At 36.7% G+C, this 72,089-nt stretch overlaps 1 protein-coding gene across 1 annotated transcript; it reads left to right on the top strand.

The window, feature by feature from the left end:
* Nucleotides 1–6,489: 6,489 nt before the first annotated feature.
* On the top strand, nt 6,490–30,045 carry LOC148019166 (uncharacterized). The gene is made up of 3 exons (XM_087701173.1): nt 6,490–6,630; nt 6,699–7,172; nt 29,746–30,045. Exons 1-3 carry the CDS (start codon nt 6,570–6,572, stop codon nt 29,928–29,930), a joined length of 720 nt encoding a protein of 239 aa, XP_087557299.1. The 5' UTR covers nt 6,490–6,569; the 3' UTR covers nt 29,931–30,045.
* Nucleotides 30,046–72,089: the final 42,044 nt, after the last annotated feature.

Raw genomic sequence — 72,089 nt, forward strand, 5'->3', positions numbered from 1 at the left:
GACTAGGGAAGCCATGAAAGCTAAAGAGAAGGTGAACACACTTGATTATTTGATTAACTAATGCCCTAAATGAGTGTCTTTTCATTGCATATATCCTTAGTGTGATTGGGTATTCTTCTTGTGCTAACTTCTTTTCTACCCTATCTATCCACACTCTTTACAAAGGAGGCTTGTATATCTTGTTAGACTAGAGAGCAATGAATAATTATTTCAATATTTGAGTCTATCCACATGCACCTTGGTGTACAATTGAGAAACTTATTTGTCATAATTTTGGTGTTTTGTAAACTTTTTCTCCTAACCCTTATCGAAGAGATTTGAAGTTGCTCTTATAGAGGATATCTCACACTTGTTGAGAATGGCTAGTTTGTGGAGTGAGTGACCCCATACAGAAGTAAGAAATGAGGCCCTAAAACATTTGCAATTTATTCTTCAAAAACATGGACAAATTTTATTTGATTTTCATGGGATTCCTTAAATTTGGTCACTATGTGGAGTATCATGGGATAACCCTATACTTTAAGAATATATTCAATATGACTGGTACTAAGAGGTGCATTTTTGCATGTGTTTTCTTTTGGATGGTTTTAGAGGATTAGAACACATATTTATATACAATATATTTTGGCAAGACTACATGCGTACCACCATTTGGCTTTGGCTATTGCATCATTTGGTATTTTTGCCTAATAGTGGACAACTCACATAAGGTTAAAAAATCAATTGCAGTTGGAGGGGGTCACTCACATAAGATTTAGAAATTCATTGCAGTTGGAGGGTCACTCTGCATGTAACATAACTTGCGTAGATTGACCTTATGGAATTGTTGAGGATTGTTTTCCTCATGTTGTAGGATCAAACTTCAATGATATAGTATAATGCATTTCTAACTTGGAGTTTTAGAGATATCATGTCTCGCAATGCCTTTTGGTTGCAAGATTATGTTAATTAGAGGTGATTTTTGGAACATATTGATCGTTCTGATTAAAGAAGGGCATGAGGACATTGTGTATTTGTCTCTTTGTTATTCTAATTTATACCTAGTGATGGTTGTAAGGGTGGAAACTTTGTTAGCTGGATTTATGACATTGGAGATAATACTTATTTGACAAATACTAACACTAGAGCTCCATTGTTGGGGATGATTAGTTGGGCTCATTGCATATGTATATGGTGATATTTCCACCATGCATGATCATGTGACCTTTTGCAATGAGAGTGTGATTATTGCACAAAGGAACATTGGGGTGGACTAGTTGAACATAACCAGTGTATGCCATGAAACACATGATGGCAATATTAGAATGCTAGTAATACTATTGATAGAATGGCCTTTTACTATGTTGTATACCTAAACTCTCTTGATCTAGGAGATGGCTTTCCTTCACATTTGTCTTTATTCGAAGTAAACGTGCCTCTTATTCTACTTTATAACTTGAATTCTTCAATAGGCTCGTGTAATGGGAAAATGTTAATGTGCAATCTTTTACCAATAAGGTTTTGGAGGCATATATAATTTCATATAGAAACATTGGTGCTAGAGTGTTCATTCCATGAGTCACTTTCATTTCCATGAGTGTGTAGTTTCCATTTTCAATGAGATGATGACAATTTTCTCTTAGGCTAGCCTTTCCATTGACAATGAATAATACTTATGGAGATGAGCTTAAGGGCTTTCTACAAGACAATGAACACCATGCCAATTTGACAATGAATATTGTATACAATGAGGTATTGCAAATAGTGTAATCATATCCTTTTTCCTACAATGTGTGCAGCAATCATTTCTTTCAAACATATTGCTTTATAGTAGTCTTATCTTTGTTAGTTGTTTTTCATGCCTAGAGTTTTATGGGTTGCTACATTTGCTCACTATCATGTATCAGAGACCCAAATAAGATTGCAAGAGAAGTTTGTATCTCCAACTAAAGATCCCAAAATACGTAGGTCTCTTGCATGCATGGTTGAGCGTTGCAAGAAATTACAATGTTTCTTTTTGTGGCTCCCATTGTCTATGAGCATGCAATATCATGCTTGCTTAAAAAGGATTCTTCTCTATGGCATTGGTGGGAATGTCTTGCCCTATGTTTTTGGTTGGGCTACATCAACTAAATATGGATATCCATCCAATAGATCTTGCATCTATGGAATCATTTGTCGGACCAAGGTAAATATGGACATCCATCCAATAGATCTTCCATCTATGGAATCATCCATCGAACCAAGGTAATTGTTAATGTAGATTTTTTCTATCCTTTCATTTGGTTTTGAAGAAAATTTCATGTTGTGATACGTTGTATTATTGCAACAAATACGTTGTGTGATTGCTCTTCTTTTGGAAGACCTTGCATGTTGTTTCCTACTCCCATGTAGGTTTTTGTTGTTTAGGTTTTGCTTAATGATTGTGTGTCAATATGTCCATTCTATGATGCATTGAACATGCAATGCAATATGTTGTCTTTAGAGTTTGAATGTTTTTGTTTATTTTATTATTGTGATATGTAATGGAAGTACAAAGTGTAATAAGATTTTGATATTTATTGAGGGTGTAAATCCAATGGCGATGCTTCATTGTTTGTACATGTGCTGGTGAGGACACATGATGTCATTGATGGCAAAGCTTGCAACAAAAAGCTCTTTAAAGGATGATTGTTAATTCACTTATTTGTTTCTTTTGCTTCTATCAAACGATCTTATATGATATTCTAATGTTTCGCTTATTATCTCACAAATATGCATTTCATTGTTTACAAGATCATGGTATGTGTGCTTCTTATGGTCATGTGACAAGGAGAGAGAGATCGAGGTACACTATATAGATACCTAAGCACTTGTGCTTGTGTAGGGCTAGTGTGGGTGTGCTATTTACATGTTATGAGGAGCAAGTTACACATTTGTAAGGTAATGTTTATGGGAAATGTGTTGATTGATTGAGAGAGAGAGAGAGAGAGAGAGAGAGAGAGAGAGAGAGAGAGAGAGAGAGAGAGAGAGAGAGAGAGAGAGAGAGAGAGAGAGAGAGAGAGAGAGAGAGAGAGAGAGAGAGAGAGAGAGAGAGAGAGAGAGAGAGAGAGAGAGAGTGTGTGTGTGTGTGTGTGTGTGTGAGGATAGTGTGGGTGTGATATTTATATATTACAAGCAAGTTACACATTTGTAAGGTAATGTTTATGGGAAATGTGTTGATTGAGAGAGAGAGAGAGAGAGAGAGAGAGAAGAATGTATGTGATTCTTATTGGTGCGTTGAGATTTGTATCTACGTAGATTCTAAATGCATGTTATGAGCATTGCATTAATGCATTCTAAATTTTGTGCTTTTCTTGACAGAGATTGTTGCTGCACTAAAGGCAAGGATTCACAAATGAACTCCTTTGGAGGAAGTAAATGCTTTTGATCTAGGGGAGCTCACTTGTTGGAGTGTCAGAGCTTGTGGGCAGCAAGGTGGATTTGGTGGCTAATAGGCCATGATACTATAACTATTCGATAGTTGATAGGAAGACACCCTATTTTGTACTTAAGAAAGAGAGATAAAATTAGATCACAAGGAAGGATATGCCATGAAGTAGTGCTAAAAGCTCCATCTTTCACTACTATTGTAGGTCATTGATGGTGCTTAGTAGGAATGTCTATTCAAAACAAGTTGGACGACTCACAATCTGCTACATTTTGGATCTCTTATGATAATGTATAGGTTGTACAAGGTGGATGCAGTTGTAGGTAATGTCTTTGCTGAAATATGAAGTGTTTACTACAAAATTTTAGATTTGAATTTACATAACTAGGATTCTTTTACACAACCAATATTCTTTCTTGTTCCCATCATCTTTACCAATGTAACAGGATCATTTTCTTCTATTATTTCTACTATGAATAGATTGTTACATGCCAATCTTGCCTCAATCATCCAGTCACAATGGCACTAACTATTCTTGTCACGTGACCTTGGGTTGAATATGAAACAAAGATATACATATATACAAACAAAAATTTATTTATTTATGGCTTCATATTTCGGTTCACATATAAAGCCAAAAATGCTAAGATTTTATGATAATGCTTTACTGTGTTAGCTTTTATACATTGGTCCTCAAAGTCCACTTTTCATTACAAGTGTCCCACTGGTAATAGGCAATGCATGAGAAAAAAGTATCATTTTTATTTTACTAATTAACTTGTATTATAGTTTTCTTGAAACTGTTAGCGCTATATAAGAATATTTTGCTACATTAATGGTTTTGACTAGTTTTCCTGTATAGGAAAATTTTACTATATCTATGGTTTCAACTAGTTTTCTCATCTAGGAATATTTTACTAGATCATCAACTAGAATTTTGAAATTTTCCGATGTAGAAATATTTTACTACATCACTAACTTGTAAAGTGTTCCACTTTTACCAGTTGAGACTTTTTCTAGATACTTTGATAAGTATCTAGAAAATCTCTTCTTTTTTGCTATATGGAAAAGTGTTTAAAGTTCCTTGTGTAGCTCCTCGCACTGCTTGACATATATAGGGATTATCTCCCTCACCTCAATACTGCTATACAAAAAGTACAAGCTCGCACATGGCGAGTGTTGCACAAATTTTTGCATCTTTCCTTTTTTATTGGATCGATGTTGGCCTTTACCTCTTTATGCACTCATCATGAATGGCACCCTTCACCAGCCCATGGAGCAAGTGATTATTCAATGCCAGTTGACTAGAGTGCCCCTCCTTTTGCACAAATCGACATGGGCTATGAAATGCATGTATTCAGAAGTTACAGAATGTTTGTCAACTTCTTCTTTCACTTCTCATTCGAGATTTGTGGTTGCTATCACTGATACATATAGATTCGATCTGCATGACTGATCATCCTCTTGTTGTGCTCAAGCTACATGCAATAATAGCCTTCTAATAACATCCAAGTCTGTTGGCTTTCTTTAGCCTTTGCTTTTACTTAGTTTAGCTTCTTTGCCTTTACTTTCCGCTTCTATGGGGTGCCGCTCGTTTGTTTGGAAAAATACATTCAAGGCCTTTGGGTCTAATTAACCTTCGTCCTAAGAATTTTTAATCATCTGCTTCCATATAGGAAGATGCCCTTAGCCATAGTAGTGGGAACACACCTTGTTCCCTCATAAGGATAGCCTTCAAGTCGATGGGTTGTGTTTTTCATCGCTCTTACACATACATCCTATAAAAAACGGTTTCTGATACATTGTTGTTGTGCATATTGAGATATGTCATCTTGTTGGGGAGGAGTTATGCATTATTTGAAGTAGATATGCCATTGCCAACAAAATGCATAACATATTTAGCCCTTTCCCCAATCTGCAAGTATGCGCAGCGGTTAGACTAAATCAAAGGAAAAATTTATTCCATCATGACTTGCTTTGAAGACTTCATGACTTCCTAGGTTAAACACAAAGATTATATTCTCTCCATGCCATGCAATGCATAAAAGTAGACTTGAAGGAGGTGGTGTATGAGCATTGAAGCCATCAACATATGTCTTTGGCATTGGGCTTTTCGAATAGTATAGGTCCATAAATAGCTTCATCAAAACATGGCTCTAAACTCGTTTCCATCCCTTTCAAGATCTATAAGAGCTTTTGAACATTCTTGAATCAAAGAATCCTCAAAGTATAATTGCATTCCAACTTGCATATGTGGATCAAAAAGTGTCAAGACTTACTTTGAACTTTTTTCCATAGAACAATGAGGTTGATCATACACATCTTGTAGCTTCTCTTTCTCATCACACAACAAACTCCTTTGATCTACTATGCATATCACCTTGATGCCTTGTCTATCACACATCCAAGCCTTAGGAAATAACCTTGAATGAGAGAGAGAGAGAGAGAGAGAGAGAGAGAGAGAGAGAGTTAGAGAGAGAGAGGAGGATGAGGAGGAGGAGGAGGAGGAGGAGGAGAAGAAGATATATAAGAAGAAGATGAAGAAGAAGAAGAGAATACCGATCGTTATGTGGTAGAAACAATCCCAAGATGCCTTTAAGACACATCTCACGATTCCACATTTTGAACCCTAGTTGATTCAATCTTGAAAATTGGAAATGCTTGGACTAACCATTACACCAACATAAAGATAACCGAAATGGTAGTGTAAGGTTTCCTTTTTAATTTAGACTATCTCCTATTTTTGTTTTATTTTAATTTTGTGGAAGTGGTTACACACACTCATTGTAGAAGAGTGATTTTTACATGACAAGAACAATCCCCAAGATGCCTATAATAAAGCATATCCCACAATTCCAAGTTTTGAACCCTTGTTGATTCAAACTTAAAATCGACGCCTACACGTCTACGCGTCCACGACGGTCTCGTAATATTCATGAAGCATCATCCATCCGGCACAAAGATTGTAACAAGTAGAGGAATACTCGGCCTTGCCTGGTGGGCGGCACGTACCAAGAGTGTAGATATTGGAAATGGGCCAAAGGTTACTTTAATCGGGTGCGCTACGTGTTGTGCTTTGGCGTGTCGTTGATTCCGCTGAATCTCTCTCTGTCTCTCTCTCTCCCCCCCCCTTCTCTTCTCTTCTACGCTGATTAACCACAACAGTTAAAAGTAAGACAGCATGCGAACCAGAAAAACCACACAGGGAGCTCAACAGCACCCAGAAGAGTCCAGGCCACCCAGTAAGAATGCTTTCCATTAAATCTGTTGTTCCTGGTCTCGTCTACCATAACTAGGGTTTCTTGTGCAGAAGCGACTCGAAAGAGAAAGCCGAAGAAAGTGTCCGAAGCCAAGGAAGAAGAAGAAGAAGGAGAAGAAAAACCAGCAGCAGCAGCAGAAGAAGAAGAAGAAGGCAGGCATGATATAATTCGAATAAACAGGGCCCCCGTGTTGACACTGTGGGTGGCCGTGGTGGCCGAGAGGGAGGGATACAAATTCGTGGAAGGGCTGAGTTCTGGGAAGGCCATAGCCGGTCTATTTGCACTGTCCAAAGGGAGGAGGCTACAACTGTATGAGGAGGATGACAAGGAGAAGGCGGAAGCCAGGAAGAGGAAGAGGAAGGAAATGGGGTTGGAGAAGCTCCCCGTGTTCGGCATGAGCGTTTTTGGCAAGACGACCGAGGGCGGGCTGCGCTTTGCAGTGTCGCAGGGCAAGATCATCAATCCTTCATCAGTAGAGGCTTACCTGCGGAGAAGCTTCGGCTCCAATTATGACAGAGTTAAAGGTAACCTCTCTCCATTGTTGCAGTTTTCTTCAAGGTAGCATATCCGCAAAGAAGTTAACTGGTAAGCGCCCCCACCCCCTTCAAAACACACACACACACACACACACAAGACGCTAGCTTATGTTTCCCTAAACATCAGTTATTAAAGTCCAATAGTTCAATAATTAACATCCAAATGTCATTGAGACTACTTCCAAGGTGCCATGTTGCTAGCTTATGTTTCCCTGAACATCAGTTATTAATGTCCAATAGTTTAATAATTAACATCCAAATGTCATTGTGACTACTTCAAAGCAACGCATAACATAGGATGAGTACTATTGGAGTATATGATTATGTGCATTTAGCATACAACATATCCTTACTAGGCTTAGGCTCCATTGTTAAGATCACATTGTGTGAAGTAAAACGTTCTCGACATCGAAAGTTAAAAGTGTCCATCAAGTTTAATAAAAGAAAATGGGTTGAGTAGGTGATACATTTATAAGGTTATTGCTTCGCTTTGATGTATGAGTTCTTAAGGATCCAAAAGCATTTTTTTGGGCTTTTGTAACTTCGCTTCTTTTAAACATCCATGTTCTTCCATAAAGCCACCACGTTAAGCTATACGATTGTGTTTCTATGCCACACACAACCATGACCAACCAACCATCGAAGGAGCATGATAAAGACAAACTACTAAAATTACATAATGCTCCTAAGCTTTTACATTTTATCTTGAATGTGATTATATTTTTCAAAGATTTGCTTGAAGTCTAGTTGAACCCTTTACAAAATAACAATGTGCTCTTCAATGGTAAAGTTTGAGAAAGAACAATTTTAAGGAAAAGTGACTAGTAGAAGATCTTAGCTCAGAATATTTTCTAGAGGTCAAAATGAGTTGCTTAGGTCAAAATGAGTTGGAAGATAGTTTCTTTTTGTGAAAATGAGTTGGAAAGTCAAAAGTCTTATGACCACCATTAACATTATATTTGCAAAAAACAAGAAAGTTGTAGTTCTAATAAAAAAGCATGTCAATTGGAAGAGAGTTTGATATCTTACATTTTTAAATGCTAGAAATAGATTTTTTAAAATTTTCACTCTAATTAATTTCAATATGTTTTTAAAACTTAATTTATTAACATAGTGACTTTGTAATTAAACATTATTTTAGATGTTTGATTCAAGCATTCAACCTTGTGGCACATCACTTCTTGTTTGGCTAATTACAAAATAAATTAGACAATTACAAGAGTAGTGTTTCTTTAATACATTAAAGTTATTAAAAGAATAGTTACATGCTTGTAAACGTTGGATACTTTAGATGATGGATAATATATTATATTAAAACTATGAGGAAAAAATGTCTTTCATACAAAATTGGAGATCTTAGCTAACAGCATTCACGATTCTGGCCATATTTATGTAGTTTATTTTTCCTATGAACAAGAAATATTAAGAAAAACCATTTTAGCTTTGGGAAAAGCATACTTTGCTTCAACTTTCACAAGAAATATTAAGAAACCATTTTAGCTTTGGAAAAAGCATATTTTGCTTCAACTTTTATACTACCTCCTTGTATAGCTCTCTTGACTTTGGCTTTCCAAATGAGCTAGGAAGTGAATATTTGCCCAACTTGGTGGCACAAAAATATTGGATTGGCCATCAAGTTGCCAAGTCCAAATACAACATGTTATGCTATCTTGGTTGTTGCATTGAATTCTAAGTCTTTGCAAGATTTCTTAATAGGTTTTTCTGAAAATTTAGTCATTTTATAAGATGTCTCTAAGAGAGAACTTCTCTCTACAAATACAAGAGACATTAGTGATGTCTTTACTCTTTGAGCTTCATTCCAAGAATAAGCGCTCCAAGAATCACTTTGCAAAGCTAGTAGTTCATCTTTCAATGGAAATCTCAAAGATCAAATGTCCTTCATAATATCATTAAATTTTTCCTTTGTAATATTGACCTTCCATTTTGTTGACTCTACCTACCTCGAGAGAGGAGGTGATTTATAAGGACTTGATGTGTTTCTTATCGAATAATATTTGTGGTTGAAATACACCTTTCTTATGCTTTGCCTCCAAGATAGATTTGACAAATTACTTGGCAAGTCAAGAGTTTGAGCAACTTGTAATCCTTTCAAACTCATAAAAAATAAGAATATATCCACTAGAATTAAGTGAGAGTAAGTGCATTTCTATGTAGGTCCTTTTGGAAAGGATAGCCTCTCCTTCCTAGCATAGATGACAAGAAGACATTATTGGAGCTTAGCATAGATGACAAGAAGACATTATTGGAGCTTATCATTTTTACTTGATCTATGTCACTATGTAAAGGATGCCCAAAGCTTTAGCCTAATCTTCCATGATACTCTCACAAATACCACCTAGTTTTATGGATTTTAGAAATGTGTAATGTTTTGATTGGATAAATTCTCAGAGCTTTTTATTTTGAGTGAGTTCATTTAATAAGCATTTTTACCTAGGAAGAATCTTGGCACCAAAATCACTTAAAAAGCTTTCCTTTAAAGATGAATGATTCTTTTTGGACATCGACAAGATTTAATTGGTGCAAGTAAATGGGATGAATCGATAAAAAATATGATAAATAATGAAATAATAGAAATGAATTGATATAAATAGAATAGATCACTAGTTTACAAATGTTGAAATCAATTCTAAATTTTGGACCATTCCTTATATGAAGTAAGGAGATTTGAAGCTAACTTTAGGTTATATTTAGTTGTTATACAAAAGTTTACAACTATAATGGATCCTTAAGTAAGGACAACCCTTGGTTTGCATGCAAGCTAGAGTAGCCCATGGTTCCATGAGGTTTCTAGAAAAATCTAGAAGATACCTATATTATCGCTCATGTCATTAGTGATGTTAGTGTGCCATGTGTCAATGTGAATATTAGGCCATGTATCAACCTGTAACAAATCTTTTGTATATCAATTATTACCAATATACCTTGGCTCAATGATTCTAAATTAATTTAAAGCTTATATATACTTTTAAAGGTGATTTGTGTTATTTAAGTGTCTTAAAATATGATTAAATATTTCTATTTCTATTTAAGAGTAGCCAATGGCTAGAATGTCTTATAATTATACTTGGGTTGTCATTGACGAGATGCCTAAGAGAAATTAAAAGTTTAGTTGGGTAGCTAGATTGACCAGAAAGCTCAGATGACTAAGACTTCTATACTTAAATAGTCACATTGACTAGAAGCCATATAGTAAGTGTTTTCAAGAAGTTAAAAGTAGACGCTCATAATTAAAAAAACAAACCATGCTATGGTGAATCTATATAATCAAGCTCTTCAAAAGCTAATTTTGGTGACTCTTCAAATTTAAGAGGTTACTATTTTTTGAAATTTGCTCGAATGCAAATTCTGTGTACATCAAAGACTCTAGAATTTTGCAAAGGGACAATTTTATCTTCAGCTACTACTATCTCAAAGTATTAAACATTCGAGAGATTTTTGGAATAGAAGGTTTGAAAGCCTTTTTTTTTAGCAAAGTGACGTGGCATTTAGAAGAGGATGTGTCATTTTGAATTTTAAGTATCTCTACACTTATCATTTTGAGCAAATACTAGTTATTTGCAGCCTTTACTTTTCACTTTTTGAGCATCCAAGTCGCGCACCTATATATTAGAGATCTCTCTCTTCATTTGGAATAAACTCTCATGTTGAAATTTCAGCCACATCCTTAATATCCTTCTATTTTCTCTTATCCAAGAAGTACTTTTTACTTAGTTTGATCTAATCCAAGCACTAAAGAAGAAAATTAGCTTGTCCGAATTTGTAAAAATTAGGGTTTCCAAATCCTAATTTTTAGAATCACAACTAATTAGTCCTTTTGTATGTGGTTCGAGCACTTGGTATCCATGGTTTTGTTTCAATAAATTCTTATAAAGGGAGAGGGGTCGGTTCCCTTCTCAACATGGTATCGACTCTTTTTTTTCTATTTGTCTCTTAATTTTCATGGTGATATATGGTCGAGTTAATTAAGTTTAAATTTTTGTTATTCTCACGTTATTCCTCGCTTTTACATTGATATTAGAGCAAACACTTATTCTTTGTAAGAACTTTTTTTGGTGACAAAGTCTTTCGGTAAACTTTCTCATTATGTCGAGATGAAGATGAGAATTTTGATAAACAATTGGAAGGCTCTCAGCACTTCGTATTTGTATGCTTCTCTGATTATGAGAAGATATAAAGAAACAAGGAGTTGGAAGCCAATTGCTTTAATGGAGAGAAGGGCTTAAGCATGGGCTTAAGAGAAGGTCTTTGAGGAATTCCTTACTGAGAAGGCTCTTGAGACAGATAGTATTACGACTGTGAAGGCCTATCTCAACATGAAATATATCAATGTTATTGATGCAACTTAAGCCTATGATAGGTAACATATTACCTACCATTGAAGGATCCATCCAAGCGGTGACTTCAAAGTCTCATCATACACAAGTTGTCTCACCATGTCCCAAGAATCCCTCCATGGGGAGAAGGACAAAGAAAAAGTCAAAGAATCGACTATTCCATGGTAGTTGAATCTCCAAAGATACTTTTAACAAAGGAAAACGATGCTAAAATAGACTTTAAGCTTAGAGAGAGAAGTGTCAAGTTTGACGATCTCTATGGTAAGAGATTATCTGAAAGCTATGTCTTTTACCAGACAATTCGATGTTGCTCTTGGTGGTGAATATTAATACTAAAATAAAAAATTAGGATGGTTAAAATGCATCTAAAGGATGCTGCTTTAAATTGGTGGCTCAAAGAAGTTGAAGAGGGAAAGAAACCCAAGTCTTGGAAAGAGTTTTAAAGAGACATTCAACAAGAAGTTTGTCTTCATCCTTTGTAGCTAATGTGCAATAAGAATGGGATGAGCTGAAGCAAAGCCATAGAGACAATGTTGAAATATATATTAATATGTTTGCAGCTGTTTCTCTTAAATTTACATCTCTTAATGAAGTTCCTTCCAATATGGAGATAAAAAAAAGTTTATCCATGGATTACATTTTACGGGTACAATGAATTGTTAAGATGATAAAGCATGATACTTTGGAAGTAGCCCAAGATGCGGGCTTAGAAATTGATGGATTGCTTATGCCATGGATGCTTGGTAAAGCCTAAAAGGAAGAACCACAAAGGAAAGAAACAAATATGTTTGACAAAAGAAGTAAAATAAACAAGAATGAAAACATAAATATGGATGTAGACCAACAATAATGAAAACATAAATATGGATGTAGACCACATTTGCCATCCAAAAAGAAGCTTACATATTAGTATTAGATAGTAGAATATATAAGAGATGGACAATGTTTCTCTTATGGAGAAAAAGGACACATGGTTAATGTCCTAATAAGGCAAAGAAGGAAAACCAGTCCCAAAAGACATCTCAAACAAATGCCACACCTAAGGAATTCTTGCAATATGATGAAACTTCTCAAAGAAAATGAATCTTTTTATGGCTTGGGGTAAGATTGCTAGTCAAACTGTTATCATTTATTTTGATACATGGGATACATATCACTATATCCATCCTTGGATTGTTGAAGCTCTACATCTACCAAAGCAGAGGTTTGAAATAGGACACATGGTTAATGTCTTAATAAGGCAAAGAAGAAAAACTAGTCCCAAAAGACACCTCAAACAAATGTCATACTTAAGGAAATCTTGCAATATGATGAAACTCCTCCAAGAAAATGAATCTTTTTATGGCTTGGGGTAAGATTGCTAGTCAACTTGTTATCATTTATTTTGATACATGGGATATATATCATTATAGCCATTCTTGGATTTTTGAAGCTTTACATCTACCAAAGCAGAGGGTTGAAACACCACAAATTTCAGGTGCTACTTTTGAAGGAATGGAGTTTGAAGTTACTCCCATTCTTGGGAAACTATGAATCGAGGTAGGAGATTATGTAGATCATGAGAGTTTGGTCATGTGAGATATTGTTCATTATGATGTATTAGGAATTACAAGGTATAGAAGAATAGATCCATTGGAATCAAAATAAGTTTAGATTCTCTTTCAAGGATAAAAATGTATCTTTTGATTTGGGAGTGGAAGGGAACTCTATTTCTATCTTTATCCCATGTACAAATTTGCAAAATAATTTTTGTTAAAGATTCTAACAAAGAGTCTACAATTGAAGGGTCCATCTCAAATATGAATGAGAACTAAATGAGTTTCTTCAAGGAGTATGAAGATTGTTTTGCAGTAACTTTACCTAACGAGTTACTACTAGAGAGTCGGAAGATCATCACATTGATCTCATTTTTGGGAGCTCACCTCCAAATATCCCTTTCTATCGGGTGAGTTCAATACAACAAGAGGAGATTATAAAGCAAGTGAATGAGCTCTTAGAGAAGAATCTAACAAGATCCAATTCCTCACATTTTTACTCTCCAGTCCTCTTAATGCAAAAGAATGATGGATCTTAGCACATGTGTGTGGACTATAGAACCCTCAACAAAATCACAATTCGGACTAGGTTTTCCATTCCAAGAATTGATGATATCTTGAATACACTGACTGGATCCAAAGTATTCAGTCAAATTGACTTGAAGAACGGCTACCATCAGATAAGGACTGCTCTGTTAGATATTCATAAAACAACATTTAAGACAATTTTTGATTTGAATGAGTTTCTTGTGCTACCATTTGGTGTCATCAATGCTCCTACAACCTTTAATAGAATGATGGAAATAATATTTTAACTTTCAAATATTGCACATTCATGAGAAGAAAAACAAGGTAGTTGATACCTTATCAAGAAGACCTCAGATTTATGTAGAGACCATGATTCATCATACAGACTTCATTGGTACAAGGGACATACATGCTTCTAATGAAGATTTTAAAATCATCTGGGAGAGTTTGCTTGTGGTAAACTCTTATGTTATAAAAGATGAATTTATTTTGACGGAGAATAAGTTAATCGACAAATAGTAACGATTACATGTGTACTATTATTGATAGATTTAGTAAACATACTCATTTTATTCTAGTCAAGAAGACTATAAAGGCTCAACATATTGCTAGAATATTTATTCAACAAATCTTTAAGCATATGGGTTATGACAATCTATCATAGGTGATAGAGATCCATCAATCACTAGTTTTTTTTGGTGAGCTCTTTTTAAAAATTTAGATACAAATCTTATATTTTCTTCTTCTTATCATCTTAAAATATATAGTTAAAGTGAGATAGCCAATCTCACAATATTGGATATGCCGAAGTGCTACTGTTATGAAGGAAACAAACAATGAAAAAAGTATTTGTATTTGATGGAATATGCCTATAACACAGTTCATATTTCTATATATAAATCATAATTTGAGATTATATATGGAAAACCACTCTTATTACATATCCAAAATTGAGTAGGAGATATTTCATGTAGATGAGTTTGTGCGTGATATGTATATATATTTCACCCAATTTAGACAAGCTATCAAAGATCTCAAGAAAAACAAAAGAAAATAGTATATGAGTATTGAAGGCAATTGATTTTACAAAAAGGAGATTGGGGTGGCTGAAATTTAACAAATCTTGTCTAAAAATCTCGCTCACAATAAGAAATTATGGGTTATTTTAAGTCACTAAAAAGATAAATGATATTTGTTATAGGTTATAACTTCTAGAGAATTGGAGATTTCACAGTGTGTTTCACATCAATAATTTGAAGCCTTTTAAAGTGTCTCCACCATTGAAACCTGTAGGAGTAAATGAGAAGAGCAAATACTTCAACTAGAGCAAAGTATCTTTCATATGATGAAAAAATAATGTAGAAATTTTTTAGAAAATTTCTTTTGAAATTTAAAAAGTATTCTCATTTAGATTCGAAATGGATGTTACAGAGTATTTTAAAGACTAATTAAAAAATATTTGTAACTTATGAGATGTAACAAACCTTTTATATATCAATTGTTACCAAGATATATTGACTCGATGATTCCATATTAATTTTATGCTCATGTACTTTGAAGGTAATTTATATTATTTAAGTGTTTGGAAATATAAAATGTTCATCTTTTTATTTAAGGGTGGCCAATGGCCAAAATATCCTATGATCATACTTGGGCATCATTTACGAGATGCCTAAGAGAAATTAAAAGTTTAGTCGAGCGGTTAGAATGTCAAAAAAGTTGAGATGACTAAGACTTTTACATTGAAATAATCACATTGATTAGAAATCCATATAATGAGTGGTTTAAAAAAGGAAAACCAAATGGTCATGATCAAATAAACAAACTATGAAGTGGTAAACTTCTATAATGAAGCTCCTCAAAAGCTAAATTTGGTGACACTTAAAATTTTGCGAGGAACAATTTTGTCTTCAACAACTATGTCAAATTATTAGTCATTTGATAGATTTTTAGACTAAAAGGTTTTGAAGCTTTTTTCTCTAGTAAAGTGACATGTGATATCTAGAAGAGGACATATGTCATTTTGAAGAGAGAACTATACTTATCCTTTTTAGCAAACACTTGTCATTTGTAACTTTTACTTTTCATTTTTGAGCATCAAAAACCTACATCTATATATTGGAGATCTCTCTTCATTTGGAATACTCTAATGCTTAAATTTTAGCCACATGCTTTGTATCCTCCTATCTATTTCTCATCCAAAAAGCACTTTCTACTAAGTTGTACTAAAGAAGAAAATCAGCTTATTGTCCGAGTTTGTAGAAATTAGGGTTTCAAAGGCCTAATTCTTAAGAATTACAGTAAATCAGCCCTTTGTATATGGTTCAAGCCATTGGTGCATGTGGTTGTGTTTCAATAAATTCTTGTATAGGGGGAGGGTTTATGTTCCCTTCTCAATGAGGTGTTAACTTCTCTCTCTCTCTCTCTCTCTCTCTCTCTCTCTCTCTCTCTATTTGTTTATCTACTATTTTTCATGGTGATAATTGAACAAGTTGGTTAAGTTGAAAGTATTGTCATTCTTATGTTCTTCCATGCGCTTACATGACGCTCATGTCATGGCATGTGTTATGCTCTTGTAGCAACATATGTTTCTCTTAGCCTCCCTATACTATAGTATAAATAGGGGTCATGGGCTACAAGGCCTTTAGACTTGCTAAACTGTTATGAGTGTGGCAAAAGTGCTCTTCGAGAGCAAGACGAATGTTATTAACACTTGCAATAGAAGAAATTGAACTAAAACTTGATTGTAAGAACTCAATTACAAGAGAACTTGATTACTTGAGAATGCTCACAAAAGTGGGACTTGATTACAAGACAAGACTCGATATAAGATAAGACTAGAAGAGGATTTACCTCATAAGAGCCCTTGGTTCGTGAAGTTTCTAGAAGATACCTACATCATCATTGATGTTAGCATGCCATGTGTCAATATGAATGTCAATAACATGTATCGACAAGCATGTCATGCCATGTGGCATTTTCTTGTAATGGCATGTATTCCTTTTGACCTCCCTATGCTATAGTATAAATAGGGGGTTGTGGGCTACAAGGCTTTTAGTCTTGCCAAATTGTTATGATGAGCATGGTAAGTACTCTTCTAGAGAGAGAAGATTGCTCTCACAACTTATAAGAGAAGAAGTTGAATTAGAACTTGATTGTGAGATAACTTGATTAAAAGAGACTTGATTATAAGAGAATGCTCACAAGAGCATGGCTTGATTCTAGGACAAGACTCGATACAAGACAAAACTAGAACAACACAAAAATTGGAAGAAGATTTGCCTTGTAAGAGTCCTCGGTTCCATGAAGTTTCTAAAAGATATTGGAAGATGCTTACATCGTTGTTTATGTTAGTGTGCCATGTGTTAGTGTGTATGTTATGCAATGTGGCATTCTCTTGTAATGACGCGTTCTCATCCCAAGGACCACCTATAAGAAACCATATGTATAACATGTAATTAAAGAAATACCCTTTCGTTACATTCTATAAGACCTTGAAATGACTCCTTTTACTTTACTAAACTTATTGATTGTTTTCAAATTGTAATTAAAAAACCTCTTTTGTAAATATAATTATGTAAATTTGATTAAATGTAATACACTTTCTTTTGAACTCATGTGGCATCTTACATATTCTATAAGGTGGACTTCCTAGGATTCTCCTTAGCCTCCCTAGGCTATAGTATAAATAGGGGATCATGGGCTATAAGTTCTTCAATCTTACCAACACCAAGTGTGAGGCTCATGCGATGTAAGTTCTCTTCCAGTTTTTGTCTTAATCTGGTCTTGTCTTGTATTGACGACTCTCGTATAATCAAGTTCTCTTGTAATCAAGTTATCTCACAATCTTGTTCTAGTTTGATTTCTCTTTCAAGTTCTTTTTTTTATAAGTTGAGAGCAATCTCCTTGCCCTCGAAGAGCACTTGTCATGCTCATAATAACAGCTAAGAAAACTAATGTAAAATATACAAGGTTGAACAAAAGACGTGTGCAATGAGGTTGAAAGGCACGTGATGCACATGGCAATTATTTCATGGTAATGGCCCAAGGACCTCGAGGATGTTAAGTGAAAGTTGTGACAAGTTATCCCCAGTTGGGCTTTGATTGTTAGTTGGGTCAACTTTGACCCTAGGACAGTTAATTGAACATTAAGTATCAGTGGTGATACTAAGAACTAACATTAATTAATTAATTAATACCAAAATAAGAGTTAATTGAGGTTGAGGACTACTCCATGTTATAAATGGCCTATCCAATCTAATTATAGATGGATACATTTAATTTTGGGCAGGGTTAGAATAGCTTAAACTAAATTTTAAAATTAATTAATTCTAAAAATTAACTTAATGACTAAAATGATTGAAAAATGGAATCAAAAGGCTACCACTTGGCCAAAAGACTCATGAAAGTGAAAAAAACGTTGATTGGTCGAGAGAGAGAGAGAGAGAGAGAGAGTACTGGTTCATTTTCTTGTGAAAAAATCAAATGTTGGCAGCGACAGCCATGAGAGGGTTTTAGGAGGCAAGCAATAGCAAAGAGAGACTCCAAGGGCTACAGACAACGTGGCTGATTAGGCGACTTCATTTATTAGGCTTTAGGATAGTAAGTAACTACATTAGTTGTAGAATTGATAAGACTATTAATCAGTTTTGGGATTTTCTTATGAAGAATATTTTATTTCTATCTCATCTTAGCATTCTCACACCTTCAACTTACACTTAGTCATTCTCACTAATTCTCAACCATTTGGAGTAGGTCCTAGTCAGATTTGGTGGACAGCAAGGCGAATTCTATTGTAGACCTTGAATTTTTACAAAAAGTAGGCTTCAATAAAACTACCTTGGGACCTGTGCCATCAATCAAGGGCATTGTGTACTAAAATTAACACTTATAATTCAAGGAATTGTTGAGGATTTTAGATGCCAGCTCATCCATTGTGAATTGAGGCAACATTCGACCAGTTGTGGGCCGAATTTGTGCAAGTCCTTAGTGAAAATCAGGGGGCAATTTGCCCAAGTTTCTTGGTGTTTGTTTGTATAGCAAGGGGCTTTTGGATCAACAAAAGAGATTGTGGAATCTCAACTTGCAGTCAATCCATTAGCAATTCACGTTAAACAAATCCTGTAAGGGACGCTAGAAGGTATCCAATGTCCAAGATTCTTAAGATAAAGTGTGCATTTCAATTTATGCTCTTTAATTAATTAATTAATGTAATCAAGTGCTTCATTAGGTTTTACCATCCTATTCAAGAAGGAAGGCTAGTTTTAGAAGATGATGTCCAAGAACTTAATTTGGACTTTGAAACTAGTTTTAAGCCCATCACGGTGAGTATCTTTGTGGGGAACTTTACAAGCAATGGTTGATATAATTATGTAAAGAGTTTCAAGATATCTTTGCATGGGAGTTTATGAACATGAAAGACTTTGATCCTTAGGATCAATCTAAAAGTTAATGCCAAACTGATCATATAGTAAAGATACCACATAAACCCTAATTATGCAAAGAAAGTTAAGGAGGAAACCAATAAATTGCTTCAAGTTGATACACTTCAAGGCATTAACCCTTTCTATGTGCGAATATATTCCCAATATATTTGGAGTTTTTATCATAGGTGCCCAATCGGATCATATAATGTGGAAGTATGTACCATGTTTTTAAAAACCTAATGTATGGGTCCACCATAACATGTGAACATTCATTAGTGGCTAGCTTTAATGCACTTTTCTTTATATCTAGTGTGAGTTAATTTTTAAACAAATAAATATTCTAAATAATGAAGAGATTACAAATTCTTTTTGTGTTATGTTACGACATACAAATCCATTTTTTTAAATTGCATTGAACCAAGTTGTGACCTCCATTTCTTTGGAAGATGATATTGTAAAGAAAAACAAAGTAGCTGTGGTGCTAAACCTTAAAAAATTATTGCTGTCTTTCTTGACATCAAGTATTTTTTTTTTCCACTACGTGCTTTTTTCTCCATATTTTTTGAGAGAGCTAATGTAAGTATGTCAATAAGGATCTCTGGGTTTATTTCTATTGACAATTTGAACTCCTTATCAAAATTGATCCAATCAATTTTTGGTGCTTGGTGCTTTATCCTAGGAACAATTATTTCTTCACTTTTTCCATCTACATTATCAAAGCTCATTTCGCATTTGTGTACTCTAGTATTGACATTCATTTAGCATAGTGACACCAGTGTCTTCAATAACCTCCTCTATGCAAACATCTTTTTCCTTCTTCGCTTGGAGGTTGCTAAGTGAGCTTGGATAAGCTCCCATGTAGTAAAATGCATGGGGGTGCCATGTGCTATGTGAATTTATTGCTCTTAATGTGGATTTAGTGTTAATAAAGTGACATGTTGTCGGAGGGTTTTTTGTTGAAAGGTCGAATCCACCGGGGATCAGAAGTAGAAGGAAGTAGAGATAGGAGATGGAAGAGAAGATAGAGAATACCCAAGTGGTAAACACTACAAAGACAAATCACAATGAATTGAATCAATATGTATTGAAAGAACTTGGAATCTTCGCACTACTCAGAAGCAATCTCTAGGCATTAGATCTTCTGAAGCTTCTTCGTAAGAATAAAATGTGCATAAAAATTACAGCTCCTTCTCTGCTGCTTGGAACCCAAATCTAATGGCTCCGTTGGCTCCGAAAGGGGGGTAAAACCCTAAGACACTTGACAACGGATCTTCCAAATCACTCCTTCTTTCAGTTCAATCTGTAGTTTTCATCATGTTTTCAGCGATCGTGATGCACGTGATTTCGTCAATCTGTCCCTCTTGTGAAAATCCCCTAATTGGTTGAAAAAGCCACTAGCTTTTTGAATGCCATCCTAATCTAGAAGCTTTTTTTCTAACTTTTTCAAATTTTTACAATAAATAATATAAAAAAGACTAAAATTATCCAAAAATCTAGTATTTTTGGATAATCCATGCAACTCACACTAGTACTAATGGCTTAGATCACATTGACTCTCTAGATTAATAAAGAAGTCAGATGATGATGCATTTTATACTTTTTCACACTGTGTCCTCATAATATCACGACATCCATCCCCTCTGAACCTGCACATCCTCCAGTATGTGCCAAAATCCTAGTAGTCACTGGATTGTGAGTCCTCATCCTCTGCAACCATATCCTTTACTTCTTCATCTTCCATATCTTCCTGGCTAGCCCTTGTATCAGGACCACTATTTTCTTTCAATTTTGGCAACTCATAGGTAGTAGATTCCCGCCTTTTGAATAATTTGATTCTTTTCCCTGCTATCGTAAGTTTGATGGTTGTCCCATCCAGCTCGTTTAATGTATAAGTAGCATTATCAAACACGTGTCTTACCACATAGGGTCCAAACCATCTTTTGGAAACTTTATGCATGGCATTATGCTGATTATCTAAACTACTATCATAAACCAATACCCAATCCCCATCTTGTATGGTTCTTGGCCTCAATCTATGTCTTTTGTCAAACGGTTTCTTGTTCTGTATCCTCGTTGCCCTTAACTTTGCAATTGCTCTCTCTCTGTCTTTTGACTTTCTTTCCAACGGTCTAATGTGCAAGGCTAACTCCTCCTCTCGATTCAACTCCTCTTTCCAAGGTAGCACACTCCATGTGGCTGTCATCTCTTCTATCGGCATGATACATTTTTGACCATACATCAATTCAACAGGCATATATCCTGTAACAGCACACTGAGTTGTTTTGTCGGCCCACAAAGCATAAGGGAGCAATCGTGGCCACTCTTTTACCTTCTCTCCACATGCTTTTGCCAATGCCTTCACAATAGGTTGGTGACCTCTTTCACTTTTTCCATTTCCTTCAGGGTTATAGGCTGAAGTTAAAGCAAGCTTTATCCCCAACCATGCAAAGAAATCATGGGCTTCATCTGCATCCAACTTACCCCTATCTACTGTAATTTTTTCCACACAGCCATACCGACAAAAGATCTCTTCTAAGAGAAAAGTACACACATCATTTGTTGTCTTAGTACGTAAAGCTTTCCCTTCCACTTGATTAGTCAAGTTTTCATGAGCAAGCACAAGATACCTCATTTGCCAAAGACCTGTAGGCATTGTGACCAAATCCACCACCCACTTAAAATGAAGAGACAATGGATATGTGGGTTGCAATCCATCCCAATGTCTCACAGATGAATACATTTGACATGTCATACATGTTTCCACAAAGTGAGCAACATCCTTATACATATCTTGTCACCAATATCTTTCTTTGATCTTTGTAAAAGTACCCCAAACACCTCTATGACCAGCCCACAAGCTTTCATGAAATTCTTGCATTACTTTTACTTGTTAAGCTCTGTCACCCAAAACTCGCAATGGCATACCCTGTTTCTTTTTAGCATGTTTCCATAAGTATCCATCTTTAAAAAAAAGCCCATATGCTTTCCTCTTGATTTTCTTAAACTTCTCATCTGACCATTCATCTCTCTTTGTTAATGTACTGAGGCATTGACCAATTCTCAGTCACTCTCCTGCATATTTGTCTTTCAGAAACACTTCTACACAAGATACAAAACATCTAAAGTGTCCTCTCTTTGTTGTCCAAGCTTCTTTTAATGCTGTAGCAACACCTTGCATTGCTAAATTCACTCTTGCAACATCATTTTTAGCCATAAGAAAGTCATCTTTTTCCTCCTCATCGATCATCCCATCTTCATTCTCATAACATGCTCAAGATAACATGTCTGCCACTAGGTTCTCTCTTCCTGCAATATGCTGAAATTTAGGGTTCAAAGATTTGATGTATGCAATCCATCGGAGCATAGCAATGTTCGGAGTAGCACAACTAGTAATCATACCCAATATCGGCAAACAATTGGTCTTAATGACTACATGAGCACCCATAAAATGCTCCTTATTACATTTAAGGGCTGTCACAATTTTCCATAATTCTCTTTTAACCTGTGGATATCTTCTCTGTCGTATAGTCAATACTTTAGCACCAAAGTGAATTGCATATCTTTGTCCTTCCTCATCATCTTGCCCAACTGCCCATCCAATCTCGATTGGGCTTGTATCAACAGTAATAATGATAGGCTTTCCATGTGAATAGTTAGCCTTTCTCAATGTAGGAGCAGATTTTAAGAGTTGCTTCAATTTCTTCATTGCTTTTTGGTGCCTCCTTTCCCAATGAAATTTCTGACCTTTCCTTAGAAGTTGATAAAGAGCATCGGCTACATGTGCAAAGTGAGGAATCTATATCAAATAGAACACACATGCACCCAAGAATCTATACACCTCTGATACATTCGTGCATACATCTTGCATTCTATAAATCCCATCTATTTTTGCTGGTGATGGCCTTCGCCCATAAGGCCCACATATATGCCCAACAATCAAAACCTCTTCAACTCCAAAGATAGAATTTTGTCCAGAAAGAGTTAAATGCACCTCTTCTAGACGTGTCAAAATCCTCTCACAATCCACAATATGGTCTGCAACAAACTGTCTGCATCCATGAGCATCCATCTCTTCATTATTTTCATCCACTGCACACCCTTTGATTGGAATATCATCGAAGAAGGGCATAGTCAATTGTGGTATAAAATCCTTACGAGTACCCTATTCATAACATTTGTCATGTGTACCACTGAGTTGGTTGCACCCTGTGGGAGAGTACACATCCATACTAACCCCAAAGGAGTCTTCATGGTTGTGATATCCTTGCTTTCAATTGCAAGCTCAAACTGATCATAACTCGAGTAAAGATCACCCAAAGAATAGATCGCTCTGCCTACAAAAGCCTCTCCAAATTCATCAACCACAGGACCTGCACCCACATTTCTTATGGTCACTTTATTGATCGGTTGTATGTCTTGAATAAATCTCAAAGCCCCATTCTTTTTGGGCACAGTAAACCAACGATTTGAGTACGGGGCTGAAGAAGGCTCCAAGATCTTTATGCAAATCTTTTCATTTAGTAAATCCATCAGCGTTGGCAAGTAAGCTTTAGGCACTGGAATAGGCCTCAAGTTCCATGGTACATGTGGCACAGTAAATATGACCATAGGAGAGAGAACATTTGGATCCACACAACCTATTTCACTTGGTTGAAATGCAAATGCCTTCCCATGTCTAGCCAACATCCGCATAAAACAGTCTCTCTCAGTAGACAAAAGAAACCCTTTTGCACCAACTTTCAATTCTTGTAATGTTTCAGATGTAAATTGATGACCTATATCTTTAGGATCCCGTAAGCTTGGCTGCCTTCACACTTTTTCATACATACCCTCACTCTCTGGTGGAAGTGGCAAAGAAATTGGTTTCACCTTTTTGTCAACTGTCTTATACTTTTGTCTCCACAAGTGCTTCAATCCATTGTAATCCTTCCTACTGAAGAAACAATGCTATAACATCATACATATCCAAAGAATATACTGACAACACTCTGTTTTCAACCTCATTTTCTTCATGTATAGTTGCTGAAATTTCAGCCATAGTGTTAGTAATATTTAGCCCATAAAAGATGCCTAAAATGCCATCATTTTCAGCTAACAATCCCAATACTCTCAGTTTCTTAGTAGCCGATTTCATAGATATGCATTCAGCCATACACATAGCTTTGATAGGTTTAAACCAACATGAACTGTTTGCTGTAAACTGAGAATTACCAACATTAAATACATGCTTCATTTCATCAAGAGGCGAGTACACCCACTGAACATCACTAGTGTAGCCCCACATTACAGCAATGCTTAATGAAAATCTAGGTCTTTGAATTCCCTTGCATTTGGAGCCAAAGGATACTCTCTAAGTGTATCTTCATTTCTAGGATGATTAACACAAACAATAAGAAATTGGATTGCTTTTCTTCCATCCTTGCTTTTGACTCTTGCATAAGCAGAACCATCATCAAGCACCTTTGTTTCCATATGCACACCTGTAATATAGGGCTGTCCCAAAATCACTACATATGAGGAATTATCTTGCACAAAGAAGTGTTGCTCTTCCTGTACATCACGAATCGTCACTTTTACATTAGGACATGCAGCATAGAGCTCCCTTGAAGAATTATTTGCAGCCCTCATTCGCCAACCATGATCAATGTCTACAGACCATGTACCATTTTCATACAATCTCCGCTCAATGACATTTATCTCAAATCCATGGTCAAGTAAAGCAACACAAGGAGTTTCACGTTTCCCTATTTTCACTACCGTTTCAGTGGTAGCTCTAGCCCAATGATTTCTTGTGTAGTGACTTCGAGGAATAAATCCTAGTCTCTTCTCCATATTTTTGCATTTGCCTTACTCCACCATGCATATTGATACAAGACAATGCATTTTCAGCCACTTTCTTCTCTTTTCACATGCTGTCCATTGATTACTAGCATCCTGCATAGACAATCATGTACTTATTTCATGCTCATATTCAACCCGAATACCCAACAAACTAGTTTCCTCTTCAAATTACAACAATGCACTAGTGGTATCACCAAGAAACTGACCCTTCTTTTTAATTATGTCAATGATCTCATCATGAAATTCTTGCTTGGCAATGAGGTAAATTCCACCTGACTGTGGCAATGAGGTAAATTCCACCTGACTGTTTAAGATTCATTCTTCAAGAACCTTCTTAAGATTTATGGCTGTCTCAATGTCAGAGTGCAACTTATATCCTGGTTGCTTGCCCTTCTTTTTGCCCTCTTGCTTGTTATCCTGTTTTTGCTCCTGACTGACCTCTTCCATAACATGCTCGGGAGGTGGTTGATTTGCAGCTTTAGGCTGATCCACACTTCTTCTTGTCATTCTTTTAGATGTCCCTACAATATCTTCATCTCTTTTTCGTTTTTCTTCCACAAGTACATCCGTGTTTTGTACCTTTGCTAAATATGCATACACTGAATATGCATCTACTGGTGATTCCCAACCAGTTATGCCACGAATGTCTTGCCCTACATGAGACATTTCACTATTAGTGACCTTTCTCTTTTCAGCTGCATGTAAAGCATGTGTCTATATTTCAGCCTTTGGACCAACCATCACTTGTCTATGCATTCTATCTAGCTGTAGACCAAAAGTAGAAGCATGTACTACCGCATAAGCATTTCGGACAGCCAAGCCTTCCAATAACTTCTGTATACCTCCTTTTTCAAAATTCAAAGCAAGAGGCAATCCTGTTTCTTGTGCATGGATCTTGCCATCTTTCCAAAAGATAAGCTGTCGTGCCAAGGCCTCCTGGTAGATAGCACAATCCTTTCTCTCGTGCTGCAAACTGCCACACCACATACATCTTTTTCCAAGCTTAGGGGCTAATGCCCGTCCCCTTTCCTCTTATCCTTTTTCGTCCAATTTTGCAACCTTCAATTGAAGATCCCGCATGCCTTTGACCAATTCATCCAAGACATCTTTCCTAACAGAGAGAACAATAGCAGGTATAGCCATAGGATTAGCCATAGAAGCGGGTGGCTTACTGGATACTTCAACTATTTTGCCCATAACAGTGGGCAAGCTAGAGACATGCAATCTTTCTCTTCTTTTATGCTTCTTCACAAGCGTAGTAACAGCTTCCTTGATATATCTCCACTTTGTTTTCAAACCTGTCTCTGTAGTCTGATCCTCCAGCAAATCATCAAGCTTCTCTTGAAGCTCAGGATCAACAGCCTGTAGAAACAATTCAATTTTCTGACTTGCAAGAGCTTGCTATTCTGCGAGATCCAATTGCTTAAATCGACTTTCAAATTCTCTTTACAATTATGTAGTCAGAAGACCCTTATTGGGTTGTATAACCCACTCCTGAAAAGTTTTACACGTAATCAAACTAGTATCCTCAATATAAAATTCTTCCCTGAGTGTCTTCTTGAAGGCTACCCAGTCAGCATCTTGCAAGTATAATTCAGTAATCCGTGCTTTCAGTTCATGAACAGTAACACGTACGAAATACCGGCTCCATGCAGATTGAGCCACTCCAAAGAATTCTATCTTCTAAGCATAGGTATGTAAATATGCAGATACATTTCTGCCATTGAATAACCTCACCTCATGCTCAATTGCTTGCAAAGCATTTATCACAACACTTTTTGTTTGAGCAGAAGCTTGCATCACTTGTTGTTGTTGTTGTACCTGCATAAGCATATTCATATTTTGCACCAATTGTTGCAAAACATCACTGGAGATTGTATTCGAAGGTTCTCCCATCTTATATTTCCTTCTTTTGATGACCTTTCACGTCGGGTTCACCAATGTCGGAGGGTTTTTTTCGAAAGGTCGAATCCACTGGGGATCAGAAGTAGAAGGAAGTAGAGATAGGAGATGGAAGAGAAGATAGAGAATACCCAAGTGGTAAACACTACAAAGACAAATCATAATGAATTGAATCAATATGTATTGAAAGAACCTGGAATCTTGGCACTACTCAGAAGCAATCTCCAGGCATTAGATCTCCTGGAGTTTCTTCGTAAGAACAAAATGTGCATAAAAATTACACCTCCTTCTCTACTGCTCGGAACCCAAATCTGCTGGTTGGCTCCGAAAGGGGGGTAAAACTCCAGGAAACCTTCTCATGGATCTCCCAGATCACTCCGCATTCTTCTTTTAGTACAATCTGCAGTTTTCAGCCTATTTTTAGCGATCGCGACGCGTGCGATTTCGTCAATCTGTCCCTCTTGTGAAAATCCCCTAATTGGCTGAAAAAAGCCACTAGCTTCTTGCATGCCATCCTAATCTAGAAGCTTTTTTTTCTAACTTTTTCATATTTTTACAATAAATAATATAAAAAATAGGCTAAAATGATAAAAAATCTAGTATTTTCGGATAATCCATGCAACTCACACTAGTACTAATGGCTCAGATCACATTGACTCTCTAGATCAATAAAGAAGTCGGGTGATGATGCATTCCATACTTTTTCACACTGTGTCGTCATAACATCACAACGTGTTTAATAAATGCCTATTTCATCCCTAGTTGCAATATGACATTCCCAATATTTCATCATTCGCATTGAGAATCAACTTTAAAAAAATTGGGTAACTTGCATGTTGGATATATTTGCTTGCATAGATAATTATCGTTGCAAAGGTCGAGAGTAGTTGGTGATGGATTAGGTTAAACAAGTCTACTATATTATTCTTGGTTTATAAAAGTTCCATATGTGTTGTTTGTAAAATACATACATTTAGGTTTTATAAAAAGGTCAAATTACTCAACTCTCATACAAATCAAAGAAGACATTTGAAATAAACTTTAGGCACATGAAACTCGAGAAGTATGAATAAGACAATTTCTAAAAAAAATATTTTATAATGAATCAAGGGATATAGCTATTGTCATTGCATATTGATGCCATCAATCTCTCTAATATGTTATGCTACTCACTGCAAAGTCTCTACATGTTGTTTTATTTTGCCTCACTAATAATTGATGGTGGTGATTGGGCTAGCCTACTATTTCATGACAGCACTTATAGTAGCATGAAAAGTGTGAAATTGATGTGTTTAGTTTCTAAGATTACCATATTCTTGTGCTTTTATATTTAATAGTGGGATAGCTACTATTGTCCAAATGTAAAGGTACAACAACAAGACATATCAATCTTTTTTTATCTAGAAATCACATCTTGCATTCTAGAAGTTATGCTATTGTGATTGCTACCATCATACATAGATTTTGCAAGTTTTCATCTTATCAATCTCCTCTAGAGTATTGCATTCTATGGACTTCCATATTGAGGCTACTAGTTGAAGCCCTAATTGTAGATTTCAAGGCATCTTGATACTTGAATATTGGTCCATCGTATCAATCTCCTCTAGAGTATTACATCCTATGGACTTCCATATTGAGGCTATGGTTAGAAGTTGAGTCATTTCAACACTTGAATGTTGGTTTATGGATTGAGTCACATAATATTGGGATTGGAATTTACAATAGTTGAGAGGAACTAGCAAAATGAGTGCTCATTTTACTTGGGAGAACCTTGGAAGTATACGCTTCTTCAATTAGGTGATGATGATAGAGCAAGGATACTATCCGTCCCTTCTATTTGTTTTACTCTTATATTGGTGAACATAATTATAGTTCACCATAGTGACTTCATAATAAGAAAGTCATGTATGCACATGTTTATAAAAATGTATAAGATTACATTATTAAAGTATTATCATTCACTCTTAGAAAAAAGTTTATGTGCATGTATGTGGTGGGATACTTTTTTTTGGAAGTGTTTCATGTGAAAAGCCTACCTATGTTACCATGAAACATCGAGAGAATAAACTCGTGTGAAGCACATCAAATTATTAAAAATAAAACTGGCTTGTAGATGTCATCTCTTCTATTCTCTCTCAATAAACCAAACTAAGGGGAAAAAAAATCTTGCTTCCAATGTCATAATAAACTCGTGTGAAGCACAATAACAAATTAAAAATAAAACTGGCTTGTAGATGCTATCTTCCTTATTCTCTCTCAATAAACCAAACTAAGGGGGGGAAAAAACTATCTTCTAATGTCATCTCCCCAATTCTATCTCAATAAACCAAATTAAGAACCAAGTATGGCCCGCATGTCAATGCTTTGTTGCACCTTATGTGCTCTTGTTTTCTTTGTACTCTTACATATTAGCTTTGAGAATGTATTAGTCTTCTTTATGTGCATGGTGCCTATGAGAGGCGAGTGCACACTTGTAGCTCTTATTAGCATGTTTCTCCCAATTTCTTAGTATGGGGGGAATAATTTCATTAGAAGTTTACCCTTACAAAGAATCATTCATAGAGGGAATTATCTCAATTAGAATCTTCCATGTAAGAAAATGTATTCAAACAAGTATCTAAACAAATGAGGTGTAATCCTTTTGAGACTTTTGACTAGATACCAACATGTAATCAAAAGCATAGTAGGATACACACTTCATGGAAATCAAGTCTATCGTAATATCAACTATAAGCACTTAAATAATGCACATTTTTTGTGTGACAATACGAAGGAACTACTTTTAGGATCGAACCTACAAAAATTTGATGATTTTTTATTACCTTCATTGCAACTTTCTAATTGGTTTGAGGATAAATTTGATTTATTTCAAATATGTTTTGTTGGTGTCTTAATTTAAATGGCCAAAAGGAAATATTTAATGCTTTGCTACTTAAGGAAAGGTCTGATTATGTTTCTTTTATGGTATTTGTAGATGTAATGAGTGAATTGGCCAAGTCCTACTCCCCAAGCGAAATTGGAGAAGTTGCATATTCTCTTTATGAAAAAATCAGACCAAATGTGCCTACTGGAGTGAAGGGATGGGGTGCAAAGGGTGTGCTCGAACTTGATAAAATAAAATCCCTTGCAGGGAGGATTGATGATAAAGTTTCAAAATAGTCCACTATAAGATTGGTGAAAGTATGGAAATGTAGTTTAAGATGTCTTTTGATACTATGTCCAAAGCACACTGTGTATTGTTTATTTCATTATTTGCAATCTTTAAGTATGCTATCCCAACTATGTAACGTATTAAGTATCCCCCCTCCCCCCAAAACACACACACACACACATTGTGTGTGTGTGTGTGTGTGTGTGTGTGTGTGCACTTCATCTCATCTTAGATTTCATTTGTCTCTTAATATGTGTGTGTGTGTGTGTGTGTGCACTTCATCTTATCTTAGATTTCATTTGTCTCTCAGCTTGTTGTGTCTTGTTTCAACTTGCATTTAATGTTGCAATACTAGAATCCATTGATCAAACTTGTAAGGAAAGACACTATAAATCCACCGCAAGTCGATTAAGTTTTAAAAAAATATTGATGATTAATTTACAATTTCATATGTGCATTTTATCCATTTCCTCATTTTAAGAACTTTTTTAAAAAATATTGATGGTTAATTTACAGGTTCATGTGTGTTTTTTCTATTTTCTCATTTCTTCAAGTGATTTCTTGGCAAACATTTACACCATGTAATTATGTTGTTTTTACATAGTTAATTTTCCATGGAGTTGTCATTTAGAAGGATGTATATGTCTTTTTCATTTCATTATAGATGTGAGATTGCATTTTTTTGAAACTATTGAATATCCATAATGACATCAACATATTTATCTGTGTGTATTGCTCCTATCCTCCAAATCATTGTTAACAAATGATTGTGTATCTTTTCTTTTCCATTTTATTGGAAATTTATAATGATGAAATTCCATGGTAAAACTATTAGTCCTGGCGAAAAATATAATCTCCTTAGGATTTGAACTCAAGGCAAGAATAAGCGACATCCCTAAATACAAATGAAAGAGAAAATTGGTGAGCACTATGTCAAAATTGACATTTTATTCACCAATGCAACAAAATGGTGGAAAAATGTTTGTAGGAAGCAACCTAAGGAATGGATAATGGTGCCAAAGGGAGATGCTTTTATAGCTCTAATGTCTCATTTTTGTGATGTACTTTTGAAGTTTGCAACTCTCAACCATACATGCTAGGTTGGACACTATGCAAAACTATGCCTACATAGTACAACTCTATAGCAGCCAACTTCCTTTTTTTTTTTTTTGCACATAGGGCATTTACAATAAATGTGCTAGTATATTACCTTATGAACCTAATATCTTGCAATATTTTCTCAAGCATTTCATATATGTCATTAATAAATCACATCATCCAAATTATTGACTTAATATAACAGAGATACTATGAATAGTTAGTCTTCTACTCAAGGCATCGACAACAACATTCTCTTTTCCGGGTCGATATTGGATAAGTGGGTGAAAACTTTGAATAAAAACAGTCCATTTAATATGACAGTCAAAGATTTGTAAATGACTAAGGAGATGTTTGATACTTTGTTGGTCTGTTTTGATCATGAATTCAGATCCCATTAAATAGTGTTTCCATTGATGTAAAACTTGTACTACAGCTAGCAATTCCTTATCATAAGTAGAATACTTAAGTTCAGACGGTTTAAGTTTGCAGCTAGAGTAGATCTCATATTAGCAAAATAAAAAAGACAACTCTATACATTATTACATGAAAATTTTCTTTGTGACAATATTATGATATTATAGGGTGATTATTAATATACTTAAATTTTAGTGCGATATACATAAATAGTAGGAAATACATTATCAAAGCTTTTCTAAGTTATAAAAAGTGCTTCATAGGTAAAGGTTTCATTTCTCATTGGCTTACATTTCAAAGGGTAATTTATTAGTTTGTGAAGAGAAAAAGACCTCTACTTAGCTTGTTGATCAAGTACTCAAAAACTAACTTCCCTTCCCTATAATAGTAACCTTGAATACTTGCCTATTAGTCCTAAAGAGTACTTTTCATGATTTAAATGCAACCATGTAATCTTTTTAACTTCAAAAACCATGTGAATAAGAACTTATATACATTGATCCACTCAACCTACATGCGAGCATAGATAAACCAACTCTACAACTAACTCCTCCCTAGTTTTTTTTCTATCATTTCTTGCACATAAATAACCATGAGTTGCTTTAATTACTTAAAAATGGCAGAGCAGCTTGTACTACTTAAAATTGACTAAAAGTAGTTGGTATTGCTTAAAATATACAAAAGATTTGTATATGAGTTTTAATATGGCATCTAGTACCTAATAGGCTACTATGCACATCAAAGCTTATATGCCTTGTAAAGGGCTGTCACCACCATCCCCTCCCTTTTCATCATTGCTCTTATCATCTTGATTACTATCTTGCTCTTGCTCAGGATACTCATTGTTTTGATCTACATCATCCTCTACTTCGTTTTCTCCCTCTCCAACCCCTTGTTAGATTATTGTCCTTGTAGATGCAAAAGATTCAAGCTTAGAATAACTTAGAACTTTCAATGCATTTAACAAAAGAGAACTTAAAAAAATATTTAGACCATGATGCCATGCCATGGTTGTGTTAAAAATACACGAGATCTAGAGCATGGCAGATATGAAAGCTATGGAGGTTGAAAGAGGAAAAAGGAACTCATGAAGACATTAACCCTGACAAGGACAAATTGTTACACAAGTGAATTAGGTTCCAAGATTGAGACTTAGACTCATAAACAAAATCTTGTGTATTGACAGTGACAGAACACTTTACTAAAAAGAAAAGAGTACTATCCTTGCATTAGAAAAAGAGTGTAAGTACAATGCTTTATAGGAACTAAGTGGTAGTACTTTCTCCTATTGTACATATGGGATTCTGGTCTTGAGCCCTCACTGCTTCTCACAAAGGGACTAAAGTAGGTGTGATTGCAAATATTTTAACACCCCTCATCAATCATAACCAGAAGTACAAAGTGTATAGAGACTTTAGTGAAAGCAATACCTGCAAAGTGTGGGCACACCATAAACATGGAAAAACTCCAGAGGCTGTCACAGAAAGACCAAGTGTGGGTACCACAAACATGATGGACATCCACAGGCTGTAGCAGGGGCCTTAGAAAGTGTACAAAGGATGTAGTACAAGGCTAACTGAGGAGTTTACAACTTTAAGGCATTAGGGCTAGGAAATGCGAAGCTAAAAAAGTCTATCTGAATAGAAGGACTGATGAGATTTGCCCTCCTCTTGGTGGTCTTCTTTTTCCTTTGTTCCGTTTTCTTCTTCTTCTTTTGATTGCAACTAGATAGGCCTTTTGGGACCTTTTTCTACCATGGCAAAACTTCTTGGTATGTCCAGTCCTTTTGCAGAAGTCATAGAAGAGCTGATTCCTCTTGCCTTTGTACCTGTTGCCAACATACAATGCATGTTCATCTCTAGAGGTGCTTGGTTATTCCTTAGTTTTTAGCTTCTTTTTCTCCTCTAACAGTGATTCTTGGAAATCAATAAGTTCAGGATTTGGCATGTTGATTAAAGAAGTTGATACATTATTATATTCAGGAGGTTAACTCTTAAGTAGAACACCGATACAAACATCTTCTTGCATTTTAATGTTGATTCCTGCAAGTTGGGTTAGAAGTCGTTCCATGTAATTTAGATGCGTGGCAAGTGATGTGCTAGAGTTCATTTCGAGCCTGAAAAACTCAATCAGGAGACCATACTTTGATGATTTAGACTGTGCACCGAACAAAGTGTCAAGTCTCTTCCATGTATCCTGTGAGGTCTCACAATTATCCACATGGTGCATATAGCTGTTGTCTAGCTCCATTTTGATAATGGCTTGAGCCTTATCATCATTCTTTTGCCAAATGACAGCAATATATGCATCATGAGGCTTCTTTTCTTTTCCATTGGTAATGGCCCAGAGGTCCTTCCTCCTCAAGATGAGTTTGATGAGGGTTTGCTACAGGTGTGAAACCCGACCCCTTTGAAGTGAGTAGTTGGAGTGTCTTTTCCCATGTTAAACTTGCGGGAACAATAGTAAATCAAGTTCAAACTTATCATATTTGAGTAGTAAAAGAGTTGGTTGAGATGTATCAAAAGACAAGTGCTAAGAGCACTAAATGAGTGTCAATGGACACTATGTTTTTTCCTTGAGTCTTCCAAATCTGCAAAATCCTTTAAGTTCTTTCAAATCCAAATCTTCTCCTTCTTGATTTGATGCTGAGACAATAGATCTGAGTGGCAATGGGTTGTTCTAGTGGCAGAAGAGAGAAAATTATGAGATTTTTGAGCTTTAGTGAAGTTTGGCTATGGCTTCCTGGATTAGGGTTTTGAACTAGCCCTGGTTTTTTGCTGTTTGTGGGAGCTACAATGGATCATATTTAAACCTTTTTTAATCAAAATGAATCTTGAATGATGGGCTATTAATGCCCTATGTTGGTTTTCAATATCGTGACATGTAGCAACTACAGCAGTAGCATGAACGGCATCAGACTCATTCTGGAAGCGACCATGAATTTCGTCAATGCTGGGCTTTGGAGTGGCCAATGTCAAGGTGTTAGGTGATAGGAATCTTCTCCCTGAGCAAGGCACAACTCTCTAGAAGGAAGCTTCCAAAGATATAAGATCTATGATGAGATATGAAAGCTCCAAGTGTAGCAGGTCGTGTCTGGATATGGAGGCCACAGAATAAAATCTTAGAAAGTTCTGAAATGATATAGAGAAGCATTAGTAGTAGGGTAACACTTCTCCAGAAGGAATCTTGGTAAGATTTGGCTTGTGGAGTGAGATACAAGAGCTTCAATTTAACTGGGTGCTACTGGCTATGACAGCCATGAAGGCAAGCTTGAAGGTGGAGATGGAAAGTGAGTTCATAGACTGAGGCTGAGCTGAGTAGAGATGGACCAGAGGTGAAGATCTAATAAAATGAGCTAAGCCATGCTTAGTTGCGCTCTGATACCATGTTAAAAATACGCGGGATCTAGAGCATGGCAGATGCGGAAGCTATGGAGGTTGAAAGAGGAAAAAACAACTCATGAAGTCATTGACCCTAACAAGGACAAATTGTTACATAAGTGAATAAGATTCCAAGATTGAGACTTGGACTCATAAACACAATCTTGTGTATTGATAGTGACATGACACTTTACTGAAAAGAAAAGAGTACTATCCTTGCATTAGAAAAAGAGTGCAAGTACAATGCTTTATAGGAATTGAGTGGTAGTCCTTTCTCCTACTGTGAATATGGGATTCTGGTCCTGAGCCCTCACTGCTCCTCACAAAGAGACTAAAGTAGGTGTGATTGAAAATATTTCAATAGGGTGCTTTGTGAATGATGGTGCCTTGCTACCACAAGTATATCCATGTATCAAGCTTGTTATGATGATGCTTATAAGCCGTCTCATGACTACTAGGCATTCAACCAACAATGCTCAACTACAAAATGAAAATAGTACGAACTTATTAGATTTAATTTGTGCTAAATAGTCACATATAAAAAATTGAAAAGATGTATATATTTACAAAGTTTGGTTTCCATGTGTCGATGCCTCTTGATCCAAAATGTGATGAACCAAATTGCTCTATTTGTATTCATCATGCCTTCCTTTATTATGGGTTAAAGATCCCCTACTCCACCCTCCTTTGGGCTTCGATCCACTCTTAACCATGTGCGGTCATTGGCATTATCTTAGGAACTAAGCCTTGCTATAACCTCCTCTTATTGTCTACTGCCTGATGTTTAATCATGGCTCTCTTTTTGGAAAATGCCTTTAAAATCCTCTTTTCTCGAGCCTAATGGTTCGTAAATCTCATATGTGGGGGACTAGGATACATTCTCATGCATTGCATCAATGGTTACTTGTTGTGCATTTGGGTCTTTGTTTTTGAAGGTTGAAAATCAATATCTATAGTTTGCTCATTCTACAATAAGCAAGTAGCTCAAGATCTCCTCTCTCTCAGAATCTTGAAGGATCCCATTGGAAGAATTTAGCTGGTAGTACACATATGGTTGTGGTTCTACTTGCCTCTCTTCATGCTATTGGGTCTCTCTCTATTTTGCTATGGAGAGGGGCTTCGATCACCATCGAAACCACCTGTGCCTTGGCACTTCTACCCAAGGCTATTACTACTACCATGATCACAGAACGGCTTCATCCTCAAGATTCTATTGAGAGTTTGAACCTTTGTAAGGAAAACCTAACATTATTGAAGTGACTAGTAGGGCGACTATGCCGTCGTTTGTGGCTGAGAGGGTTGAGGGGTGGTCATAAATCCATATAGCTTAGTTGGGGAAGGAGGGTGTCCAAAGAAGGCAAGTACCTCAACCATCATTCTTTATTTCTTATCCTCATGGTTGTAATCTAGTGATGATGATCCCCACCACATCAAGACTTGCATCAATAGGAATAAAAACATCTATAAAAACACAATATAGCAGGATTAGTTACATAATGACATACATATACAGAGACATGTTGATACATATACATAAATGCACATATATATGTATACATGCATATGTAGCCTATGTGTATATGTGTCCCCATAATGCAAGTATAGCATAAGACAACAAAACAAGATCAATAGCATAATATGACTATGCATACATTTGCTTAATATTATTGAAGGGATAGAAGGATCGCTTATTAGTTGCGATCCAACTTTTGCATGTTAATAAGATTTTTACAAGATTTTCCAACAATTTTTCTATGTAAAAATATGAAATTCCTTTATTTTCTAAATATTCATAAAAATTTTACCTAAAATTTAAATGTAGAATTTATTGTAATAATCAATCTAATAATATTTGGACTATGTAGAGGAGTTGCCACCCATGGATGAAGAGGACACCGTTCAATACTCTCTAGAGGTAGTCATTGGACAAAGAAAAAAGAGGTTTAGAACTCATTCAATTAACAAATATTTTATTGAATGGCAATGTTTACCCTTAGAAGAAGCTTCTTGGAGAGCAACATCTCTTTTAGAGAAGTTTCACCATCTTAAATATGCAATCTTACTGAAGACTAGCTAACTTTGCCTAGTTTGGACTTCAAACAACTCGTAGATAGCATACTAAGCTTCATTATGAAATTTCACATGTCTCATTTGGAGTCACCCATAAAAAGTTATGGCTGATTTTTTATAGCATGCTTGTTATGGATAGCATGCTATCCATGGATTGTTAGATCTTGAATGCCAAGAATTGGTGGCCAAACTCATAATTTGACAACTCTCATAGGATGTACATATCATGTGTGTGCGTGTGCGTGTGTGTGTACGTGCGTGCACGCGCGCACTCCAATTTCACATGGATTTGAGATTTCCCACATACATTTTACCATTTGTAATGTTGAACAAAGTAGTACTCTTTGTAGCCCCACTATTGATCCACACCAATAAGTCCTCTTTTTGTTTTTGAGAGTAAAAAACTTAGGGATCAGGATGCAATGTAAAGAGTGGGATAGATGGGATAGACAAGGGTTTATCATAAGAAAAATATCGGATCACACCGATGGGGTATACAAGGTGGAATGGAACGAACTTAGGGTATTCGTTAATCAAATAATCAAGTCTCTTCACATTCTCTTTAGCTTTCATGGTTTTCCTTCTCTTTTTCTCTCTCTTCTTATCCTTCTCTCTTTTTATCTAGTATTTCTCTCTCCTATTTGCTCTCTTCCTCTCTCATTTCTGTAGCGCTCTCTCTCCTCTCTTCTCCCTTTCTAGTTCTCTTCGTTACATCCTTGAATGAATATTGGATATAATAAATTGCTTTTAAATTTTGAAATAATGTCTCCCCTCCCCCCTACACAAATTGTTAATGGCATCCACGAATAGTATTGCTCACCACTTGAGGGATAAATCAAGTATATTTGGCCAATGGTTTTACCTCTTTTGATTTTCATCCAAACCCCTTGTTGAATTTAGGATTGCAGGAACGCATAATATAACTTGGATATAAGAAGCAACTTGAGAGAGCACAACTTAAAGTGTATTGTGAGATATCAATATAGAGAAGATTTATAAGACTAACTATGCCATCAAATGAGTAGGAAGACACACAAGGCTAGGGACAAAACCGCCTAAAGAGGAAAAAAAGTGCCATGAGAGTCCCAAGTATATTTACACATCATTATCGAAATGTGGTAATAACACCCTTTGGGAGTGATGTGATGAATAAGATGCATTGGGCTATATTAATACAAGTATGGGATTTGTATAATTTGGATATTAGAAGCCTATTATACGATGGCCCCCAAAATAGGATATAATACAATAATATGTTAGCAAATCTCCTAAGTACCACATTTGATTACGAAGATGATTAGTGGAAATAAGTTTTTATATGAAATAATTCTTGCTTATGAAAGAATGATAAATTTCTTTTAAGTGAAAGAATATTCCCTTATAAAAATGGGGGTTGTACTATTTTTGTCATATGTCTAGTCTCTGTAACTAAGGGATTGTAAGGAAAAAGATAAAGAAACTAGAAATTGATTTTCAATGAGCCATTTAAATATAAAATTTAGTATAGGTTACATCTTATGTTATTTGAAATTTGTTTTTTCTGCGAATAATGCCAAAATTGTATGTTAATCCCAAACTTGGGTATATTATTATGTGATATGTCAGTATTTAAGGAAAAGACTAAACATTGCTTATGTTTTGATCCAAAAGCCAGATTATAATATTCAGAGTTGCACATGTTATTACCAAATTGGAGGTGATTTTCCAAAGTGCAAGTGCTCCTCTTGTGGAAGCAAGCTTGAATAGAAAATTCAAATATTGTTATGTGACATAATCTCTCATGCTCTAGGAAGTTTGTGCTTTAATATAAAAAATAAAAAAATTGGTGACCTAAAAATAGTTCAATAATTTGGTAATTTTTATTGTATTTAGTAGTTTAGTAATGATTTATAATATTTTTAAATGAAAAAATGATTTAGTAATTCAAAAAAAATTTGTTAATTCTATAGTTAACCTTAATTTATTTATTTATCAATAATTTAATAGTATTAAATTAATTTATTAAAAATGATAATTTAATTATAGGGAATTTAGATTGAGTAATTTATTGATATTCATTTATTATAATTCGATATTTAAGTATCCATCAATTTATTTTTATTAGAATTTTGAGATTTTAATTGGAGAATTTCTCATACTTTAGAATAATTATCATAGTTAGAAGATTTGGATTATTCTATTATGTTAAAGAGTATTTCTTACACTTTAGAATATTATGTTAGTTTAGGGTGTAGGATTATTCTATTGTGTTAGATAATTTCTCACACTGTAGAGTAATTATGATAGTTAAGAGTTTATTTTATTGTGTTAAGAGACATTATTACACTCTGAAGCTCATACAAGTAAAGTGGACATTCTAATTCAAATTGTTGGGCCCAAACATTGGATTTTCAAACAATTTTGCATGAAACTGAAGCACATAACCTAATGCCTACTATACCTCATGGTGATTAAATACTTACTTTAATATTGAGATCTCATCACAAAAGTAAAGAGAGTATTCATATCATAGAAATATATCTATAAAGTTGATTAGTTTATTCTAGAACTTAGTTGTTTATTATATGATTTTATTTTATTTTATGGTATTTATATTGATAACTAATTATGATAGTTAGAAATTCAAAGTTTATTTGTATTTTATGGTGTTGCTAAATTTGCTTCATATGTCTTACATTGAAATCATGCTTTCCATTGATTTACATACATGTTCACTTGAGTACATATGAAAGTAAACTTAGGACAAATGATGGCAGCATCAAGAAGAAATCAGGGGGTCTTAACGATCGTAGGCCTTCTATTTCACATATGGGTGGTGGCACTCAACAAGAGGAAAAAGCTATTTAGATAGAAGAAGAGATAAGATGGCATGGGTCATGTGCATAATCTTTTGCACAGGGTACACATTCACATGCCTCTAGAGAGACAATAATACCAAATTTACATGAGACATTTAATGGATTTGCAATGATTAAACTTTACTTAAAGTGGACATAGGCTTTTCTTGAAATATGGAATTACATGAGACATTCTCATTATCAAGTAGATGCAGACAAGTGTGTTTGCCTAGTGCATAGTGGTGGACCGTGATAAGTTTGTTATTAGCAAGGTATATTGGTATATGTTTAAATCCTTGAGGGGATCACTCAAGAATATGTAACATATCACGTGGGCTCAAAAGAAAGGATTTTTAAAATACAAGTTATATATATATATATATATATTTACATATAGAGAGGTCCCATATAAAGGAGCCATTTACAATTTGAATAGAAAAATTTGCATTTTATTTTAAGAAAATTTACAAATATGGGTATTTTTAAATAGGCCTTGAAGAACTTTACATATAGTGAACCCCTGAGTTTTTGAAGCTATCAAAACAATAAGAGAGTGTAATGGATTTACAACAGGAGAGGAAACCCAAATAGTGTTTCTTGCAAACTAATGATGGTGGCAACTTCATACATCCTTTCATGGAGTTGCCTTTATTTTGGAACCCAAGCATCAATTATATGGTGAAGTGGAAAATAGTGAAGTGATGGGCAATTTCAAAAAAAAAAGCTCACAATTGTTGCTAGGAGATTAAGGTAACAAAGATTTTCATCAACATGTGGCAAATGCAAATAGGATGGGAATGTTTCAAGATCCATGGCACATCAATGCAATAAAACAACTTAGTGGGTCCATCTCATGGAAGAAGTATGGTGGAGAGGTGTTTGAGCTATGACTATTGCCAATAGAGTGCTGTTAGTTGCAACTTCTAGTGGTAGTTGTGAGTATTAGTTATCTGCTTTTGAATTTATTCACACTGAGAAATGCAATCCCTTCAATCCTAGCCACACAAGTGATTTGGTGTTTTGTAACATGTGATTAATTTATGCACCATCAAAGATAACAACAAGAGCTGCAAAGATAACTTTTAGCACATTCAAACTATTGAGGCTTTTGTTGAAGAATGACAAAGTGATGATGAAATGGATTGGGATATAGCTTTAGAGTGCTGTAACATGGAGCAGGTCAATGACTTGGTTCTAGTTTTAGATATGATTCGGTAGACATTGAGGAAGAGGATTGGGATGAGCTTGCATGCTCTACTATTAAGCTATCAGTTGGTAGATTCATTGTTGTTCAACATAGAGAAGCTAGACTTTGCCTATGCTATGTGGACTAGACTTGGGGAGTTGTTATGCTCAAAAGAATATTGCTAGTAATGTTTACTAGTTGAAGAAGTTGATGTATCTTCACATGAAGGAAGGTACAACCATGTCTGTACATCTCAATGAGTTCAACTCGATTTTTAGCTAGTTGGTTGCCTTGAAATCTAATAGTGATGATGAGTTTAAGTCCACTTTCTTAGTATGCACTTTGCTTGAAATTTGGGATACATTTAGGTCAGCTATGAGCAACTCAAATGCAATGGTTATATACTTTGATGTGGAAAGCTCTTTGCTTATGAAAGAGCTAAATCGATAGAATATTGTAGCAAACAAGTCATCTAGTGCATTGCATACTAGAGGTAGTTGTCAGCAAAAGGGAAAATCTGAGAGTAAATGGCATAGTAAATCTCAAAGGAAAGATGTTGAGTGCCACCATTGTGGCAAGAAAGGAAACTTTAAGCGAGAATGCTATAAGTGGAAGAACAATAAAGGCAAGGGTAAGATGACTCATGATAACAAGGATGAGAAGAAGGACAACCAGCTTGCAAAGAAGAGCAATGCCAAGATAGAGGAAGTCAATGTGGTTAGCCATGAGAGTGACAATGGTAGCAGTGATGTACTCTTTGTCTCTTCTTGCTTCAGTGCACACTTATTAGTCATAGATTTTGATGATGATATGTATACTTGGATCTTGGATTCAGGTGTTTCTTTTCATGTCACACCCTATTGTGAGTGGTTCTTTGACTACAATGGTGGTAGACATGGTGTTGTCCACTTGTGGGACAACTATGCATGTGATATTGTAGGCATTGGCAGTGTGTAAATTTTTTTTCAGTATAGCTCAATGTTTACCCTCCATGATGTGAGGCATATATCCCAGCTCAAGAAGAGCTTGATAAGCATAGGGTAGCTAGATGACGAAGGCCATCACATTACTTTTGGAGATGGAAAATGGAATATGTATATGATGTCGCACGGAACTTGCATGGCGGTTCGTGAAAGTCGCTCGCCGCAAGGACACTTTGAGATGGGAGACTTCAATGAAATAAAACTTATCCACAAGAATTTTGGATGAGAAAACAATTTCTTGTTTTAAAATATCAGAAAATTACAAGTTCATAAGATTTTCGATTTTGATCACAAGAGTTTTAGAAAAGACAAGATGAATTCTCAATCTGAGAGAGAGAAGAAGGTAGGATGTCAAAATTTTATGGAAAATTTTAGAGGAGCACGAAGATTGACTTGAAAGCCCGATGTCGATGGAATTTGTCGACGATCTTTTAAAAAAAAGGTAAGAAGTTTTAAGCTCAACTCAAGCCAATCTTCATAGCGACTCGCGATGATGGAAACTTTGATATAAGCGAGGGCTTAAAGCACGCCTTCAAGTCTTCTCTCTGAAATTCGATGGCAAGATCGAAGAAGGCGAGGGATACAAAGTTCAATCTCTAACCTTTTACACTCGACTCGATGTCAAGAATGAAGAGGGCGAGGGATATAATTTCTACCTCAAACCTCATACACTTGTTTTTGTGATGCCCTTCTCCCCTCCTTGTCCTCCCTTTTATAGTTTTTCTCCACTCCCTCTCGTGTGTGCTTTTTGGATTTTTCATAAAAGCTTAAAACTTTTAATGTTTTAGCTTTACAAAGCCTAAAACTCAAATGATAAAGCCAAAAAAGTAAAAAAAGCTTTAAGGCTAAAACAAGAACCACCCGTCGCCAATAGCTCTCGTCATTTTTCCGTCACTCACTTTCTTAATCACCCTGCTTTATCTTTGAACACGTCGGCTTCATATGCATTGCTCTCCTTTTCCATGCTTTCTCATAATTGATATGGAGTGACCTTGCATGGGAATCTGCCAACTCCTTCTCCCTCTTAGCTTCTCGCTCCCGCTCTAATTCTCGTACTCTGAGAAGTTCCCGCTCCCGCTCTCATTCCCTTTCCTCTTCCTCTTGCCGCCACTTCTCAAGTTCACGCCGCAAATCCTCTTAAACTTTGCATCGCTTGCACTCACGGAAATATTCTTCGTAGTCATTCGGCTGAGCAGGGTCATACTCGTCGGTTACTACAGTGCTTGCACTCACCAAAGCTATCTAGGAAGGGAGTGAGGTAGGGCCCACCTCCATCTTTGCAGACACATCGGGCATCCATTTGGATGGCATGATGCTGGTGGTCTTTACGGGCAGAGCACGATGTGGATATATATCAGCACAGACCCCACAGATTTTGACAGGTTCAACCCGTACTAGGTAACTACGACTCACGGCAATATTCTTCGTAGTCATTCGACCAAGCAGGGTCATACTCATCGGTTACTACAGTGCTTGCACCCACCAAAGCTATCTAGTAAGGGAGTGAGGCAAGGCGCACCTCCATCTCTGCAGATGCATCGGGATGTTGGATGGCATGATGGTGCTGGTCTTTACGGGTAGAGCATGATGTGGATATATATCAGCATGGGCCCCACAGATTTTGATGGGTTCAGCCTTTACCAGGTAACTATGGATCACGGCAATATTCTTTGTAGTCATTTGGCCGAGCAGGGTCATACTTGTTGGTTACTACAGCGCTTGCACTCACCAAAGCTATCTAGCAAAGGAGTGAGGTATGTCCCATCTCCATCTCTACAGACGCATCAGGCGTCCATCTGGATGGCATGATGGTGGTGGTCTTTATGGGCAGAGCAGGATGTGGATATATATCAGCACGGGCCCCACATATTTTGACGAGTTCAGCCCGTACCATGTAACTATGGGTCTCAAAGGTCCATGGCAGCACAGGCCCCACAGATTTTGACGGGTTTAGCCTATACCAGGTAACTATGGGTCCCACCCCACAGATTTTGACGGGTTTAGCCCGTACCAGGTAACTATGGGTCCCACAGATTAAAAAGGCCCTATGGGTCCCACAGATTAAAAAGGCCCTTAAAATGAGGTTTGGTCTCTCCTCGACGGACCTCCCAAGTTTTGAATTTTGTACCTTATCGTTCAGAGACAAACGCTCAAAACCATGCACCCGCGTGAGAGGATGCTGATAGGCCTGCATCATCCAAATTACTTATTCAAATAAACATAAAACATTAAGCGATCGGCAAGTCACTCGGAGAGAATCGCCACGTTCCCAAATATGTGGGGCCCATACTGATATTTATCTTCATCCGACAGAGCAAGCTCATGGGTCTTAGGTTTTGCAGCAGAGCTTTGATTCCTGAGAATAGATGGAGGAGCAGCGATGACGGATGGCTTGCGCAGCGTGGAAGGAGCCATCTTGGAGGCACTGCTAAACCAGAGGGAAGGTCTAGACGAGGATCCATTGATCGGGACAGGGCCGCCTTTGCCTTCTTCCTTGCCTAGGCTTGATGAAGAAGGGGGAGGCAAATCACCATACAAGCCCCCGAGCATGATCGCAACAAAGAAAGCATCAAAAGACGAGCTCGCTACCGGAAGCTGAGCCAGTGTCAATCCTATGACATGGCATATCCACGTTTGTAGCATCTGAGACTGAGATTCGGAGTTGAGCCACTGTAGGATTGACACGCCATATCCACGTTTGTTGCGAATGCTGCCCACTTTGCTTGCGGTCCAGAAAGCCGCCAACTACACATTTCATGTGATGCTTCCGATCATAGCTCTTAAGATACTGATTACATATACGTGGAGCGTCATATCAGCGTTTCTAATTATGATTTTCCTTAAAACCATCACTTTCTCTGCGCTTAGGTTACTTGCCGTAGTTGTGCGGTTGTCGCCTAAGTTCCATTGGAGAATTTTAGTGGTAAAGAACGGGCCCTCTAAGAAAAGACAACCTTGAACTTTCTCTCTAGAAAAATAGTGCATTTTTTTATTTTTGGGTCAAAAAGTGTCTCCATTTGTACTAAATAGTTAAGATACTAATCAGCTTCTTGAAAGCAACATCATTAAATATCCCAAATTCAAAGCTTTCGAAAAGTCAGAGTTTCTTCTAAAACCTTTTTTGCTTCTATACCAACGGTGCAAAATCCATCACACGTAGGTGCAATGGCATATACAAACTCACAGAATCCACCACACATAGGTGCAATGGCGGACACAAACATGCAGCAATCTCCTCTCAACACCAATGCCAAGTACCACCTTCACATAGACGTAGAGAATGTTTATGCCCCATTACAAAAAAAAAGGGGAGGAAATTACATCTTAGAAACAGTGAAGACTCAACTACGTGAGGGAGGAGCAAGGCATGTCGACCTTTGGTGTGATGGTTCCCTTTATTCCAAAAACACCATATTAGAGATTTTAGGAATTTTCCTAAGTCTCACTTTTAATGAATGTTTTACTTTTGTGAATGAAAGAGGGCAGTATGCTTATGTTTATCTTTAAAGGGCACTTTGTATGTTACAAATATGAGATCACACATCTTGAGAGCTTAAATGATGAATGTAAGCTATGTGACTATTAGGAGATTTGGATTTCACCTCTATCTTTTCTGGCATACTAATAAGATATGATGTTGTATGGTGGTGGAAACATCAAGGAGACTTAACTAGTATATACCTAGGAAATTTCCAAGTTTAATGTAAGAATACAAAGTTTTGAAGGAGTGCAGAGAGAATTTAGAATACAAGAGCCTTAAACATTATATGAAAATATATTATCATGGCCAAATTTTTTCTTTTAGATATAGTCTCATTTAAACTTACATGTATAAGTTTCATGAACTAGGACCTTAAAAGAGTCACCACTAACTAGGTGTGGTTTAATAACTTGATCTAATACCATATAGTAATAAGTCTAGATAACCTATGATGTGATGGTTCTTTTTTTTGTGTAAACCAATAGACATAAGTATGTTAAATAATTGCTCAGTCCATTTACATTTTTTGTGTGTATATGTATGATATATAAATATCTTTTGTTCAAAATTTCTATCTATCTTGACAATATGTGGATAAGACAGATATTGGCTTTGTCCAAAATCAACTAACTTCACACTTTGTATAGCTAAATGAACTTTCATATCATAAAACGAAGTTTATGATTTTTCTAAGACCAAAGATTTAACATTTAACCAATGGTTTGTGTTTTCAAAGAAATAGACATAAATTTTATTATTAATTAAGACTTATTTGTTAGCTAAGACATAAAGTACTAAATTAGACTTAAATCATTTTATAATAAATTTTAACACAATTAACTAATGTTATTGAAAGAATAAAAAACATTAATTCGATTCTCTCATTGATATTGGCGGCATTTAAAAACACCAAGGTAACTACATAAAACACTTTAAATTTCTAACAAGCATATATTTCATAGCCATGCAAAAGCCCTTAATGTAAGTGATATATTTACTATGGAAGTCAAAATTAATCCATATAGAGTCACTACCTTGTTACATCATGCATATTGGAAAAATGTAACTTTTGTAGATAGTTACACTACCATTTATGAAATGTTTGTGATATCCTAACTCATGAGCAAGTTGCATTGCTTCCATATCTTTCAAAGTACAGACAAGGATTTTGCTTTAACTTGGATAATTGTGAGTTGTTCAATGTAAGTGACAGACGACGTGAGGCATTTGTTGAGTATGTTTGTATAATAGACGGTCATAAAGTACAAAATAGGATTTAAACCACTTTATAAGAAATTTCAACACAATCAACTAATGTTATTGAAAGAATAAAAAACATTAAGTAGATTTTCTCATTGATATTGGTGGTGTTTAGAAACACCAAGGTAACTACATAAAACACTTTAAATTTGTAACAGCCATATATTTCATAGCCATGCAAAAGCCATTAATGTAAGGGATATATTTATTATGAAAGTCAAAATTAGTCCATATAGAGTCATCACCTTGTTACATCATGTATATTGGGATAATACAACTTTTGTAGATTTTGTATAAAACGTTTAGCTGCACTACCATTTATGAAATGTTTGTGATATCCTAACTCATGAGTAAGTTGCATTGCTTCCATATCTTTCAAAGTAGAGACTAAAGGAGTCTGCTTCAACATGGATAATTGTGAGCTATTCAATGTAAGAGACGGATGACGTAGGCATTTGTTGAGGATGTTTGTATAATAGATGGTCTCTTGAAGCAAAAAGTAATTGAAGGTTGAATATATATACCATCTTTATCAATCATGGTCTCATATGCAGTGTTGATGATGAAGATGAAATACCATCATTCTCTGCTCTAGTCCATTCATCAATGACAACCTTGAATTGAGCATACAATTCATGTCCATATTGAATTAGATCCTGTCCATATCAATCAAACTTGATGACTTCACGTGCATCATGGTATTTGCTTAAGCGAGTGAAGTATGGTAGAAGTTCTTTGATCAAGATAGAGTCTTCACAATCAATATATATATATTTTGGATAAATGTAATTCTCAACATGATTTGGACATCCTTTGTAAGGACTATCATCTATGAGAATAGTCTTGGTATGCTTACAAACATCTCCATATTGATCCCATACATACTATAGAAGCTTGAATATTGCTTCTACTCCCATCTTATCTGGCCTATATATGATTTTGAGTTGATGTCTATGATATTGTTCTTGGCCCCAAATCATGAAAAAATGATACTTCCTTTTTGCATAGATCTCCAAGCACTTAATAACTACCGTACCATTCTTACGTAAAGTTGTTGACCAAACTCCCACTTGGAATCTTGCAAATAAGGCTTCAAAAAACTCAATACATCTTGGTCGAAGAACAAGTCATTGCTTTCCCATTTGAAAGCTTTGAAACATTTTAGACTTAACAAAGCATAGTTGTAAAAGAAGATCATTGAGATCAAGTATTACACATAATTGTGTTGCATTTCTTATCAAGGACACATCAATCATATCATCGTGCTCTAGTGTTGTTGAATATGTTAGATATCCAACCATAGATGTCTTAGTTGAAATTACAAAGAAGAAAAAGAAGCACATTAGATTCATTTACTTCATCATCATTCTACTTAATGTTTGAGCTATAAATTGGCATAGAACACTAAAGCAATTTAACTTCACATTGACAAAAACATACATAGGTACTACTTCATATGATGTCTTAAGAAAAGAGACATTTGACCATGTGGAAAAATCTAACCAAGAGTAATATCATGAGGTGAAAAAAAAAAAAGATGATTTCTTTGAAGTAAAATCTATTCTAATAAAGTCATTTTTTCATACCTACTTTTTATCGCTAATTATAAGTATACTTGAGATACTAACAATAGATTCTTGTAATTAGTTAAATTATCTTATCATTATAATATTAAACATAATCAGTTTCCAAAAAAGGCCTTCAAAATGGCATGTACAAAAAAGGTGTTTATTAGTTTTAATTATTAAAAATAAAATAAACATAATACTTTTGATCATGTGACCAAAACTATGTCACACATAAGTGACACATGATAATTGAATTGAGATAAGTTATACTCTATTTGGATAAGTCTTCATAGTTTCTTCTTAAGGACTAACCATTCTATTTTTGAACTAGTTATATCCCATAGATATTTAAACTCATGAATTGTAACAAGGATTTTACCTTAATATTCCATATATACATCTCAAAAGATACATTGGAATGAAATGTTTGTTGCAATATTTGCTACTGAGGTAAAACTCCTTTGGGAGGTGCGATGAATCTTTTTTGGGGTGTGCAATATATTGTTGGCTCTCTTATCCTAAGGTACATGCATAGACATACAATACTGATGTAGTAAAAGAGAATATAATAGATAAGAGATTTGACCATGTGGACAAATCTAACCAAAACTAGCATGATAAGATCATTACACAACACATATAAGAGTTTAATTGAAATAAGATCTAAAATAGACTTAAGTAATTTTTGCATAGCTAGCTCAAACTTTTCATTATGATAAGTATTCTTATACACTAGATTACAATTAAACAGTTATCATTACAAAGGATGATAAATTTTAATTACCTCTTTAATACTATTTTAGCAAAACATTTACTTAAGTAGATTTTTAAAACCAAACATGCTTGGTACCTTTTGTAAAAAATTAAAAAAATAAAGACATAGTTTCTTTAAGTAACATCACCAAAGAAAGAAAATATTGCAAATGCTAATGGAAATAACTTTTCAAGAAAAAAATCAAAATTACATCAATGTGTCTTCCTTGATGAAAGGTGAAAGAACGAAGTTTCTCTTTCATAATTAGACTTGCTATATCTTGGCTTGATTCTTCTATGCCCTCTGGTGGTACTTCAAGAAATTGAACTTCAGTAGGAGGAACCTCTTGGGAGTTTGAATTTTGTTTGGCACTCTCATGGACCCTCCACAATTATGCTTCAACCTCTCTTTGCTCTTGAGTGTTGCAAACCACTGCAATAGTCTCATATGATTTACCAATGCCACCTTAGATATTAGTCCACTTGCATATACGTCAAATACAAACTCATGAGCATCATTGAATGCTTTGATTGTAGTTTCTATAACTTTCATTTTCTTTCTCAAAACGGCCTTTGCAATCCTTTGTTATTCTTCAAGATCTTCATCATTGTACTCCTTGTCCAAGCCTTCAAAGTCCAAAATGGAAGGCTTGTTGATATTGTTTATATATCGCTCAAAATTGATGAAGCTTTTCTCCATGGTCACTAATGTCAAAACCAGAAAAGACTCTATGGATCCAAAAGCAAACATTCTATCCATTGGTAGGAAGTTAACACTACCAACTACCATGTGATACTTGTAAGAAATGCTTTCAAGAGCATTTTTCAAAGCTACCATTTGCTTTCGATAAAAAAAGATAACAACATAAATTGTTTATGTTCACATGCCCTTTTTAGTAGAGTGGATACAACCTTTCCAAACTTTATAGAGTTCCATTTCATTCCCTCAACCCCATGTGCTGCATCTAGAAGAACAACCCTAATGGTAATTGGATCTTTGTAAACATTATGTATAAGATCAAAGGTTTCTAGATTGCATCCGATAACATATACACGCCAAGGGGAAGTAGTGGAGGATTGAAGAGAATTTTAGTTTTTTCCAATTAAGAAGTTCACAATATCTTTTGCTCCATTTGGTAGGGACCCTACATCTCGGCTCCATGTGTGAGCTTCTTTGATACCCAATCATTGTAAATGCCTAAAATCTTTGTGTAGACTTCATCATTGATATCATAATCATCAACAAGCTCTTCCCAAGTCTTCATCATAGCGCTACTTTCTGGAACTGAAGCATTGAAAAGAGTGACTAATTCCTCCTTTAGGACCAGGATATGACCTTCATTGATCTCCTCTTGTAGTGTAAGGATGTCTCTATCCATTAAACCCATAAGGCAACGAAATGCAACAGGAGAAGGTTGCCTTGCCTTTTTTCTTGAACTCTCCTCTTGGGATATAAGCTCACCTCTAGAGTATCTCTTCATGATTTTGATCCAACTATTAAATATTTCTTGGGAGTTAACAATCATATGGCAATCTCTAGATGCACAATTTTCTCCAATGTATGTCACAAATCTCTGCAAAAAAAAAAAAGATCAAAATAGGGAGCACAAAACAAAAGAAAGAGCATCATACTAATCTTCACGAAAAGAGAAGGTAAGCTTATATGTGATGATCTGCCATAGTACTCTTTGAAAGCTTGTCTTAGAAAGCCCTTGTTGGGGTTTTGGTGGAGAACCAAATGCTAGCGCTGATATTTTAATTGTTGAAGTTGCTCAACATAAGGGGGGCATTCTTCATAACATTATGTGATTCCATATTTTTCATTCGTGAAAGCTCAATGCACATTTCTGCATGTCAATCAACTAATATTCTAGCATTTCTCATGGTGTATAAATGCTTTGTTGCTAGACAACGTGTAGTATTACTTTGAATATATATCTTTGCTGCATGAATTGAGTGAAACTATGATATAATCCAATAACTATAAGTGTCCAACTTATTAGCATCCACCTCATCACGATGCATGGGTCTCTTCTCATTGTTGTCTTGTACAAAATGCATAAGATATGGTGTTGTTGTTGGATTCATGGGATTCTTTATGAAAGACATGGTTAGCTTCTCTACATAATCCCAACATAGTGACCTATAAGCATACAAAGGGGGTGCCCCATAACACCTATCAATGAGAATAGGAAATTGTGTTATTGGACCAAATGGAAAGAAATTTTCAAACATATGAAATCTTGATTCTTCCTCCTTTCCCTTCTTCTTAACTATCTTAGGAAAATTGAATGTTCTTTCTACTCCCTTGACCTCAAGAGAAATTATTATCTTTGCAGGTGTAACTTCTAGCATGGAAGGTAAAGTGGCATCATTCTCAATAGTGTTAGCAACTATACTAACAACAAGAGCTTGTGACAAGGAACTTTGTTGAGGTGATTTTGACTTTGAGCTTGTGGTATTCAGTGAATTATTTTCTTTTTCAGGATCAGGTGAAGATCTCAAGTCTACTTGTTTATCTTGGAATCTCATTCTTTTGTTGGGGCGATCACCTTTTCTTGATAGGGAAATTAGCTCACTATTTTGGATAGCTTGCAATGCTAATATAATGTCTTTTGTGCCCTTTACCTCCTCAAATAAGGTCCATCCCATTATTTTCAAAGAGTATTCTTTGTCCTCTTTAATACGAGAAAAGTAAAATGACAAAGGATCAAGTTTGTATACTACATTTTTTCCCTTGATCTTAACAAGATTACATGGTATTCCCTCTTTCCTAACACATCCATCTATTATCTTCTCTATGAAACCATCTTGTTGAAAAAATGCAATATCACTCTTTTAAAGTAAATAAGAGAACATTGTCAACCCTTTTTCCTTGACTATCATAAACATCCACATACCATGGATACACAAAATCACCACTAACTCCATCAATGGTTTGGGTCTTCTTTTTGGATGTGCTATCTTTCTTTGCCATTGAATAGTTCTACAAAGAGAAAAAGTTGTCAGACAAAAGTGGATTTAAAAATATTCAAAATTCACAAAACCCAAATAATGTATAAGATTTCTAGGTTGAAAATTGAAAACACAACAACACAATATTTTACGGAATACAAGACAAATGTACTCCAAAGGGACTCTTTCATAGAATGAAATATTGAAATTTGAGATTAAGTGTGGTATGAGATCCAACCATAAATATATGTGCTTATGTGTCAAATCTCATGGATTATTCTGGCCCTAAGTTAGGATTAATTATGTTACTCTTGCAAGAATCATATGGTAAAAACTTTGCCATGGACTTCGGTGAGAATATAAAATTCTATTAATAGTGAGACTTGACCACGGGCTTAACCAAATGGTCAAGTGATAATGAAATATTGAGTGTGAGTGTGGTATGAGATATAGTGAAAAATCATTGTGGTTATGTAGAAAATGTCATGGATGATTTTGTCCCTAAGTTAACATTGGATTTATTCTCCATATAAGTTTCCTATGCAAGGATCATACTCTAGGAACTTTGCTAAGATTTTTGGCCATGTGGTCAAATCCTGTTTAATCAAAGAATGAGATTTTGTCTAATATGAGATTCACCCATATATCAATGTGGTTATGTAGCAATCTCACGATTCCATTTGGCCTAAAGTTAACATTTAAATTAGTGCACATGTAAGTTTTCCTTGAAAGGAGCTATATTGTAGAAACATTGTCATTGGTTTTAGCCATGTGGTCAAATCCTATTTAGTCATAATACTTATCTATAAGATTAGAAACTTTGCCATGGTTTTTTACCATATGGTTTTTAAAGGCTAGTTAAAGAGATGAGACAGTTTTTTGCGATATGAGATTCACATATAAACAAATATGGCTATGTAGCAAATCCCACAGATATCAATATAATGTAATGTGAAAAACACTTGAAAGGTGGATATTTGACCTCATGGTGAAACCTACAAGATAAGATGATTTCTATAAAGTGGTTTTCACCATACGGCCAAATCTAGTTTCATAACTATATGAAGAGAGTGATTCATTTGTTGCAACATGTTGTGAAATTGGATTTGACTATACATCCAAATATTGTTTTATAGTGGAATGAAAAAGTGGTCTCATGGTTCGCAAGATGTATGAGATTAGATTTGATAATATGGCGGAACGAAATAAGAATGGGGGATTCTTGGATGCTAGCATGGATAACAAAATGAAAGATTTGACCATATGGCCAATCTTTATTTTGTAGTGGAATGGAAAAAGTGACTAATTTGAGGTAAAATGATATGTTATTTATATATGAACATATAGATAGGAAGTTATGAAAAATTAAAATGAAAGAAATATTTTATGGAAACAAAGTGGTGATCTACAAGTATATAGTAGGTAATCAAGGAGTTCAATAAATATAGTAGGTAATCAAGGAGTTCCAAGTAGAACATGATCTTCCTTTTTGGAGATAATATAGAAGATATTTTTCTTAGAAGATTTTGCCATAAAGCCAAATCTAGCATACCCAACATTTTTGTGATTGAACCCACCATAGATTTAGTATTAGTTTTTTAGGATCAATTTTCAAAAAAGTGATTTGTTTGTTGCAAGACAAGATTTGACCACATGGACAAATTATAGAAAGTAAGGAATTATAAGTAGAAACTAGCCTTTCCTTTTGGAAGTAAGTAAGGGTCGATAATATAAGAAAGCAAAGTTCTTTTTCAGTTTCAATGAAATTTGATACTTCATTGTATTTAGCAATTTTATTATTATTTTCTTCTTTTTGAGAGGTGACAATATACAAATGATAAAATCTCCATTTTCAATGTCACATGCCATAACAACAAAGTTGTCAGAACATATATTGCAGTTGGCGCTTGGCCTCAACATTAGATCCAGATAAAAACTTGTGCATCATACATGATAAAATGAACCAGTAAAAGACAACTATCCCTAGGTTAAGGCTTCGATCAAAAGAGATTGAAAGATCTACTCAACTAGCAGTTTCTTTAACAAGCATGATTACACATGGATATGGAGAAGGTAGATATGGACATTTCTCACTCGATCTATGGCCTCACGATCCTAACTTCACAATTGCCTCATTGTCATTGTGCATTAGGAACTTGCAGCGACTACACATGCATGCAAATGGTGATCTACAAGTATATGGAATGCCGATATCAACCTTTGTGCTACTAAATACCCTCAACTAAAAAAAAACACTAGACCACCATCAAGGTTATGTACAAAAGAAATCATGCATGGAAGATAATACACAATAGGATGGCCATCATCATTTCAAACGATTGCCAGAGAACTTACTACTTCAACTTGATAATCGTGGATTAGAAAACACAAATCACTATCTCTTTGCATATCTATCATTGCTTATTACACGAGGAACATTCAAGATGATCCAGCTTGGGTTTCTCATGGTGGATCATACACATGAGGACATTGATGCAATGTTCAACAAATTTTCAGAGAAGCTAAGGATGAGCATGACCTTCACTTTTCCTCATCTCATGCAACATTTTCAATCATGCCAGATGACAACACCTTTCTTATTGACACATGTGCCTGACTTTAAGAGATACATTGAGGGATACTTGTGTGATTCCAAAGATACACTTGTTGGTCACTCAAAACCTCTTCAATTTTGATTTTATATGCAAGGAGATACACCTGTCATGCAATATAAGATGCATCAAAAGTCCCCAGATTGGTTACCAAGAGAAGGTGGCATTGAATTATGGAGGAGAGACCTTTTAGGAAAGCCTACTCTTCCAAAGGGTTTTCCAATAGTGCTGCCCATGTTTGAGTACGTTAAGGATCATCAAGAAGTAGTAAGCGGAGTTAAAGATTATTTGAAGTATTAGGAAAGATGGTCAAATGTACAAGGACCTGAAGCAGAGTTCACAAAGTTTATAACACCAGTGATTGATTATTGGAAACATACTATCTATGCTCTTCAAACTCCAAATGTCCAAGAAGATATATTTTTCATAGATTTTTGGCCAAGAACACAAAGTGATGTAACCAATATAGATGTAGATAATGCAGATGACTTTATTGGATTGGAAGAGTTGAATGATCATTATTGTGGTCCTCAGAACAAACGACCCAGACAGGCATTTGAACCAATGCTTGATGTTAAGAAATATAACTTTATGCACAAAGTGAGGTCGATACAGATAGAAATTCCAAAAACTTCAACAAGGTACGTATACAGTATTGGGCACCAGTTTGTCGTCGTCAAAATGCTATAGATGAAGAGGTATATTTAAATTATTGGGATAAATATTGGATGTGCAACAAAAAAGATCCTAAACGGTGGGAAACAATAGATAGCATTGTCTTCTCTTGGATGAAGAAAGGTACAAAATCTCCCAAAAAATTTAAAATTCCCCCAAAGGTTGTATTGAAGGCCAAAGAAAGTCTACAAGCATCCATCGACTGAAGATTTTCCTTGAATATTTTCAAGGATATTAAAACTAAGGTGTTTATTAACACTACCTTTTTGAGTTTTTTTCAATCTCTTGGAAACAACCATAAGCAGTAACATGTTTCATTGCACCAAGTTCCAAATTAATAAAATTCCCACAATTCATAAAATCCATTTTGATTTGGTTTTCCCATATTGATGGGAAACTCCCAAAATCTCGAATATGGAGTTCAAATATCCTCACACTATTAGCACCCCACCCTTTTCAAACCCGACTACCCTTCTTAGGTTTGTTGGAGATGGCAAGAATGGCCTTTCTTGGCTATAGCAAAGCTATCTCTACAACACCTGCAAAATGGAGAGTGCAATGGTGCACATTAAGAGCAGAACCATCAATAACTTAAAGGCAAAATGCAACCTCTAAGAAAAAAAGATCAAATCCCAACAATAGGAGATATAAAAACTGAACAAGCAGCTGCAAATTTTGAGATAGAAGCAAATGTTGCTTGGACCTTGAGAAAGGAAATGAGAACTAAAGAACATAGAGGTTTTGAAGGTGGGCTCTGGAGGTATGAAGAAACGAATAAGGGCTATCATGTTAGGAATCTCTTGTCTTCCTATTTTGTGCTTTTTTGTTATTATGTCTCCTTGCTTTACATTGTTCCTCTTGTTTAGGGATGTGCTACATCCAAACAAGGAAATTTGTAACCCCAATGTCAACCTTGCAAAGCGACTTAAGCCACTTATTAGCTCAAATATTGAAGAAGAACTCATACAGAAAAAGAAGTTTAAGGTAGTGCAGAGGCAAGTTGTTGAGTGATTTGTGAGGCCAGAACATGGTTTCTATGGAGGGTATACAAAGTGCCATGGATGAGAGTGGTATAAGTCGCAATGGCTATGGTTTCTTACAAAAAGAGGTTACAAATTCATTTAAATCACAGGGTATTAATCCAAATCTCCTTCCCACAATTGCAGCAATCTGGAGACTTCAAAAATATCTTAAAGCAGGAGGAGTATGTTGGAAAGCCCTCTCACATCAATGAAGAGTTTCAGGCAAAACAAGGTATGGTTGTCTATGACAATTACAACAACATCTTCATGGATTTGGAGATACTACAGGTTCGAATGGTTGATTTTTACAACATCTCACATGCATAGACAAATGGCATATTGAACTTTACATTAAAGATGGATGAGTGTCAGATTCTAAAAGATGTTAAGATGGAGAGGGTAGCCATTACATTGATGGATAGGGCAATGGCAAACATGCCAAGGGATGATCCTCATTAATTCAGTGTACAGTCTAAAATGAATTTATAGTGGCTTGGGACATTTCTGGTTGTGCTAGAGAATCGTGAAGCATTGGAATGGGTCTTTCAGAAGAATTCACTAGCAGATGTTATTAATGCTCAAATGAAAAGACAGAAGACACTACTGGTTCCAAACAGGGGCAACTTTCAAGTTACTTGGCATCTTGCATCAGACTTGAAAACTCTAAAGTGCTTATATAATTGTAATAGAGGCCCAATCACCCTTCCTTGTATGTATTGCATTGAGGATGCAAAAACACTTGATCAAAAGTGGTGGAAGAAGGAGCCTAATCATCACCAGTTTGACAAAGATTTCAAACCAATCTTTGATATACCTCTATCGAATGTACATATATGTACAATGCGTGCACTTTGTTGGGTGATTGAGAAGCAGATCAAGAACCACACAGAATGAAAGAAGGGGATTGCCACTCTTGAGATGTTATTGGTAGACATGAAGGTTCATGGAGAAGAGATACAAATCATGTAGGATAAAAAAAAGTCAATCAATGAAATAGACATACCAAGAAAAGTTTCTCTTGGAGGCGTAAAGGCAAGATGATTCCTCTCGAGACCCATCGACAACAGGTGACAAAAGCTTACCAAACGTGGAAAGTACTACAAAAGGACGCATATAAGTAGGATTGAATTTGAGTGATGGAGAAGAGTGCACAACACAACAAAGGATCACGAACCTCTTTCAAGACATGCAAAGGCAGAGTTGTGGTGTGCTGTGGATATCATATTCCAGATGCTAGATAAGGAGACATGGACAAATACAGACAATAAGACATTTTAGACTACTTTAGATCTATTCAAGAAAGAGTTCCTAAAAGCATGGAAATATATCAATTTCACACAATACATGGTAAGACAAGTCTTTGGTTTCATACATGTTAGTATAATATTGTCCGTGTCTACTAAACACTGTTCAAAAACTAACCATTTATCTGTAGCACATCATATACAATCATATGCCATATTTCATTGAAAAGTATGGAGATCCAAGTATTTGGAGCACACAAGGCATGGAAAAGTCCCATTACATGGCACACAATGCATATTTTAGGCATACCCAACATGGTGGTAGTAGTAGAAAAGCCAATAGTCTTTGTGAGCTATTCCAATGGTTTTGCAGAAGGATGTTGCAGATACTACACACAAAAGAGGAACTAAAATCATCAACCATTTCATAAGCAATACGAGATGCTAGGACATAGAAAGGCAAGAAGATTGAAGCATTCAGAAATTCAAATGCACTTCAAGGACTCACAAAATGGAGGCAAGGTTGACACTATCACAATCGTCGTTGGGTTAGAATACAAGAGGAGACCTCTCAAGTTGATGATACACTGTAAACTTGATAACTATGATCACCCCGATGTTTAATACATGCTTTTGAATTATATTACATTTGATGTTTTGGAGTCAGTGCTTACTACATTTTGTTATCAATGAGCTGATTCTCTCCCCCTCCCACTCTGCCTCCCCCTCTGTTGACTCCCTTGGCACTGTGGAGGGGATCGTGTTTGGTGCTCCCTTAGGTTCGGGCAGCCTCCATGTCATCCCATGCTATCTATTCCAACTGTTCTCTCTGCTCCCTCTCAGCTACCCTTCGTGCGCATACAAACTCCTCCACCTATACTTGGTCTATTTCAAATTTCTGCATAGCCTTTGCATGCCTTATAGCAGCGGCACAATTTAGTTCTTCTTGTTGTACAAGGCACTCTAGTTGCTGGCACTTGTTAACTTCTCATAGCGCTACCTTCTCTGCTCGTTGATTGTCAATGACAGCCAATATACCTTATTGAGTGACCAAGGTATACCAGGTGATAGCCGAGTCATGATAACAGTGCAATGGAATGTCCTGAAAACAAAGCAACACATACATGTTACCTATCAATGCACATTACATATATATACATAAACATGAATAATTCACTCTATTTACGTTAGGAATTTCAATAATTTTCCTACAACACAATATTAGTGAGTTTGAAAATCTCCCAGATCCCATTTTTTGAGTACTCAAGAGGTGGCACCTGGATAACATGGCCATAAATTTCTAAAACCATATGATGTGACCTATAATTGGATTGCCAGCCGCCCCTTCAACACTAGATGCTCATACATCATCACAAATTTTTTTTCACAACTACAAAGACACCTTGATGCTAAAACAAATGTGTGGAACTTGCATAGAATGAAATAACCGAATATAGTGTTGAGGTTACTCATTGTCTAACTCGACCATGGAATCCACTAGATCTCCTCGAATTTGCTAAAAATATTATATTCATCTCGACCAAATACAGCAATAAGCTCCAATTCTCACTAGGTTAACACAGAAAAACAAATATTGGCAACATGCTCGCTTAAGGCCTCTTAAATATATTCTTTAATAGTCACAACATACCATTGATTATAGCCATACATATGATTTTAGTGTCATCCAACCTGATAGGGCTTGAACCAATCAGGCTATCGGATGAAAACTTGTGCATGGTCACGCAATGCAATGGAGAACAGAGGGTCAAGAACAAAAACTAGTCTTTGATATTCCTCTACTAGAGACGCCAAATTTAACCTATACATAATAACAATTGGACAAGTAAGACTCAAGCATTTGATCAAATACTTATTAAATAGAAGACAATTGAATAGAATACTTACAACATTTCCGCATGCACTACTGTGTCCGTGGTCATGATCACTTTTAAAATGTTGCATGCACTACATATCATGTAGGTTCATCAATAAAACCTCTTTGGCCCCTAGAATGGTAAAGCCACAATTTATAAAAGAAGAAGAAGAAGAAGTGGAGGTTAGCATATTCTCCTAATCCTGGGGGCCGGCCTCCACCTCCGCCTTGAGTATGCTAATGATAAACTCATCATTAATATTTTGGCACTCTTCAGAGGGGCTGACTCCTAAGTCTTGTGGCTGGGTCATGGGCTCCAGTTCCGGCCATGGGCTCTGGGTGGGATTGGGGCTGGGGTTGCTCTTGCTAAACTTCCTCAATAAAAATCTGCAATTCATGCCCTCTTTGCGACCTTGTATTGAGAGGGTGGGACGCTTGATATGGTTATGTGATATTGCATCTTGGATGGATAGGAGGGATTGCAAGGATGTCATGCATGCGAGGGTCATGGACAGGAAGAGATTGAAGCAGCTGATCATATCTGTAGTGGAGCCTCTTGTTAGTGTCAAAGTATCTTGCAATCACAATAACCCTCTGTGCATGTGTAGCAAGCGTGTAGGAATCCTCAATGAATTCAATCAAGTAATCTTCACAGATCTCTTGGAGGAAAAGAAGGGCGAAGGAGGTCCACCACTGTCGGAGGGGTTGTTGTCGAAAGGTCAAATCCACCGGGGATCAGAGGTAGAAGGAAGTAGAGATAGGAGATGGAAGACAAGATAAAGAATACCCAAGAGGTAAACACAATAATGAAAAAGAACAATGAATCAAATCAATATGTATTGATAGAACCTCAAATCCTTTGTTTGGCACTACTCAGAAGCACTCTCTAGGCATTAGATCTCCTGGAGCTCCCTCGTAGAACAAAAACGTGGATAAGAAATAATAGCTCCTTCTTTGCTGCTCAAAACCCAAATCTGATGGCTCCGTTGGCTCCGGAAAGGGGGTAAAACCCTAGGATGCCTAATCGCGGATCTCTCAGATCACTTCTTCATCCTCTTCTAGTTCAAACCGCAGTTTTCAACCTGTCAACAGTGATTGCGACGTGCACAATTTCGTCAATCTGTCCTTTTTTGGGAAAAATCTCATAACTGGCTGAAAAAACCACTTGCTTTTTGCATGCCATCCTAATCTATTGCATGCCATCCTAATCTAGAAGCTTTTCTAAAATTTTTAAATTTTTACAATAAATAAGATAAAAAACAGACTAAAATTATCCAAAAATCTAGTATTTTTGGATAATCCATGGAACTCACACTAGTACTAATGACTCAGATCACATTGACTCTCTAGATCAATAAAGAAATCGGACATTCCATGCTTTTTGGCACTGTGTCCATATAGCATCACGATATCCACCCTCTCTGAACCTACACATCCTTTGGTATGTGCCACCGATGCACCACGCAAGTCAAACACCCATAGTATCAACTTGTTGCTTATCTTGCATATAAGAAGGCATCCCCCTGGATCATAGATCAAAATACTCGGCATTTGTACAACCCTTGAGACATACTTAGTACCCCCTCTGGGGTCATAAGGCCTTGGGTGCTTATCATACATTAGAGGTTGTTTAATCTCCATATACATGCTATCAATACACCCATCAACAAATACATAGCAATGTGCCTGCTCTTTCAAAGTCCATTGCATGGGAAGTTTCTTCTAATAACCTTTTTGCTTCTCATCCAACATAAACTGAGTCTCACTTGCATTCAATGCATGCTCACCATCACTGAAAATAGTGAAACAATCCATATCTTAAAGCATCTTTGATTTGTCTATCAAGGTCTTTGATAAAGCATCTGAAATAGTTTCCAACTATGGAGCATCATATCTAACATCCTCTAATACAAGCATATCCTCAATCTCATGAACTGTCTCATAGGTAATAACTTTATCGTGCAAATCATGTGCATCCAACAAGTCATCAATCTCCCTTTGACTCTCTGCATCAAGTAAAACATGATCTTCATAAATCTCTTCACATACATTAAGAAAATCTATAGATACAGGATCTTCCAAGGCATTTGTGCCAGCCTTAATATTAGACTGCAGCTTAAATCCTAGCTATTTGTTCTCTTGCTCGATATCTTGTTTTTGCTCCTGCCCAATCTCTTCCTTAACATGCTGGGGAGGTGGCTGATTTGTAGCTTTAGACAAATCCACATTTCTTTTTGTCACTTCCTTAGATATCACTGCATTATCTTCATCTCTCTTCTATTTCTCTTCCACAAATACATTTTTGTTTTGTCCTTTTGCTAAATATGCATCTATCGGTGATTCCCAGCCAGTTATGTCATAAATTTATTGCCCTGCATGAGATATGTCACTATCCGTAACTTTTCTCTTTCCAATTCCATGCAAATTATGTGTCCATATTTCATCCTTTGGACCAACCATCACTTGGCCATGCATTCTATCCAACTGTATGCCAAAAGTAAAAGCATGAACCCTCGCATAAGCGTTTTGGACTCCCAAGTCTTCCAACAACTTCTGCATACCTCCCTTTTCGAAATTCAAAGCAAGAGGCAATCCCGTTTCTTGTGCATGGATCTTGCCATCTTTCCAAAATATGAGATGTTGTGCCAAGGCCTCGTGATAGGCAGCACAATCCTTTCTCTCATGTTGCAAACTATCACACCACATACATCTTTTTCTTGGCTTAGGGACTACTATCTGTCCCCTTTCCTCTTGTCCTTTTTCATCCAAATTTGCAACCTTCAATTGAAGATCCCGCATGCCTTTGACCAATTCATCTAAGACATCTTTCCTAACAGAGGGAACAATAGCAGGTATAACCATAGGGTTAGCCAAAGAAGTAGGTGGCTTACTGGATACATCAACTGTCTTTCCCATAACAGTGGGCAAGCTAGAGACATGCAATCTTTCTCTTCTTCTATTCTTCTTTACAAGTGTAGTAACAGCTTCCTTGACATGTCTCCACTCTGTTTTAAGACATGTCTCTGTAGTCTGATCCTCCAACAAATAATCAAGCTTCTCTTGAAGCTCAGGATTAGCTGCCTGTAGAAACAGTTCAATTTTCTGACTTGCAAGAGCTTGCTATTCTGCAAGATCCAACTGCTCAAATCGACTTTCAAATTCTCTTAACAATTTTGTAGCCACAAGACCCTTATTGGGTTGTAAAACCCACTCCTGAAAAGTCTTGTGCATAATCAAATTGGTATCTTCAATATAAAATTCTTCATTTAGTGTCTTCCTGAAAGCTACCCAGCCAGCATCTTGCAAGTATAATTCAGTAATCTGTGCTTTCTGTTCATGTACAATAACACGTACAAATACCAACTCCATGCAGGTTGAGCCACCCCAAAGAATTCCATATTTTGAGCATAGGTATGTACATATGTAGATACATTCCTTCCATTGAATAACTTCACCTCATGCTCAACTGCTTGCAAAGCATTCATCACAACACTTTTTGTTTGAGTAGAAGCTTGCATCACCTATTGTTGTTGTTGTACTTGCATAAGCATATTCATATTTTGCACCAACTATTGCCAAACATCACTAGAGATTGTGTTCAAAGGTTCTCCCATCTTATATTTCCTTCTTCTAATGACCTTCCATGTCGGGTTCACCAATATCGGAGGGGTTGTTGTCAAAAGGTCAAATCCACCGGGGATTAGAGGTAGAAGGAAATAGAGATAGGAGATGTAGGAGAAGATAAAGAATACACAAGAGGTAAACACAATAATGATAAAGAACAATGAATCAAATCAATATGTATTGACAGAACCTGAAATCCTTTGTCTGGCACTACTCAGAAGCACTCTCCACGCATTAGATCTCCTGGAGCTCCCTCGAACAAAAACGTGGATAAGAAATAACAACTCCTTCTCTGCTACTCGGAACACAAATCTGATCACTCCATTGGCTCTGAAAGGGGGGTAACACCTTAGGACACCTGCTCTCGGATCTCCTAGATCACTTCTTCCTCCTCTTCCAGTTCAAATTGTAGTTTTTAGCCTATCCACAGCGATCGCGGCGCGTGTGATTTTTTCAATCTGTCATTTTTAATGAAAAATCTCATAATTTGCTGAAAAAGCCACTTGCTTTTTGCATGTCATCCAAATCTAGAAGCTTTTCTAACTTATTCGGATTTTTACAGTAAATAATATCAAAAATAGGCTAAAATTATCCAAAAATCTAGTATTTTTGAAGAATCCATGCAACTCACACTAGTACTAATGACTCAGATCACATTGACTCTCGAGATCAATAAAGAAGTTGGATGATGATGCATTCCATGCTTTTTCGCACTGTGTTCGCATAACATCACGACACCACATCCCTATTCTATGATGCTCACAGATCTCTCTGACAACCCTCTAGAAAGGGAGCCTCGAGATTGCAGGCTGCATGTGGCACGAAATGCGCCTAAGCTCATCAAGAACTCCCATGTGCACATTATATCTTCGTCTCCTGGACTAAACCTGTAATGTAGCATCACCTTGGTCTAATGAAAGGCTTTGTTGTGGTTGACCTTTTCATTGTGGCATCTGCAAGCATAGAATAGTAAGTCCTTGGGCCTTACATCGGACCATGATGGCCATCATAGGGCGAGGGGGGGCGCGGTCGGCTGATTGATGGGCCTTTCTCGTGCACAGTGATGGCCCAAGAAGGGAGGTCATCACGGGGCGAGGGAGGTGTGGTTGACGGATTGAGGGGCATCTCTCATATCGTGATGACCTAGGAGGGGAGGTCATCACGGGGCAAGGGGGAGCGGTTGATGGATTAAGGGGCCTCTCTTGCACCATGACGGCCCAAGAAGGGAGGTCATCATGGGGCGAGGGGGGCGCGGCCGATGGATTGAGGGGCCTCTCTTGCACCGTGATGACCTAGGAGGGGAGGTCATCATGGGGTGAGGGGGGTGCAATTGATGGATTGAGGGGCCTCTCTTGCACCGTGATGGCCCAAGAAGGGAGGCCATCACGGGGCGAGGGGGGTGCGGTCAATAGATTGAGGGGCCTCTCTTGCATCGTGATGGCTCAGGAAGGGAGGTTATCACGGGGCGAGGGGGTGTGGTCGACGGATTTAGGGGCCTCTCTTGCACCATGATGACCCAAGATGGGAGGTCATTACAGGGCGAGGGGGATGAGGTCAACGAATTGAGGGGCCTCTCCTGCACTGTGATGGCCCAAGAAGAGAGAAAGTGAGACAGAGAGTAAAGGAACCCTACTGTAAAAAAGACAATCAGGCTTGGAAGATGAGAGGCTTAATATACCTTGGTCGATGAGAAGGTTTGTGTTTTGACAGTGAGCAACTCAAAGATACAAGGATGAAGCGGTAGAGGACCAGGCGAGCAGAACAAACACGAAGAGGCAATGAAACGAGGTAACCAACATGAACATGAAGAGGCAAGAAAGGGTGTCCATTTCTTGTGTTTTGTCTACAAACTCATCCTATTATGTGCTTGGTTCTGGGCCTATTATGTACATTCCATATTGGGTCTGATTAATATTATGTGCTTGGTTCTGAGCTTGCGTGCATGATTAGTATGTGTTGCTACTAAGAGTCTTGCCATGGACCTTCCTCATGGCACTTTGTAATTTCTTTTTTTCCTTTTAATCAAATTCTATGTCTCTCAAAAAAAAGGAATGAGCTTCCGCCGGGGCCGTGGCCCATAACAAACTTGATGCGGGTTACTTCAATTGGCATTCAATGCAAACAATATGGACACACTTCCCAACAAATCAGTCTCATGAGTCATGCTCCTCCATCATCAGTGCTCACATAAAAATGTTATTTAATGTATTTTTTTCAAGCAAGATTCTTTTTTTTTGTTGAAAAAAAGCATTGATTTGTATTAAGTGGAAAGGGTTTTACAAGGGAAGGAGTAAGCCTTGTTAAGCTACGATGGAAAGCCATGAAGAGCAGTACTTAGCCATCATGGAGGCCCTCCCATATTCAGCCACGGATCCATAGAGTGCTTCAACCCACACCAGTTGAACCGAGCCATCATGGAGGCAGGTCCAATTTTTTTTTCCTCGTCACCTACCTGTGACCAGTGGTTATCCACTCACTTTTTGATCAGAGGCTCCTTAAGTCACTTGAGCATATATGCGCCATCTACCCAATACATATAGAGATGTCTGAATGGTTGTTGCCAAACGCTTATGTGCATGGCCCACTAGTATCTATTGCCAAGCAATATTCTTAAAAGACATATTGAAATTGAATCTCATCTTGATAAAAATTGGCTATTTTTTAGCATTTTAGTTATAAAAATAGCTACTTTCCTCCAAAAACCGGTTAGGGTTAAGCTTGCTCCTTTTTTCCATTGGATTGGAACAAAGTTTTTTGTGAGCACTGGTCTGTGGTTGGCTTTGACGAACCTCGCATCTTCTTCTTGCGGTTGGCTTTGATGAACCTCGCGTCTTCTCCCCACTTTCTTTCCTCTTGCACCTCTTATCTTCTACTTGCTTTCCTTTCCATCTCATACAAGGTATGATTAATCTTCCCTTATTGGTCACAATAATGTATGACTATGGCCCCTCTCACCACCTCTCATCTTCTCCTGTCACAAACCAAAAGCAATCCTTCTTGCACCTCTCATCTTCTCCCTACTTTCCTCTATCAGGTCTTTAGGTCATTTAGGGGATCTTCACCTTTAGGTCAAAACATTTACACCACTGGACTAAGATAACTCTCTTTTGCAATAAGGGGACCAATTGGTAGTCCTTGGGCCTTGCACTAGTTAGTCCTTGGGCCTCACTCACAGCGTTCTAGCCCATTGGCCTTCAACACGCCTAACGTGATCAGCATGGGTCACAACAGTGCGATAGTGGCCTCCCTAGGAAGATCCTTCGGCCTCACGCACGCCGTTTTAGCCCATTTTCCTGAATTTCCTTTTTTGGTTATTTTTATTTTTTTTCTTTGGTTCCTATTTTCTTGATTCTTTTACTAATCTTTGGTTTCTATTTTCTTGAGCCCCTTTTTAGGAGTTGTGATCAAGTGATGGCCCAAAGTTCCCTGTTCAATGTCATTCTTCTTTCGGATGATGAGATTGCCCAGGAGCTTCCAGAGGAAAAGCTTTTTGAAATTTTTTATAGAGCGGGTGCTATGCTTAGAGCACACGAGCTCTCTTGTATGTTTATGGCAAATTTTCCATTAGAGCAAGTGATAACATTCGATGTCTTTAAGGACTGTGAATGTGAGTTCAAAAGTCTAACCGCAGTGAGTGTTCTTGTGCTAGATGGAGTGACTTATGTCCATCTAGGGCTTTGGTCACTAGATAGAGCAAGTGCAAGAAAGCTTAGAAGGGATTTGGAGAAGATCTCCTCGTGTGGCATAGTGTGTCCCTCGGACATTTGTCCCTTGGATTCTAGCTTGTTCAATACAAGTACGGGTTTTAGTGTTTTTTGCACCTTCAACTTCAAGATGACACGAAAGCAGAGGCTCCGTCCACCTCTGAGGGCATTCAGCTAGCAAAGGATGAGGATTATGATGAAGACATACCCATCAACTTAGAGGAAGAGCAAGCCTTGGTAGGTAGCGACTGTGTGGTGCTGGGATTCGATGTGGAGGCCCCACGGAAGGGTAAAGAGATGGAGGACGAGCCTCAAGGCCTTCCTTTATCATTCCTACTGAGCTTCAAGATGGGCGCAAAAAATGAAAAGTTTATTCTTTTAGTGGACATTATGCAGCAACTAAATATGCATGAGGACTACTGTCTTGCGGCATTAGTTGAATTCAAGGATGTTGATATTGGTTTCATTGCGGATGAAGAAGATAAATATTTCTTGGCCGACTCAAAAGTCAAGGAGGGGGAATTACATGACATGAAAACAACTACTCTCATAGTTGCTTGAGGAGGTTAAGTCACAAAAGAGTTAGTTTCCCCCCGAGATAGAGACTCCTCAAGCTACAAAGCATTTAGGAGTGTTATACATGGGCAAGATCCAAGAGAGAGAAGCAATGCCAGACATTGGGGGGACAATCTCGCTATGGTCAAGAAGAATGCTAGAAAACAATGAGAATCATCTGGTAGTGCATGTTCCTTTTGTTCTTAGTGTTAAGTGGTTGCTATTGCTATGACATTCTTCAAATTTGATATGCTTGATTTCCAGCTTCTCCTTTGCGAAGATGAGTTCATTAAAAGAGCTGGAGGAAGCAGGTCGATAGGCAGTGGATCCTCATCTTCCTCCAATTTAAAAGAGACCAGAAAGGATTCCGGGTTCACCCACTTTGTGGGATGTTTCAATCATAAGAAGGTAACAAGTCATATGTACACATGTACATATACACAACTGAGAGACAAATATCTATATACATATTATTTAGCAATGTTTCCTTACAAGCATATTTTCTTTTATTATTTCTTGACAGATCATAATATTTCACAAGGATTTCTCTCCAAACAAGGCAGTGCTACCTATTTTTGCACTGAAGGTAGTTTTAAGGTATTTGGGTGGCCATCTTGTGGCAATCAATGCCGAGAAGGTGATATTGGTAGCAAAGCAATTCATTTTGTGAGTTTTTGGTATAGGATATGGATGCCAGGTGCTTTGAATGTCATATTATTTGTCATATGCGGGTCAAGCTATTGCAGAGGAGATGACACAAGTTGAGGACATGCATCCATATGGGAAGAGAAGATTCATGAGGGAAAAGAAAACAAGGCTATGCAGGGGTGCACTTCCGCAACTTGATGAAGGCCCCTCCACGATGATGTTGATGCTAGAGGTGAAAGATGAGGATGATTGAGAGCACTCCCCAAAGAGGATGAAGCCATCATCAAGTCCACCTTCTCCCGGCTCTGACTCTTGTTGAGGCCATAGCTATAATATGTATTGGTTTCTAGGAAGTGCTACTGAATATGTATGGTCGAATGATATAATGTAGAAACACATTATTCTTTGATTGTTAAAGACATTTGAACATTGTATTGTGCTGTATCTTCTTTGATATCTTGTGAATTTAAGAAAATGTCTGAATTACATCATCTTTGTATTCCTCAAAGGCAAGCGTTGTTAAACACACCAAAACAACACGATTACCAATAGTAAAAGAAAAATGACACAAAAAACCAATTCTTAACAAAAGAGTTGTGTGTTATAAAAGAACCATCCCTTAAGAAGGGTTGTGTGTTACAAGGTACATCTTGTTGTGTCAATTACATCATGTCAATTACACCATCTGTACACTCAAAAATACACCAAAAAAATAATGCAACTAATTGTAGAGAGAAAATTGATAGGAATGATCCATAAATTATCAAAGGATTTGTGTGTTGCAAAAGATCCAATCTATAACAAAAGGTGTGTTACAAAGGATCCCTTAAAAGCAGGGTTGTGTGTTACAAGGTACATCTAACAAGAGAAGCTCAGGTTACAAGGTTGTGTTGTAGAAGAGTGGATCAGGTTGGTAGTACTAAGCTTTGGCTTGAACTCTGCCTTGAAGGTCCTTGCACATAGTTTGTGATTCCCTTCTTTTCAATATACACTTTCTATTGTGTATGAAGTAGAAGTCTTTTGGTAGCATATTAGGTGACTCATCGTTGATGTCTTTGCGAAGCTCGACCAAATCACATTCCTCTCTTATGCTTATAATTGTCAATAGAGATGAGGGCTCATCTACCACCTCAATGTCTATAATGTGGCTGGCTTGCAAGCTTGCACCAGTTGAGATATCAAGCTCCACTTGTGATATGCCAGGGTGGCCGTTGTGCATTTATGTCACCGACGTGTCAGTTCAGATGCGGTTGGTACACCGCCCATGAATAATAGCTACATGACAACTATCCTTATCTACTCTAGTTCGTGGCTCAGTTAGTATGCCACCTTAGTTAGTTAAGTTTGGTTTGAGACCCATATATAGGGTTCTTCTATTTCTTTGTATGAGAGTTCTTTTGGCTTACACAACTAAGAAGAGGAAAACTGTTTTCAGCCTCCACCCTTGTGTGTATTCCCCCATTGTGCAAGCAAGAAAGCTACAAGTGAGACTCCTTCCTTCTCTCCCACAATCTTGACATGGTATCAGAGCCTTGTTCGTGGTAAGGACCTCAAGAAAGCAAGCCAAGCTCGCGGTGTTCTGGTAAGAGGAGCAGTGTTGCTTTCATTTTCTGTTTTGGGAGCAGATCTCTGCAAGTAGCACAGCCGGAAATTGCAAGAGTGCATTGTCTCAGGTTGAGACGCCCTTCACGGTGAAGCAAGAGGGCAATATATGCTGCGGGTAAGAGCTTTAGCCCTTGGCGACCCTGTTTTTTTGATTTGAGGCCATTTCGGGGCCTGTTTTGGAGGCGAAAGTTTTTTGCACGCACTCAGGAAAAGGCCCAGTTTTATGCTGTGCAACCACTGTTCTACAGTTTTGCAGATTTGCCCTTGTGAGGCTGAAGCTGTGTTCTTTGCAGTGACAGATTTTTTTTGCAGTATTTTGTAATGGCGTCTGATTCTCTTTCACAGATTGTAACTGAAAAGCTTGATAAGAACAACTTCCAAGCATGGAAGTTTAGAATGACAAATTTCCTTATGGGAAAAGGATATTGGAAATTTGTTGCAGGAAATGAAGAAGAACCAGTTCTTCCTTATGTTTCCAATCAACAACAAATGCAGGCATTCAAAGCATGGTATGAGAGAGCCAGGAAAGTTATGTACTAGCTGTCTATCAGTATTTCAGACTCTATGATTGTGCATATTCAGGATGCAAGTACGCCAAAGGAGGCATGGGATACTTTGTCAAAAATGTATAGCACAAATACGCAAGCCAGGAAAATGCAGCTCAAGCAAGAGTTGCATAATGTGCAAAGAGAAAATATGAGCATCAATGACTACCATATGGAGGTGAAGAAGATTGCAGATGCACTTGCTCCCATTGGGTCGCCAGTGGAAGATGATGATTTAGTTTCTGTGACCTTGAATGGTCTAGGAAAGGATTATGCACAGTTCCGAACATCCATTTCTGTCTGTGAAAAATTTCCTGATTTTGAGGAGTTGATTGCTCTTCTAATTTCTGAGGAGCAGAGAAATGGTGGTGCATCTTCTTCAGGAGGAACTTCAAAAGAAGCTGTCTTCTACTCAAATGCTGGAAGAGGTAGAGGCAGAGGTAGAGGAGGCCGTGGTAGAAATTAGAATATGCAGCAAACTCAAGAAAACCAGTCTTATGGAGGAGGACGTGGTAACTCTAGAGGCAGGGGTAGCCAAAGAGGTCGTGGTGGATGGCAAAAATGCCAAAATGCAAACATCAATGTTGAATGCTACTACTGTGGTAAAATGGGTCATATGGCTAAAGACTACTATAAAAAGCAGAATGACATCATGAATGGGAAATTGCAACAAGGGAATTATGCATCTTCTAGTAGATAGGGTGATGACAGAAATGAGCATTTGTTTATGGTGCATCATATAAAAAATTCTGTGACAAGTTCAAAAGAAAGCAACAATGTGTGGTATGTTGACTCAACTGCATCAAACCACATGACAGGTCATGCAGAATGGATGGAGGATGCAAGGAAAATGGAAAAACCAGGATTTGTGGAGACTGGTAATGATACTGCACATCCTATTATGCAGATTGGAAAAATTCATTTGTCTATGCAGGATAGGAAAAAGAAAAACCTGTCCGATGTATTTCATGTCCCGAATATCACCAAGAATCTGGTTTCTATTGGTCAAATGGTTGAGCAGGGCTTGCAGGTCAGATTTAATCCTCATGGATGCTTTGTTGAGGATATGAAAAATAAAGGTCGCTTGATAGCAAAAGGAAAGAAGAAGGGCAGAATGTTTACGTTGGATGCAGACATGCCTGAATTGAGTGTAGCAATGTTTGCACATGGGACCGGTGTAGTTGTAGATATTGATATTTGGCATAAACGCATTGGTCATGTTAATGTAGAATGACTTAAATCAATGCAGGCCCAAAATATTGTTGCAGGATTGCCTAAATTCAAGGTTGCAGAAATGCATAAGGTATGTGAAGCCTGTCAATTTTGAAAATAGGCAAGGAAACCATTTCCTAAACATGTTCAAGAGAGTGAGAAGCCATTGGAATTAATCCACTCTGATGTGTGGACTACTAAAGCTGCATCTCTTGGAGGCTGTCATTATTTTGTCACTTTTATTGATGACTATAGCAGAAAAGTTTGGGTGTATTTAATGAAAAAGAAAAGTGAAGTTTTTGGGCATTTCAAAACTCTTAAAGCTATGGTTGAAAAAGAAACAGGCCTGCAAATAAAATGCCTAAGGTCAGATGGAGGGGGAGAGTACCTCTCAAACGAGTTTGCAAGGTTCCTGCAGGAGCATGGCATAAAGCAGCAATATTCATGCAGTCATATCCCACAACAAAATGGAATTGTAGAAAGGAAAAACAGGCATATTGGAGAGGTATCTCGTGCCATGCTCAACGAAAAAGACTTGCCAGATTTTTACTAGGCTAAAGTAGTTGCTACAGCAGTCTATATAATGAACAGGACTCCCACTACAGCAATACATGGGATGACTCCAGAGGAGAGGTATACTGGTAGAAAACCAGATATTTCTCATTTGAAAATTTTTGGTTGCATTGCCTATGTACATGTGCCAAATGAGTTGAGATCAAAGTTGGATCCAAAAGCTGAGAAGTGCATCTTTATTGGTTACTCTCTGCAGCAAAAAGGGTATAGATGCTATAACCCTTCTACTTGTAAGTTTACAGTGAGCAGAGATGTTGTTTTTGATGAGATGAGTAGCTGGTATA

This window comes from Lygodium microphyllum, chromosome 20 (genome assembly GCF_053477565.2).
Source record: "Lygodium microphyllum isolate KBCC chromosome 20, Lygodium_microphyllum_v1.1.10, whole genome shotgun sequence".
In the NCBI taxonomy this organism is placed as follows: Eukaryota; Viridiplantae; Streptophyta; class Polypodiopsida; order Schizaeales; family Lygodiaceae; genus Lygodium; species Lygodium microphyllum.

What these genes read in the sequence shown, in the direction of transcription:
- LOC148019166 (XM_087701173.1), top strand. Translation starts at nt 6,570, where the DNA reads ATGCGAACCAGAAAAACCACACAGGGAGCTCAACAGCACCCAGAAGAG. An exon ending in AGAAGAGTCCAGGCCACCCA is followed by an intron (nt 6,631 to 6,698) that starts GTAAGAATGCTT and finishes TTTCTTGTGCAG; the next exon opens with AAGCGACTCGAAAGAGAAAG. An exon ending in CAATTATGACAGAGTTAAAG is followed by an intron (nt 7,173 to 29,745) that starts GTAACCTCTCTC and finishes TGGTATTTGTAG; the next exon opens with ATGTAATGAGTGAATTGGCC.